The sequence below is a fragment of the Phoenix dactylifera genome, unplaced genomic scaffold (genome assembly GCF_009389715.1).
Source record: "Phoenix dactylifera cultivar Barhee BC4 unplaced genomic scaffold, palm_55x_up_171113_PBpolish2nd_filt_p 000411F, whole genome shotgun sequence".
NCBI classification, from domain to species: domain Eukaryota; kingdom Viridiplantae; phylum Streptophyta; class Magnoliopsida; order Arecales; family Arecaceae; genus Phoenix; species Phoenix dactylifera.
The window spans coordinates 189,826-261,914 of NW_024067851.1; the positions used below are offsets into that span (position 1 = coordinate 189,826).

The window sequence follows — 72,089 nt, forward strand, 5'->3', positions numbered from 1 at the left end:
TGAAGCACAAATCAGAGGTATTTGTCACCTTTAAGAAGTGGAAAAGTCTTGTGGAGAATGAATCTGGTGTAAAGATAAAACGACTAAGGTCTGATAATGGCGGTGAGTATGACAGCAGCGAGTTCAAGAAATTTTGCGCAGAGAATGGAATCCGAATGGAGAAGACAATACCGAGCACACCGCGGCAAAATGGGGTGGCTGAGCGAATGAACAGAACCCTGAACGAGAGAGCCAACAGTATGAGGATCCATGCTGGTTTGCCCAAGATGTTTTGGGCTGAGGCAGTCAACACCGCAGTGTATCTGATAAACAGAGGCCCGTCGGTTCCCCTAGATTGCAAATTGCCTGAAGAAGAGTGGACAGGAAAAATAGTAAATTTGTCACACTTGAGGGTCTTTGGGTGTGTCTCCTTTGTGCACATCAATGCAGAGAAAAGGGACAAGCTAGATGCAAAGTCCAGAAAATGTTTCTTCATTGGATACGGTATAGATGATTTTGGTTACATGTTCTGGGATGCGCAGAACCAGAAGGTCATCAGAAGCAAGGATGTGATATTCAATGAGCGAGTTCTCTATAAGGACAAGAATACTTCAGATCTTGAGAATATAGGGGAGCAAAGCAAGGAAAAACAGCAAGTTGAGTTGCAAGAGATTACAGAAGAAGACGTTGCCAAAAGAGTTCAGAGAAATCCTGAAAATTCAGAAACTGTTGCGGCACAACCTCAACCAAGTATACCGCAGCTGAGAAGATCTACAAGAATCTCCAGACAACCGGATAGATATTCATCCTCTTTACATTATCTGCTATTGACAGATGAAGGTGAACCCGAGTGTTATGAAGAAGCCATGGAAAGCAAAGGTTCGGTGAAGTGGGAGTTAGCCATGAAGGACGAGATGAAGTCCTTGGATAGAAATCAAACTTGGGAGCTCAGTTCACTACCAGAAGGCAAGAAGGCTTTACAGAACAAGTGGGTCTACAAAGTTAAAGAGGAACATGATGGCAGCAAGAGGTACAAAGCAAGGTTGGTTGTGAAAGGCTTCCAACAGAAGGAAGGTATCGACTACACTGAGATTTTCTCTCCGATAGTCAAATATTCAACAATCAGAGTGATTCTGAGTATTGTGGCAGCAGAAAATCTGTATTTGGAGCAGTTGGATGTTACAACTGCATTTCTCCATGGAGAGATTGATGAAGACATCTACATGCAGCAACCTATCGGCTTTGCAGTCCCTAGCAAGGAGAACCTTGTATGCAAACTGAAGAGAAGTTTGTATGGTTTGAAACAGGCCTCGAGGTTGTGGTACAAAAAGTTCGATGGATTCATGATCAACAATGGTTTTGCAAGATGTCAAGAAGATCATTGCTGTTATCATAAGGTACTTGATGGCAGTTTTATCATCTTACTCTTGTATGTTGACGACATGTTGATAGCCGGACCGAACCTACAAGAGATTGAAAGATGGAAGAAAGAGCTATCAAGGAAGTTTGCAATGAAAGATATGGGTGCAGCAAAACAGATGCTTGGGCTAAGGATTGAAAGGGATAAGGTGGCTGGAACACTGAAGCTTTCTCAAGCTAACTACATTGATAAGGTGTTGAATAGATTTAATATGACAAATGCAGATCCTGTGAAGACACCTTTGGCAAGCCACTTCAAACTTTCCAAAGAGCAATCACCCAAGGATGATGAGGAGCTGAAGAAGATGTCAAGGGTACCATATGCTTCAGCTGTAGGCAGCTTGATGTATGCTATGATATGCACGAGACCCGACATTGCACATGCAGTGGGAGCTGTGAGCAGATACATGGCCAATCCGGGTAGACAACATTGGGAGGCTGTCAAGTGGATCCTAAGATATTTGAAAGGTACCAGAAATGTAGGCTTGTGTTATAGAAAAGGCAGTCAAACACTACAAGGTTTTGTGGATACAGACCTAGGAGGTGATACTGACACTAGAAGAAGCACCACAGGGTATGTTTATACCGTAGGCGGGACAGCAGTGAGCTGGTTCTCACAACTGCAAAAGATCGTTGCTCTTTCGACAACTGAGGCAGAATATGTTGCCATTACAGAAGCCAGCAAGGAGATGATTTGGCTACAAAACCTTCTGAAAGAGCTGGGCAGAGAACAGAACTGTAGTGTACTATTCTGCGATAGTCAGAGTGCTATTCACTTAGCTAAGAACCCAATGTTTCATGCGAGAACGAAGCACATATAGCTGAGATATCACTTCATCAGAAAGTTGCTAGAAGATGGCAGTTTGTTACTTGAGAAGATTCAAGGAGTAAAGAATTCAGCTGATATGTTGACTAAGACAGTCACTACAGAGAAATTGAGGCTATGCATGGCCTCAATTGGCCTCCAAAGATAGTTGAATGGAGGTGCCGCACAAAGAATACATATCAAGATATGGAAGTTTGTTTTATTTTTAAGATAGATGCACAACTGGATGTATCAGTCTCCAAGTGGGAGAGTTGTTGGGTTGTGGAGCCTGATCCATTCCCTTTTCCTAGACCCCTATGTGCACTATGGCGGTGGAGGATCAAGGGAAGACAAGCCGGAAAGAGTTTCGAGAAGATTCGGAGTTGAATCAGCAAAGAAAGAAACCTTCAGCAAGGTCCGGAGTCGACTCCAGCAGACTTGGAGTCGACTCTGGCACGCAGGTAGTCTTGGCACAGTTTTGGAGTCGACTCCAGCAGACCTGGAGTCGACTCCCCAGTGTTAGAGTCGACTCGAGAACTCCAGGAGTCGACTCCCACAAGCAGACAGAGAGGCATTTTTCTGTGGACTATTGCCGAGTCGACTCGCAGTATTGCGGGAGTCGACTTGAGCACGGTTTTCACGCGAGGCTGAGTTATGAACCGGGTCCAAGCCAAGGTTTTTTGAGCCCTAATCAAAGTAAGAGATTGGGAGGTATATATAGACTTCTTAAGGGACACGAGAGGCTATGTTGCAACCTAGAGAAACCCTAGAACTCATCAACGAGAGGTTCCAAAAGGTAGATCCTTTGTGTGCATCAGGAAGACAACGTGTTGCTCGTCTTGAGAGAGATTGTTTGCTGTGAGAAAGAGAGTTTGTTTTCCTTCTCTTGAATCTCTGTAACTTTCTTTGATCATATAGTGAATTATTGATCTGTGCGGCTGTGGACGTAGGAGCAAGAGACTCCGAACCACATAAACTTGAGTGTCTTGTGCGTTTTGCTATTGTTTTTGCCGTGTTATTCATTTCTCCTACTATCCTTTATATTCCGCATTCGTAGGGTTGATTCCCTAACACCTACTCCAAGTAGGAATCCAAACTTAATTCAAAACTCCTAATCTAATTAGGGCTATAGGAATTCTATTTCAAGTAGGAATCCCAGTCCTACTCCAACTAGGATTTCCAGTCCTAATCCAATTAGGACTTCTAGGAATCCTACTCGAAGTAGGATTTGTGTTTAAGTCCAATTAATTAATTTCTTTTTATTCCTTCTTCAACTGAATATCAATCGAATTGATTACTAGTGATTCCTAATCACGATTCAACCATCGGATCGGTCAATACTTCTAGTGTGTGTGACCCCATAGGTTCTATTCTGACTGGTAGTGAGATATATTATGATCTCTATCATAATATCATTGAAAACTCCTTTCAATGGATTGGAACGATTCCAACTCTACTCATTAGGGTTTATCGATCATCGAGATAATTCCTGTGAGTCCCACCATCCACCAGTGACACCTAGCAGCATGTAGTGGCTACCCAGTAGAATAGAATGATGAACCTCTAGGTGCAGTTATCGTGTGATACAGTCCTACTATCGTGGATCCCTACAGGACGGAGGTCATGGATAACTCGTCAAACCCCTTCGTCTGTCATATGTCAAGATTTATTCGACTCGAGTTCGATAGTGAAAAACTCTTTCTCCACTTTATATTACTGCCCTAGCCAAGGTCTTAGAACTCAGTCTAACAAATCACATAGGATCACTCCTCTTCTATCAAGGTCGATAGATTCCATGTAAGTGCATACCCTACTCCTACAGTGAACTTACTGCAGCCAATCTACACTACAAGGACCCATATGACTAGAGACCATGTATACGTGTAGTCAAACTACAATAACCTCACTGTGAGTAGCTGAAGCACCGCAGGTCAAAGGACCAGTCATACTACTGCAACATCAAGCAAGTCACTGACGAGTGGATAGACATCCAAGTGACTTCTTGTCTTGGTCACGCTCAGTACCCTTGTTCTCTAACAAGCACCTGCACTATCACTTCAGTGTCCCTACACTGTGGACTCAAGTCTCGTCCATCCAGAAGGAAAGTGATCTGTGCACTGATCGGATCGATCACCGTCCTCGTGATGATCCATTGATCAGGAGCATTTAGAAATTAATCACCAATGATACATGGCTCAAATTCTCAACTCTTGAGAATATGCATCATCATCTTATTAATTTCTTGGACGATTCATAGACACATAAATAATATGAATGAAAAGATGCCTTTTATTTATTCAATAATAAATAGTCAAGTACAAAATTATGTCCCTAGAATTAACAATGTGTCAGCCAGATTGGCTTCTAGGGCATACATCTAACACATAACAACATGAATTAATACAAACAACATACATCTTATGTATTTGTTTTTTCACTTTTATTTTCAGATCTGATTTGTTCATTAAAATCAGAGATCATATGAATCATAAATTTTATTTAGATCTAATCTAAACAATATTATGATTTCAGATTTATTTATGTTACAAATCTTAACACAAACATGCATCATATGCATCCAAAATTTCAGATCTAGTTAATCATGCATAATCAGCAATTAAATCAATCATAAAAAATACTTTAGATCTAATCTAAGCATGCTCATGATTTTAGATTTAATTACAAAAATTAAAACATAAAAGTTTAAACATAAACCTGGCTCTGATACCACTGAAAGTGAATCCTAGGTTCTTCGGTGTTAAGCATGCTGATTTTTTTTTTTTTAAACCATGGCTGAACCTGATCGGGTTGCCTACGTACCCCTTCATAAGGGGGATCAAGCCATATATAGTTCTTTTAAGTTTCAAAAACGCAGCGGAAAAATGAATCAAACAATTTAATTCATGCATGCTTACAAGATCAAATCTAGAAATCAGCACATTAAGAATACATAGGATTATGCCGGAATCGTTTAAACAATTATGCTAAAACTTTCATGCATGATTAACTATCAGATCTGAAACTTAAGAACTCTATTCCGATTAATCTCCAAATATCCATTGAATGGATTCTGGAGATATCTCCGTGAGGAGCCCCAAAAGAGGGTAAAACCTCGAGGAATCAGACCTAGATCTTGACACCATAATAAAAGATTAATGTAGGATTAATACCTTTTATGATGGATGAAGCTTGTGGATCTGATCCTCGACTTCACAGCCACGCACACGAATGGCCTCTACGAGAAGTCCACGCGAAGTTCTTGAAGAGATCCAATCCTGCGGAAGTGCTAGCTTGCGCAGAATTTCTTGAGACTGAAATTTGATCTTCCCAACGCTATCAACTTTTGATCCGCCTTCTTGGAAGAACTTGGAGGAAAGGTTTAAAGGGATTGAAGAGGATTTAGATCTGATCTAAAGACTCTTATCAGGGACCCCTAACACTAATGGCACGATGGACTTAGAGGAGGAAGAAATCGGCTAGATTGAATGCAGAATTTTTCCACGCATGAACTAGGGTTCCTCTCTTTCCTTTTCCCTTTTTTCTTCTTCTTTTTCTCTCTTTTTTTTCTTGAATTCGACCACCAGCTGATGGAGGTCCTTTTAATGTTGCTCTCCCACCTAACTTCATGCCAACCATCCCATATTTGTGGAGGATTTTGTGGGGTTTTGAATTTTGAATTCAAAATTCAAGTTCATGTGCCATTACATGATGAAGTTTGATCTAATCTAAACCATTCATCATGTTGCCACTTCCCTCTTTCAATTTCGAAATTCCCATGCCCCCAATCAGATTAGAGGGTCACGTGGTGATTTTGTGGTGATTAAATTCAAAATTCAACCTTAATTAGAAGTGAGATAAAGATAAGGATGACATATGTCATGAAGAGAGAGAATTTGATCTTATCCAATTCTTGTCATGAATTTATCTCTCCATTTCGACCCATCTAATGATGAAAGAGGTCCCTGATGTTGCCAAGTGTCCCATGGCACCATTAAATAAATTAAATTAATTATTAATCATATTAAAAATCAATTTATGGCGCCTTGCATGGATATGTGACAAGTGGATTTCAAGATCCGAACAGTTTCAGATCAAACCCATTTAATTTAATTAAATCCTAACAATTAGAATGATCCAATTACCATGGGTTAAACCTAATCCAATTAGGTCAATCCCTAATTAAGCACAAATTTAATCTAATTTAATTTGGTCAACCTAAGTCCTCTTGATTCAGACCTAATCCAATCAGGTCAAAAACCCTGATTGAGCCCAGAATTGAATCTAATTCAATTTGGCTCATCCTTAGTCTAATTACTCAATCCAATTGAGTTCATTAGCAATCTAATTACTAATCAATCTTCCGATAATTACTTTAATTATTTTATAAGATAATTTGCCAATCAAATTGACCAAATTATCCCTGAATGATTTTTAATCATTCATCAGCCTTCTTGATCAATCAGGAATCTTCTATGCGTGTGACTTCATAGGTTCGAACCTAAGCCGGTAGTATAGGAACGACTTCCTACACTAATCGATGTGACCATCTAGCAATGGTACCCGACGTCTGGATAGGCCGAATATATGCGAAGCAAATATTCTGGAACCTTGAACTATGGTTACTGTATAATTCAATCCCTTTGACTCCTAATGCCAGGATGACTTAGAGCTCACTGTCAACCCTATAATTAGTACATCCATTATGTGATTAACTTTAGATATCCCGTGACTCCTCACTGGGATTATCCTGGCCAAGATTTTGCTAAATTAATCACAAGACATTATCTCCTGTTTCCAGGAGGGGTCAATTCCATCTCGACTCACAACTGACTACGCAAGTACTTGACTGCACCCATTGACCTTCCGTCACTGAATTAGAAATCCAGGTAGTCCGGTACCAAAGTACAATGAGTTGCTTGCTAGTCACAAGTTGTGGTCTCAGGTCAGAGGGCCAAACTTATACCCATATCCACTCGGAACATCTCTTGACAGTAGAGCATTCCGGAATTAGTCACGTTCAGTGAAATATACTCCTACACTTCACCTGTATGGCATACCAGTATCTCCACACTCCTTGGTTAAGAGGACAACCAACGTATATGTCACACAATGACCTAATCTTGATAATGCTGTCGTCCTTGTAACAACATATCATTTGGTCGCGAACTAGTTTAAGGACTCGAAGATAAATCCTCATTTATCATTAATAAGTCCTAAGGACTTCATCATATAAGAGTTCATTTGAAGATGTATAATGATGAATAATACCAAAAAATACTTTATTGATTTGTCAATTCATTTAATCATCAACATGCTGACGATTGACATTTAGGATACAATTCCCAACAGCACCTTTTTCTTTTGATTCTTATTTTTCTTCTTTCCTTTCTTAAAGGTACCACGACCCCTGGACGAACCTCCCACTAAATTCACCGACCTTTTTAGGAGTTGGTGATCCTTCTCAAAAGTTTGTAGTAAATCCAACAATTGGTGATAATTTACTACCAGTTTCGTCATACGAAAGTTGGTGAGAAATGGGCAGTACGAACCAGGAAGAGAATTCAGTATAGCATCCTTCCCCAATTGATCATGAAGGGGAAAGCCAAGAGAGATTAGATGCTCGATCAACTCAATCATGTACAATACATGATCAGTTACCGAGGTTCCATCTTTCATTCGGGCGCTGAAGATGGCACAACTGGTTTTGCGCCTCTCAACGTCGTCGGAAACACCGAATGAATCATTCAACACTTGAATGATGTCTTCCGGCTGCGCATTCTCAAAATGCCTACTAAACTCATCATTTATTGCAGCGAGCATAATGCAACGGACAGTGATACGATCACTGAGCCACTTCTGATAAGTATCTCTGACCGTACCCCGTGCATTAGCAGCGGGCTGCTTAGGTGCCGGATCTGTTATCACATAAAGGATCCATTCATGCTCTAGCATAATTTTCAGTTTTCTATACCAATTATTGAAGTTGGAACCAGTCAACTTGTCATTATCTAATAATGAGCGAAGTGACAAACTTGTGGCTATTTCTGCATAAAAGAAAATTTGGCTATTAGTATATGAATTGACTAAACACATTAAACTTGGACTTTAGTCTAAAGGTACTCCCACTATTTTATACAAATTGGTAGCTTCTACCTCCAATTCGAAAAATTACTCTTAATTCTTTAGTGGGCACTAGAACTCAATAGATCACATATAGGCCCGAGTGTGGCTCGGCCAACCCATATACACCTATTGGTAGGTTCTAAACTAGTTGCTTCACCAAGCAACTTCTAGTGATAATTTTGCCATAGGTTCTTCGGCAGGCGTGTGGCGCCTCCACCGAATATCCTATTCAGGTCCAACCATTAAATGATAAGGTTAAGTCTAATCAACTAATAGACGACTAAGTTCGAGTGTGGCTCGGCTCACCTGACTGCCTATTGAAGGTAAACTTAACTCATCATATATTGAATTACAATTCCAATGCTTGATAAGTACCAGGCGTGTCGCGCCTCCAATAATTATCAAAACATTGGACCCATTATCATTCAACTTAATGGGAGGCTATGACCTAGTTATCCCCATAACCATTTCATTTTAAGGACCTAATAATTTTAGAGGATTTCTTAATTAGGATAGATAAGAAGATCCGGTTAGTCTAATTTCTCCCACTGACTTCACCAAATCAGATTAGACTGAAACCGGTTAAGGAGGCACCTAAATCAGTCAAACTGATTTTTCTTATAGGCATGGGCTAACTCGAATCATTAAGTGATCCAATCAAAATGTGATTGACCATATCGGCCAGGTAAGTGAGATCGGTGGAAGGAATATGCCATTAACTCGACAAAGACGAATCAGTGCGAGTAGCTCCCAATTAAAAACCATCGATCAAAACTGCCAAACTTACCTTAGACACCGACTAGTTAATCAATTTCGATTTGATTACTCAAATGACTCGGGCTACACCTCTGAGCCTAAATCAAGTTCTATTTTGGTCTAATCAAAGACATGGACTTGATCCATCTACAACTATTGTAAATTGACCTAGAATTTTCTTGACCTAATCTAATTACTACTTAATTAGATTTAATCAATTAATTCTATTTGTCCATGTATGATTCTAACTTTAGGTCTAACCCAATCCTAGGAACTTGATTCAAGCTAACCCATATGCCCAAAGAATTATGCAATGTCAATTAATTGAGTTACAATTCTATTTCATAACACTTAATTCTCAATTAAGTTTAGACTTATGAAAGTTTTGATCATTGCATATTTCTTTTTAATTACATATTAATTACAATCTTTCAGTTCTTAAAACATATTTTTAGATCTGAGTTTTTGTAATTAATCACATGTAATCAGATTTAATTCATGTTTAAGTCATTATATTTATTGTTCAGGCATCACATATACATGACAACATGAATTAATACAAACAACATACATCTTATGTATTTGTTTTTTTACATTTATTTTCAGATCTGATTTGTTCATTAAAATCAGAGATCATATGAATCATAAATTTTATTTAGATCTAATCTAAACAATATTATGATTTCAGATTTATTTATGTTACAAATCTTAACACAAACATGCATCATATGCATCCAAAATTTCAGATCTACTTAATCATGCATAATCAGCAATTAAATTAATCATAAAAAATACTTTAGATCTAATTTAAGCATGCTCATGATTTCAGATTTAATTGCAAAAATTAAAACATAAAAGTTTAAATATGAACCTAGCTCTGATACCACTGAAGGGGGAGTCTCCACTCCTACATGGGTTCGGTCCTATTAAAAATAGGGTGACACCCATGTATACCTATCAGAGCATGCATCTCTATACGCCTCCGGATGGAGAGCCACGCTTCGTCACAAGATCACGCGTGAGAGTTTCTGGAGATCGGTCACAACTCTTAGACCTTTGCTCTGATACCACTGAAAGTGATTCCTAGGTTCTTCGGTATTAAGCAAGCTTAATTTTTATTTTTTTAAAAAACCATGGCTGAACTTGATCGGGTTGCCTACGTACCCCTTCATAAGGGGGATCAAGCCATATGTTGTTCTTTTTAAGTTTTAAAATGCAGCGAAAAAATCGAATCAAATAATTTAATTCATGCATGCTTACAAGATCAAATCTAAAAATCAGCACCTTAAGAACATATAGGATTATGCCGAAATCATTTAAACAATTATGCTAAAACTTTCATGCATGATTAACTATCAGATCTGAAACTTAAGAACTCTATTCCGATTAATCCCCGAATATCCATCGAATGGATTCTGGAGATAACTCCGTGAGGAGCCCCAAAGGAGGGTAAAACCTCGGAAAATCAGACCTAGACCCTGACTCCAAAATAAAATATTGATGTGGGATTAATACCTTTTATGATGGAAGAAACTTATGGATCTGATCCTTGACTTCGCAGCCACGCACACGAATGGCCTCTATGAGAAGTACACGCGAAGCCCTAGGTAGATCGTCTTCCGCGGGAGTGCTTGCTCGCGCAGGAACGTTGCAATGGCTGATGCTTTCTCCTTCTAAATACTCAACCTTTGATTGTTTTTCAAGAAGATGGAGGATGGATGTGAGGAAGAAGGAGAAGAAGGGATGGAGGCCCTTAGAGAATTTTTTCAGAATTTTTTGAAACCTCTAAATATGGTATATCTTGAACCCAAGGCATGAGGGTCTTTTATAGCCAAAAGACCACCCCACGCCTCACACCTAATTTAGCCAACTAATTTGGCTGATAAAATTCCCAAAAAATTCTGGTGGTTTGGTAGCTAAGAAGAGATAAATATATCCAAATTTTGTGCATTTTGGATCCCTAAAAGATTGAAATTTATGCATCCAAAGTTCAGCCGCAGACCACCCTATTTCATGCACCATGCAATCCCTACAAATTAGGAAATTTATCTAAATCTTTCTAGAAAGATTTAAGGCGCCATTTTTATAGAAAATATAGCCCCACGCCTCCTCTCTTTTCACGCCAATTTTTGGCCAAAAATAAAGAGGATAGACGTAGAAAATATTGGGGATAAATTAAGGTGTCATTCTTCTCCAAGAAGATAAGGATGGGTTCCTAAAATTTAGGGATTCTTTTTCTTATCCAATTCTGATTATTTGGACTCATAATTCTCATCAAATACGGTCTTCTAATTGATTTGGATCAAGCCCAATCCAATTGGGTCAAGTCCCATCAATTGGGTCAAGCTCAATCTACTTGGGTTGAACCCAATCCAATTAGGTCAAACTCTGATGCAGCCCAAATTGAATCCTATTCAATTTGGCTCAACCTAAGCCCAATTACTCAATCAAATTGAGTTCATTAGCAATCTAATTGCTAATTAATCCTCCAATAATTCAATAATTATTTTAATGCAACTTTGGTTAGGATAATTTGTCAATCGAATTGACCAAATTATCCCTGAATGATTCTTAATCATCAATCAGCCATTTGATCAACCTAGAAACTTTTATGCGTGTGACCTCATAGGTTCGAACCTAAGCCGGTAGTATAGGAACATCTTCCTATACTAATTGATGTGACCATCTAGCAATGGTATCCGACGTCCAGATAGGCCGAATATATGCGAAGCAAATATTTTGAAACCCTAGACTATGGTTACTGTATAATTCAATCCCTTAGACTTCTAATGCCAGGATGACTTAGAGCTCACTGTCAACCCAATAATTAGTACATCCATTATGTGATCAACTTCAGATATCCCGTGACTCCTCACTGGGATTATCCTGGCCAAGGTTTTGCTAAATTAATCACAAGACATTATCTCCTGTTTTCAGGAGGGGTCAATTCCATCTCGACTCACAACTGACTACGCAAGACTGGATCCGCCGGAGGCCTTGGTGATGGGTTCTAGATTGAGTGTACAAGACTTGGTACGCGATGCCGGAAGGCGTTAGAGGCTCCCTTACTCCTTAGCTTCATGGCCACGACTCGGGCCCTTCCTCTAGCGCTAACTGTTGCTGGAAATTGGATCCGGGGGCGGCCGTCGGCTGAGAAGGAGGGAGCTTCGACAAGAGATGGCGGGTGGCGGTCCATCAACGGACGGCGTCCTCCGGGGGACCTGCAAAAAGCCGGTGGCTGGGGTTTCCGGCGCCGGCCCTCCGATGCTTAAATCAGAAGGGCAAGTGTATGGAGGGAGAGAAAATATATCCCAGAGTTTCAGAGTTCAACCCTTTCTAAGAGGGAGAGGTTTTCCTTTTATAGGAGGGATACAGGGTTACCTGTGATGTGACCGGACGAATTAAATGAGTTACCGTCATGATTGAGTGTGGTTATCTGAATTAATGCATTGCCGTGGAGGACGAGACTAGAGCCAATGAGTTGTTGTGGGAGACCGGATGTAGTTGAGTGAGTCGATGAGTTGCCGTGGATGACCTGAGATTTTGAGTAACTCGGAGATCCGTGGAGACAATGCGCATTAATTGTTGACAGTTGTAGCAGGGTATAGTCCCTGGTCGATGTGTCGTGGCATGGCTGGCAAGCAAAGCACGGTACGGTAAGACTGCTGCAGGGCATGGCCGCAGCATGTGGACGACGAGCTCGGTCTTCTGAGCTCGGCCTGCATGAGCTCGGTCTTCTGAGCTCGGCCTTCTGAGCTCGACCTGCATGAGCTCGGCTCGGTCTTCTGAGCTCGGCTCGGCCTGCATGAGCTCGGCTTGTTCTTCTGAGCTTGGCTCGACCTGCATGAGCTCGGCTCGGTCTTCTGAGCTCGGCTCGGCCTGCATGAGCTCGGCTTGTTCTTCTAAGCTCGGCTCGGTCTGCATGAGCTCGGCTCGGCCTTCCGAGCTCGGTTCGGCCTTCCGAGCTCGGTTCGGCCTGCATGAGCTCGGCTCGATCCTCGGATTTGGGTGCTTTAATTGTATATATGGGGTGGTTATTTTTCTCCCAACAGTATAGATAACTGACTTCTTTTGCAGCAATTCTCTGCGTCACATTAGATTGGAAATGCTGTGGTAACAAGTTTGGAGGCGATACCCCAATGCTCTTGATTGGCCTAAGAACGTCGAATACTTTATGGAGGAACATATCTGGTATTACTTCCGTTCAAACGGTCAACGGTTTCGGACGGACGACGTGGTGATAACTTGACGGCGTTATAACGCTAATGACATCTCACATCACTACAAACTGTCCGTACCCATCCATCTCAAGGACTGCCAACCCCACGGCTTTTATTGTGGCTGTTTCCGTCCCCCTCCTACCGATTCAAAGCCCTCTTCGTGGAAGCCTCTCGAATCCCCCCTCCCTTCAAAAGCTCATCCCAATCCTTCAGAAAGCAAAGCAAAGAATAAAGGACAAATTCTGCTGGAAGCAAAAAGCCAATTTCCGAGCCAAGACCTCACAACTCCAACCCGGAGATTCCCCTTCTGGTCCTCTCTCTTCCCCTCTCTACAATCAACCTTTTAACAAGCTCTCAATCAGGATGTAAGAGAGAGATAGAGAGAGAGAAGAGAGAGAGAGAGAGGGGAGAGAGAGACAGAGGGTCCGGGTCCGATGTCGTGCCCGGCAAAGGCGTTCCGCTACAACGGGACGCTGTGCGCCTGCGAGCCCGGGTATTACATGGCGAACGGGAGCTGCGTACTCTTCGAGATCCCGGGGGGCGGCGGAGACTGGGAGGTGAGCTCCGGGATCGCGCCGGAGCCGACCTTCCTGACGACGGTGCTCCCCCTTGAGAACATCAAGCGGTTCACCCAGTCTCAGGCCGTGCTGCTTGAGGCGACCCTCGTCGCGCTCGTCCTTTGGCTCGCCTTCTGCTTGGCGATCCGGTTCGGGAAGGTGGACGGCGGTAAGAGCATCTGGTTTCGGCTTCGGTGGTGGATCAGCCGCCTTGATTTCTTCTTCGATACCAAGCATTGGCTGGTTAGATCTCCCTATCCCTATACATCCTCTTCTTCTTTGAGCTGTAATTGGACTTACAGATTTTCCGATTTTTCTTTAATTAACTGAATCTACCGAGTGGCATTGGATGTTTTTCTTTTCGTTTCCCTGGTTTGTGGGCATTATTGTATCTCTCTTCTTCATGTACAATACTTGATCATCAATGCTAGCAACATTCTTGTTGTTAACTTTTTGGTAAAACGGAAAGACTATAATAACCCGATTCTTAAATAAAGACTCTAACAGTCAGATTCTTAACTTTTCATTGTCATGTTAAGAAAAAAAAGAGTGTAACAATCAGATTCTTAAAGACTGCATCCTGTTGAGTTGTTGTAGGATTGTGCTTTATAAAACTGATTGATTGACCATTCTAACTGCAGACGAAATGTCTGATTCGATGGTGTTAAGTTATAAGATACTTCTATAAGGCATCTAAACTGTTTTGGGAAGGTATGGGTGCATCAGCTGGCTGTCTGCAAACTTTCTTGGAAAGGTTTGAGTTCGTCCACCTCGTCCCACTTTTCAATGCTTGCCTTCCCTATGCAAGCAAGGACTCCTATAGGATTAGGATTTTGTCAACTTTATCAGCTTTTGGATTTTACGAGTCAAGTCCTTTCGAGGTATAATTGGAGATGTCTTTAAAGTTGATATCCTACAAGTTTTATGTTTAGGTCTTAGTTTTTGGGGCAATGATGGTAAGAACTAGCTTAAATTTTTTCAACGAGTTTGCAATGAAGCTTGAGACAAATTAACAAATAAATTTATTGTTTTTTTTGGGTTAAAGGAATGCTATATGGAATATTTGATTAGAGAAGTGTCTAAAAGTTGCTTGAGTTGGTTCAGGAGTTGTTTTAGTAAATATACTTTCTTTGAGTATTGAATAAAATCATTTTCTTATGGTGGATATGATTTAATCGATCCCTATACTTGGTAAGTAATTTGTATGTTCTTGATCCTAGTGGGTAATGGATTCCCTAAAAGAGGGTATAATGATTCCAAAGGGGGGCTTAATTATAATTTTATTAGGTTCCAGATTTGTGCGCAAGTAAAAAATAGCACCCTGTTATGACTCCCAACCAATAGCCTTCCTATTCCTTTTGATACCTATTGCCTGTCAGTACTCACATACTGTTTAAGAAGTCAAAAGTGATGAATTTTACTTCGATTGACACAGCAATCTTGGACTTATTTAAGCACAGGAAACATGAAATCAGAATCAATAACCCCAATGATTCTCAGGATTGGTATCCTAGAAATAGGAAATGATTCTCGATTCTCATTCTTGACAACCAAATATGGCTTAAAAGTGATCCCTTAACCCGCTTCATTTTTAGTGGAGCCTTGCTTCCATGAACATGGATATAGCATGTATAGACTTGGATAATAGACAATGGGAGAATTTGCTTTTCTATCACAATAGCTTGTGAGATCATCTACTTAATGAGGAGGTTGGGAAGTTGGTTCCATGGTTATAGTATGTGCGGTTGGAGTTTGTAGGTAGTGATTGATTTGCTATTTTTAGGGCTGAAAGGGGTCGGCTTATATCCGACCGTATCTATTTCCGTATCTCATTCAGATCGGATTTGTATACTTTCTTTTGGTCCGATTAGATCCGGATACAGATCCAAATAATTAGTTCAAAAATCTTTTGGATACAGATGCGGATATACCTAATTTTTTTGGATTTGGATCTGGATATCTGTATAATAAGAGAACCAATTAAGTGATTAACCAAATATAAACTAAAAGAAATCCAGATTTCGGATGATCGTCACTTAAGATAGTAACCCGAAAATGGAATACTCGATTTGAATAAAATTCTTCAAATCATCCTGCACGCTTGAAAGGCTCAAACCTCTTGTTCATCTATTTTGTCTCTCTTTTCTCTTCGTTGTCTTCAAGCAATTAGGATTTCAAAGGTTCTATTCACTTTCTAGTTTTCATCTGGCGATTGCAACCGGCGACGGCCGTGAGACGCCTTGGAGGCGTCATAGATCCTGTCTACTTCGGTGATGAGCAACCTTGAGCAGAATATCCTTTATGAAATTGTTAGTTCTTTTATTGATGAATTCTTGTTAAAATTATCTTTTTTAATCGAATCTTTTCTTTATGATCATGTCTTCATTGCGAGTTTTCATCATTGAATTTTACTCAAAATTTGATACATATCCGAAAATAGTATCCGAATTTGGATTAAAAAAATATGGATATGTTTAATATCTGATTCGTATCCGTATCTGTTTAAAACAAATATGGATATATTTAATATCCAATTCGTATCTGTAACTGTTTAGAACAAATATGGATATTAATTTTGATATCCGTATAATATCTATATCTGGATTCTTATTCGTTGAAAAATATAGATATAAATATAGGTATACACCAATATCTGATCTGTATTTGGTCCATTTTCAACCCTAAGGAGTTGCCAAGGTTGCTGAGGCTTGATCCTGCTAACAAAATCTCAACAATCGTAAACTTCCTAATGAGGAATGGTACAAATTGGAGCGAGATGGACTTCAAATAATTTGGATGAGATGTACTTCAGGCGGTTGATGGTGCAATATGTTCATGGATGTGTGGAGCTTAACCACTTTGTATGGAAAACGATAGTCAACAATTAAAACTTTAGGGTTGATCCATCTCCAAAAATTTATGGGACATTATTTTTTGAAAAAGCCGAAAGTGATAAATGACTGCAAGTTTCTTGTTCACGTGGCACTTGTTTTGATGAAATTCTGTTTGTTGTTATGTCAATTAATACTTGTCATTTTTTATTGGAGACAAATGACACTATGAATGGAGGGCAATATTGAAACTTATGAGTAAAAGAATTATTTTCTGATTCATGAGGATGGAAAAAGATAATTCTTGCACCAGTGCCTGATGAAGCTTTTTCTGAAAAGAAGGAAGAAGAAATACATGTAACGTAGTCTCTACATTCATCATATTAGATATGTGAGGAAAGCACAAGTTTCTCCTGCAGTCCTACTTTTGATGAGTAAATCAAAGGGCACAATCCGGATTATATAAATATTTTAATTTTGGTGGTTGAAATTTAAGCCCTTAAAAACATCATAGGTCTTGAAAGAGGTGATTATGGAGGAATAATCATATGGCTCAAAAAGGATATTATACTTGCAAGTACATCTTTATAAAGGTTACTGTGTGCCCACGCATGCCCAGCCTTGGCTGAGCACGACCAGCCTCGGCCGAGCTTACTGCGTGCCCACGCATGCCCAGCCTCGGCCGAGCACGCCCAGTCTCGGCCGAACTCACCACCCGTGCCACCTGCTGCGCCATGCCGACCTAGCCAGCGCCCTGCGCCCAGCCATTGTGCCCTTCGCGCGCCCCTGATGCCAGGTAGGCGCTCTAGCGCCCTGAAGGGCCTGCGGCCGACTAGCAACCCCTGGCAGCCGCCTGCAAGCCCTGCCAAAGCCCCAGCCGGGCCAGCCAAAGGCCAGCCCAGCCTATGCCTAGGCTTGGCCATGCCTTGGCCAAGCCTTGGCCCTACTTGTGCCATGAAGACCCCCTATGCCTTAGCCATTATTGTGCCTACTTGAAGAAGCTATAAAAGGGCTTGGGGGAGGAGAGTTGAGGATCTATCTTATGTCTTAGTATTGTCTTTGCTTTGTATTCGGCCTAAGGGCTTGGGAGGGCTTTGCCCTGTTGTATTCGGTCTTGGGGTTTGTCCAAGACTTGGGCTAGGGGAGACCAATCATAGTTTCCTCTAGATTGTTCTTGTATCTTGATCTTTTGGGAGTAGAATCCATCAACAAGCTTTCCTTTACATATCTTCTTGTGTTAAGTGTTCTTCTTGAAGCCAAGGGACGGGTCCAGCGGCAACCAGTAGACCTGCTCCTTGTCTTGATTTCCACGGCCATCCGAAGGAGTGCGTCCATCATTTGCAACAAGTTAAGGGCTGGGCCAAGCTGCAGCCAGTAGGCCCGCCCCTTGACTTGTAATTGCAACTATCTGAAGGATTGGATATCAACCGGCGTTACCCGCATCGGCCAAAATTAACAACTTAACAAGGTGCGCGCAGGGAGCATGAGGCGAGGATTTGGTGTGGTGGCTTGGGACCGAATGCCGCCCACCATCATTCCCCTGCCCGCGGGGCTGCGTGGGTGCGCGCTAGTTCATCCGCGTGGCGCGCTGCCCCGTGCGGGTCATAAATGCCACTTTGTGGCCTTTTTTACCTACGCCCGCGCATGGACGCAAACCGAAATAAAAACAAGAAAATCGGTTCGTACTAGACTGGTTCCGGTACGAACCGGTCTCGAACTGGTCCGGTGGACGATCGGTACGCCTACCATTACCGCTTCAGTGTACCTTGCCTCTTATAATGTATTATATTATAGGATATGATACTCTAATCCTAATTCAGGTATTAAACCCGATACATAATCATACTTGAAATAGGACTTGACAATAAAAAAGCATATTAGAATTATTCTATTATAAATATGGAAATCTAGCTAAAATTTGATACTGTCCTTCATCGAAAATTTTTAAGAAAATCTGTCGAAAACCTCCAATATGCAGTTTTCGCCCAAGAATCTGCTGGCTCCTTCGATGTTTGGTATGGACTAGATGGTCATAGTATTTGTTGGTTGCACCCAAGGTCTGCCGAATTAGTATTGGCACTTGTACTGGTCAGCGCCCGAGGCACGCCCATTTTTTTGAGTTTTCAAGAATATTTAATTGGTAATAACTCTTTTTGAACTTTCTAAATGATTTTAAGTCTAATATGATATTTTGTTGATTTTTTTGATGTTTCTATGATCTCGATTTAACCTAGATGACACATCTTATTGCTTTAAAACCATACAAATCATAAAATGAACAACATAAAATATTTTCAAATCAAGTAGTAACGTAAAAATTAAAAAATAATACAATTAATTACATATATTTAAAGTCCAACATACATGCTGATATTTAAAATTGAGTCCAGTGGCGATGCCTCTTGTAGATATCCGGATCATCAGCATAGTCAGGAAACACATCAGCCCACTTTTCTAACCAAGTAGCATTGTAGTCTTGTACGTTCATCTCATAACGAACGCATACCGGGTTATAAGAACTTTCGGATCTTTCGCTGAAAGACTTTGAGAGATGTCTTCTGGCTAATAATATGGCTGTGGAGGGGCTATTCGAATATGCCGATAGCAAATTTGATCCATAAGATGCTCCGAATTACGTAGGATAGTAGTCATCAAAAGATGCCTCAAACGCACTATATTTATATCTGTATCTGTATGGGTCATAGACTGCTGTGGCTGCGGCCTGGGGATAATAGGATTCAGTATACGACTCGAAACTTGATACGCCTATGGATCCTACTCCACGTGTGAAGTCATCTGCTGCTGCATCTGAATGACTTCGAGGAGTCCGTATCCTATATGTAATCGTATCCTCACGGGCTTTATCACATCGTGCACCATGGTCCATATTCTGTGTAGCGTGCGTAAACTGGAACTCACCAGTGAATCGAAGACCATCCTGTGGCTGTGTTTCGTAAACAGTGGTTTTCTGTCCTCCACTCTCTCCTTGGTTGGCAGATCTATGACCACAAGAACTATCATCACTGCTGCTTCTGGTCCCTGAATCTGAGTGTACTGACTTCTCCTCAACACTCTTTATTAGGGCTGCCGGTACCTTTTGTTTTCATTTTTTGGTGTGCTGGGCAGCTACCTTCTTACCCTTCGTGCCCCTCTCTGCCTGGCTATGCTGAGAGGATGTATGTTGCCCTCCTGACCGAGTCGATTGGGTAGTGTAGTGGCCTCGTTTAAGCATCTCAGACAAAGAGTCATGTGGTGAATGGCTCCCCTGTGGATGTAGCTAATCAGCTGCAAGAACACGTGGAATATGGCGCTCAACCCTTTGCCCCACATCGACCCTAGTCTTGCTGGCTATGAAACTAGTCGGTCATTGAGACGATCCTCGCTTATCAAGCTCCGGCTCCTACTGCTGGCACATAAGTCATCTGATCATAGGATCATCTTCATCATCAATGAAAGTACTATGGATCGGATCTGTATACTTGAGCTTTACTTTCTTCTGAATGCACTTCAGCTTCAACCTTAGATTGTAGTGAACATATACAAGATCGTTGAGACACTTTTGTATCAAACGGTTCCTCTACTTGATGTGGTTAAGGAAGAAGGTGGACTAGTTGCGCTCATAGCCACTTGAGGAGATTGTGTGGAAGAAGATCTGGATAGCTAGTTGCTTAAGACTTTTTGCGGACAACTCAAAATGAATCCATCATTTAGCTGCAAAAAGATTGAAAAAAATTACATATAATATAGTATTATATTAGTGATCATCTAATGCTAGGTAAATGTCCTCTTGATGTGTAACATTCCTGAATTCATAATTTTCTTACTTACGATAGCTGTCGAGACTCCAGCATTGATGCAATCCGGCAACCGCATCTGCTGACGGCCTCTTTGACTGAGGTGGTCCTCTTGAAATTTGGATCTGGCTTGTTGTTCACAGAACCAGAGCCTGACTCGTAATATAAGGGCTCAAATTGAGCCCTATGCCTGGCCACCTCAGCCTGCTGCTACTGATCATTCAGGCTCGCCTGCATGGCTGTCTGAATCTATGCCTCCTCGTCATTTGGAGTGGACGCCTCCTCTGACTCTCTAGATTGATAGAAAGGTGGTTCTGTCGGTCGATGGTTCACCTTTATCTTCTTCTTGGCAACTTTCTTCTTTGTTGCTCTGAAATCAGCGAAGTGCTTCTTCATCGGTTGCCGAACCTCCTGTGGGCATTTCTGGCATAGATAAGTCGGGGTAACCACCAACGAAGTGTCGCTTCAACCTGGTTATCCTTTTTTGAACTCCGTTTTGCACCAGTTGCACTTCCAATGGTGCCGGCTCGAGAGCATTTGCCCATGATTTCAGCTAATGTCATGCTCTGGGTCCTTCTTATTCCTTGACTCCATTTATGTAGGTTTATCAAGTACGCCAGTTTATTAATTATTGTAAATAGCAAAATTAATTTATGACGAAGATAATTTTTTTCCTCAAAAAATAAATCGGATTTTAACTCTAATGTTTCTTATTTATTTACATGTTTTTAATAATTTTTAAATTTAGAAATGTATTTAAATATCATAAATTTTTTAAAAATATGATTTCTACTTCAGAAATTATTTCTAAATTATGTAATACGTACTACTAATTTTTTATAATTTGTGGTATTATTTATATATTTTAAATTATTTTTTGAATTTAAAAATAACTTTTAAATATTAATATTTTTAAAAAATACTTTCAGCTTATATCCATGTAGAGCCCAACAATGGATGCTACATATATTTTTCTAGGTCTTCAGACATACATCAAAGGCTGCTTATTTCTTTATTTTTTTCTAAATTTAGGCATAGGTCATTGTGCGCATGATCGCATCAAAACTTGAATGAATAGACACCAAATTTTTATGGAAAGTAGCTTGCATGCCCCTAAATATATTTCTGATTTTACAATTATTTTAATTTTTATTTATTTTTTTTAAAAAAATTTAATTTAAAAATATATTTTTAATTTTTAAAAATTATATGTCTTTCAAAAATTAAAAATTTTTATGTCAGCATGTAGATCGTCCATAGAACATATAAAAAAAATAAGCCCAAATCGTAAATTTTGGCATGATCTGTATTTTACAATTTTGATCTATTTTTTCAAGCCCCCTCCAAAAGAAGGAAGGAATGAGGTAGAAAAAAGGAAGCACCCCTTATTTAGCCTGATTCAGATTCGGGTTAGCTCGATACAAATCGGCTAGTTCGCATCGAGTCGGCACCAAACCGACTGGTTCTGGCCGTTTCGGACACTTACTGGCCCGTTTTGGTTGGTGAGAATCGGTTCCGGCCGGTTCGGTAGGGGTTCCGGCCGGTACGGGGCTGGAACCGCAAAATATAAGTTGAACCGATTTGGTTTCGCACCGGGTTGGCTCGGCATTGCCCGAACTGGGCGGTTCGACCTGGTTCGGCAGACATTGATTGCACCCTATGCTACACCCTACGCTGTGAAAATGCTGTGAATATATTTTTAGGCTGTCACATGTTTATGTCTTAACTTAATATTTTCTTTTTTAGGTATATAAAACTTTGTTTTAGTCAGTTCATGCAACCAAACTTTCAAGCCCTTAAATATAAATCCTTTTTAAAAGATATGCTATCAAAATCTCTTCCATGTTGGATGCTACAATACCACGCTTCTGCAGATAAGCATGAAGGTCATCTGGACTTTTGCATCATGTGTTATTTGAAATTTTATTCATATTTGTTGTTAATTGTTGTGTTTTTTAGCTTATCTCAAATATCGATTTGAACAGTTTTTCACTGTCCCACATGTAATATCAAGTTTGATATAGATAATATGGTTTCTTTTGCAATATTTATGTTAAAAAGTTAATAGCCAACATGATCTTTGAAGGAATTATGGATAATCTGTCAACTGCCTTCTAATATTCTTTTTATGGCTAATTTTATTGGGGTAGGATGACCAAAAGGTGGTAGTGAAGAGGAAAACCGAGCTGGGGGGATCATTTTCTGTAGCAAGCTGGATATTATTTGTTGGTCTATTATCAGCGTGAGTGATGGATGAAGTTTTGTATTCTCCATATCCTGCCTATGTTTTCCAAGATTCGTGCAAATTAAGTATTATTTTTAAGATAATTTAATCCATTTTTCCTAAGCTGACTATTGCTATCTGAGATTGATTTGACTTGATTTTTCACTTTTGACAGATTGCTATATCAGGTTATAACAAAAAGAAGTATTGAGGTGCATAGGGTCAGACCAGCTAATGCTCCAGATTTGCTATCATTTGTCAATGACTTGGAATTTAATATAACCACAATTTCTAGCATGAGTTGTTCACATTTACGTGGTCTTGATACCTTGGTAATTGGGAATCCAGGTTTCATTGGCTACAGAGTCTTCCCTCTTTCCACCTATGTAAGTTATAATTGCCAAAACACAAGCAGGGGTCCAACTATTTCTCTTAAATGCAACAGTTGTCAGATTCCTCGAAGAAACCATTACATTTCATGGCAATTTGTGGACCTTCGGAATGATCCTGCCACTGCTGTTGGTTTTCAGTTCAATCTTACAGCAAAGGATCATGGTGATGACAGACATGTGAGTTTTGTTAGTGGTACAATGAAATCAGAGAGCTATACAAATGATAAGCCAAAAACCTTCAGGGGGCCAGATTTGAATATATTGATTATTCATTTGTTCCCTCAGGCATATCACAACAAGCATAACTTAAAACTCATACAGCCATTGTTTCATGATTTCATTCCTGGATCATCTTTTTCTGAGGCTAGTGATCTCCAAGTCTCTCTTCAAACTCCTAAGGATGGATTGATCAATACTACGCTGTATATCAGCTATCTTTCTGATTATATTGTGGAGATTGATAATGAAAATGTTATGGGCCCTGGTAAGCATGGTTATTATAAGTCACATGGATTTTCTATAAATCTTTCCTATATCTGATTCAATGATTTATGTCATTTCCCAGTTTCTTCACACATTATTTCTTGTATACATTCCATAATTTTTATGGGGTGACGTACTGCTTTCGAATTATTGAGCATATGAGGTACTTAAATACCCCAAAGTGTCAATCTTGAATACTTGATATAAATGAGTGCTTTAAAATACAAGAAGACGACAATGATTTTGTTGGTTTTTTAGTGGGAAGATGTGAAGTTACTATCATCTAACAACTAACAGACTTGCACACATGCTATGCACATGTGGCAGAAGGACAGATGGAGATGCATTCTTGGAGTCCTTAAATGTGTCTATCAAACTTGACGGTCAGAGGTCCATTTATGAAATTTTAGTAGGTTCTGTTTAATATTTCTTGACATTACTGGCAACAATATCTGCGCAATGAATGTTTAAGGAAAAACAATAAAGTGAAAGTAACTATTGAAATAAACAATTTTTGAATCCAAGGGATTCTTGAGTTTTTTCCCCTCTTGAATGATTTCATATTGTTATCTAAAATAAATCTTAATTATTAGATTTAAAATCTCGCAGATATTTGAGTTTTCTTCGTAAATGAGCAGGTTGTTAGGACAGATGTTCAATTGGATGCTTGGAAAAAAGGAAAGTTCTCAATAATTTTTACATTACAAGAGCTAGGAGTCTGACATTTTGTTCATACCTTATTAAGATATCATTTTCTAGCAAGTTTTATTAACTAGGTATAATGGTATTTTGGTCAACAAATTTGATAGGCGGAATCTTTTTGGCATATTCTTATTCACTTTGCAACATAGTATCAGTATATTAAACATATCATTGTATATAATTTATAATGTCTCAAGGGCTTTTTTTGATAATCATCAATGATGATGGCTTTATTCCAGATCAGGAATGAGTTTGGATCTTAGCTTGTCCTGTTCTATATCTAATTGAGTTCCAGTAATAATTTAACTTCTTTCATATAATTTTCTTTTTGAAAATAAGGCACAGGTATTATTTTCCAAAGATTATATCTTGTTTTTGCTCTGTTCTTTTTGCTTTAGATTAGCATAAATACATCTGAAAAAATGGGCTTGGGAAAAACAAATGAGATGTTTGCAGACTTGACCGGTATCTATTACTCCTTGAAAATCAACTGTGAACTATATTTGATACATTTTAATATTCTACAATTATTATTGAAGTCTTACATATATTGTCCATGTATACGATGCATGCAGTGAGTTTCCTTGCGGATGTTGGTGGTCTTTATGCAATTAGCCTTGCAATTTTCCTTTACTTATTGTTGCAAGTAAGTTGTGGCCTTTCTTAAGACTTTCTTCAAGTATCCTCAAATTCTTTTATTTTGGTATTAAATGATATTGTTTGCTTATCTATGAAGCTATTTATCCAAAACTCTTGTGAGATTTCTCTATCTTACGATCATTACAGTTTCATGTCTCTCCTTTTCCAAAGTGTGCAAATCAATCAAAGGAGTGCTCCTTGGGCCTCCTTTATTTTTTGCATGACACCCATGGGTGACGGCTGGTCCAGATCGCTTACTTGTTCATATCATCCAGTACAGATTTTGTGGATTTGGGGATCCCAGATCTGTCCCAAGACCTGGTATCTCCTCGATCTTATCTGTGACAGAGGACAGACCGAGAAATATTGAGATTTAAACCTTTCACCTTTAGAGTCTTGCACATGTGATGCATGTGTCAAACAAAAGTAACCTTTGTAGAGTCCATCAAGGAAGTTAAATAAATTGGTCTTTTTGCAGTGAAAACTAAAAAGAAAAGAGAAGAAAGAAGGCATAAAGTTGCACTCGCAGAAACAACTTTTTGGAATAGGGGAGGGGAAGGGTTTTGATGGAGTGGCCGGCAATGAGAAATCAGAAAAAAGGAGGATGTTGGCAAGGTCACAACTTGTGGTGGAGTTTGAACTCGGAGGTGGACCCTAGAATTCCCATTGCTTGAGTGGAGTAAATCACTAAGTTTACATAGGAAAGTCTAGTCTATAGGAAAGTCTGCAAGACCCTTGCAACATGTCAATTGGTGGCAGTTTACATGGAAAAGGCAGTGTGATACAGACGCAAAGAGGCCATAACTTGTCTCACCTACTCTAATCTACCAGCAAGTGAAGGAATCTACTGGAATCAGCTTTGCACATGCATGCCAATCTTATCTGTCTTTGAAATGTATGTCTCAGAATAGAACTTTGGTGGCAAAAATTGTTGTTGTATCTTTGCTCATGCTCAACCTTATAACACTTGATAATTTAGTAATGATTTTTTTCGCCATCTCATTGAAGAAACTGTCTCCATTTTCGGGAAATTAGTGATTTATTAGCAAAAATAATGGAGTTACTTTTTCCCCTCTATTTTGATATAGCACCTTGATTTTTTTTGCCGGGCAAGTAATCTCCAGCAATCTGGAGAGATCTTGTGTGATTTGGAGCGGAAGTAGGGTAGATTGGATCCCTTTTCCTCAACCAATGACTAGTCTAAGTATAGTCGAGTTTACGTACGCTAGAATATATTCTTCTAACATTAGAAAATCCTACTTCTATTGTAACAGCTCAACCAACACTTAGAAATACACACGCATGTAAAATCTGAAAGTAAATAAGTACTGCTTAGTGTCATCATAGATGAATTTCTTTGGAGATTAAGATATATGACTTTTCTTACCGAACTTCTATGTTTTAGCTGTAGTTGCCTAATTTGCTAAATCGCAAGCAAATTCTGAATTAGTTCAAGTAGAGTTTCAACTGAACTCTGATATGATAAAATTAGGAGTTATGCTATAATTAAAAAAAACCTAATTTATTAAATTCCCATGTCCATTGCTTTTTAACTCTCTTTTGATATGTTTTTAAATCATTTATTTTGTATGCTCTTTACTAATCAAAGCATTATATGAAAAGACTATAATAAATGAAAATAAATTAAGATACTAAATTATACAAATCAATGAAAATATGTTTTCGCATGCTACTCCAGGAGAACTTAATTCATTGAGAAAGAGCAAATTGCAAATTATGAACCTGAACCAAGTGTCCGAAGGAATTATGTAACTATTCATTTAGCAATGTTTGTGTAATATAAAATTTGAGAAGTACCTTAGCATTTAAAAACTCATTGTTTTGAGCCAAACTCAAGAATCTGGAAGTTGTATTAAAGCTGGAAAATCAACTTTTTATTCTTAAGAGATTTACATATTTTGAGGTAACTTCTTATTCACTTGCAATATCTTAACTGAATGAAAATAATAATGAAAAAAAAAAGAAAAAAAAAAGGACATTTGCTTAGTTGATATTCATGTAAATATTGTCTATCTTTAGTAGTGCCACTGTTGATTATGAGGTCTGAACTCACCAGTCTGGCAACTGGCCTACACAACTGATCTGTTAGTAGAATCACAACCAACCTACTTTAGTCACCTACTTAGCTAATTGTCCTATTATGCCTATAAATAGGAGGCATTTATGGAGAGATAGGAAGAAGTAAGTAGTTATTTTAAATGCTTGCAGAGCTTGGGTAAAATCTTCTTGTGCTTTTTTGCAGCATAAAATAAGTAACTTTGCCATGTACCTTGAATTTATGTTTAATTTGGGCTCTTGAGTCTTAGTAAATTCCAAGCTTAGTTGTTGTTTTGAACCTCTTGAAGCCTGAGCCTGGTCACTTAAAACCTAGAATTCTTTTTTTCTTTCTTTGTTTTGCAGTCAAATTCAGTCCTATATGATGCCTTGAAATTTTAAACCTTATTGTCATCTCCAAATTTAAGTTTCTTTTGAAATTTAAGACATTTGCTTCATGTTTAAGTCTTGAAACCTACAGCTTGTTAGAGAGATCTAGAAGTTTTTTTCCCTATTTTGGAGAGTCTAGGCAGTATGTTAATTTGAAATGAGGTTTTGATTTCTTTAAGGAAAACTTTGAAATAATATTAGTTCATTTATATTATTGACTTGTGTTTATGTATTACAACTTAAAAGTTCTGTTCTTTCTAGAAACTTTTATAATTCTGGTTGTATTGGAGTATTATTGTCACAAAGCCTTTTAAAATGGATATTTGAATTTCTACTTAAACTAGAAACCTAGTAGAAAGGTAGTGGGCTCCTAGCTACTTGGAGTTGTTATACATGATTATTGACGAGGATATAACTTGACATCTACACTGCTAGTATTCATGGATCTTAAGGATAAAAGTGGTCTTATTTGCATTAGTAACAAGGATGTGTGGCCTTATTTGAATTATTATTGAGGATATAAGTGGCTTCAGTTGAACTAATAATTAGGATATAAGCGGTTTTGTGGGTATAAGTGAAGCTTTGTAACGAAATATGAAACTATATGGAACATCAGAGATTTTTTGGAAATAGAAAATATACTTTAATCATTTTAGACTGTTTTCTTCATTATTAGTAGATTTTGATTTTTGCTGATTTCATTATTGGATTGTTCCAATAAACCTTTGCTTGAATTTCCAGTTATTTGACTTATAATTTTAAGTGAACTACTTGAACTCTCTTTAAACTTACATGTTTAAAACCTTCTAGTTATTGAAAATTTGATTATGGGAACTCTAAAATGGTCTAATTGAACCTTCACTCGAACTTTTTCTAATGGTAACCCGGTTTATGTGTTATATTTTAAAGGTCTTTTGTTTTCAATGAAAACTTAAATTCTTGGTCATGGTCTCATGGTAGAAGTTACTTCCTACGCTGTGTAACTTACTTGATTTATTATAAACCTTTTTAGAGTAATTAGTGAAGGTTATAATCAAGACTTGCTGTCTTGGTACTAAACCCTATACCAATACCATCCTATTGCAGTGTTGGCATACGATATGGTCCGAGACGGTGAGGTGTACCGAGTGTCGGTACGGTGCGAGACTATAATACCGGTTCGGTACCGTACCAGTACAACAAACCTTGGTTATAATAGACCGTTCCAAGAAAAGAAGATACTGTGTTCTCAATTGTTGTTGTTTATGTTCTAAGCATAGGTATTTTGTATAATTTGGCTGTAGTTTGGAAATATATTTTATCTGAGAGTTACAAGTTGAGGTACATTTTTAGTTATGCTCTGTACAACCATTTAGTTTCCATTAAAGATTGTTCAGTAGTAATGTTACTTTATTCAACTACAATGTACGCATCCTGGGATTCAAATAAATTAAAATTTTGTATAGTGACCTGTTGCATCATATTAATGATGTGTTGCTTGCTTCTTCTATCATAGACTTTTCAAAGATCCACCTTCAAGCTAAATTTAACCTTCTCTTTACCGGAACTTCAAGAATCCTCATAAGTGCAAGGAGTATATGACTATCACTACTCCTTTCTTTAATAAAGGCAGCCAGATTAGGATTTGTAAGCTTAGGTACTATGCTGCATTAACAGCTAGGATGATGTGCTTCACCATCACAGTAGGTCTGAAAGACAACTTTTCATGTTTACATTCCGTATACATGTGGCTAATCAAAACTTTTAATATAGATGATTTCCCATATTAGGTGGGCAAAGCTACAAAAATGCAAGATAGAATTGTTAGCATGATTCCTTGTTTTGAATTTATTGTCCTCTTAAAATTTTTGATTATGCCTTTATATGAAGCTGGCCTACCAATGACACGTCACTTTGCTGTTGGGTTGAAGTCTGTTGAATCTATATTAATTGCTTATACATATTGGGTCCTATGGGTTTACAGGTGCATATTCCATCATCTATCTAAGTTCACCTACTAATAAACATCATGCTTAGTGCACCTCATGCACCTTAGAGTTATTTTAGTCAAACACCTGAATTAATTTTGTGCATCTTCTTTGCATCATGTGGCATTATCATGACACGTACGTTGCACTTATTTGTTATACTTGGATGAACTATTTCCACATCATTATGCTTTCATGGTAATCTATGTAGTACCATGGAGCACATCCATGAATACTTTCCCTCATTTGGGGTTGCAAATTACCTGACATTGAAGCAAAGTGTATAAGAGTCAATTCTCGAGTCTTTGCTGTGATTGACTTGATTGAAAAATGTTCTTTGGGTTATTTAATTTTTTCCATGAAATTGGCCTCACTAGTCCTGCTTTAAGCTGTTGCAATTTTGTTACTATCACTTAATTCACTATGTTCTTGCACTAACTTACTTATTCATAGTGCGAGGCCAGGATAAAAAGACTGCGTAATGAGGATAATGTAATGCAAAATATTCGAAGTCGGAGACGTGCTCAACGAAATTGGGATAAGGTGCTTAGCCATGCAAATAAATAGATATTGGATTCTTTGTTAATTGCATTTTATACGAGATGTCGATTCTTATTATTTTTTTTCAGTTAAGGAAATATGTTATGTACACATGGGGCCCAAGCAATTTGGATGGCAATAATACAAGCAGCAAAAGATACACACTCCAGGGAATTGCATCTCTACGCAAAAAAAGGCAGCCAAGTAGAAACAGTCCTATATATCTTGACAAAACTATTAACATTCCTGATGAAATGGTATTAGTTGTTATCCACTTCTGGAAATTGTATTCATTTTATGCTTATGATTTTATGGGATATAAGGTAATGTCGCTTCAGTGTGTTTTCATTTAGCAATAAAATTTCCTAATGCAGAATGTTGTACCAATGACTGTCCTAACTGAAAGAGTCAAATCAAGTTTAGCAGGTAGTATGGTGAACTCTGATCGTACAATCCCAGATTCAAGGGGTGAAAAAGTAAGCTACACCTTAATGATTTCATCTTGTGTTCTTGATCTAAAAGTTCACATTATTATTATGGATGTAAAATATACTGTTATAAATCATATCTGTATGTATGATACCTGATGTGTTTCTCCAGCTGTTCTAAACTGTATGGAATTTTTGACATAATTGATGTGATGTTCCTCATTTTAGTTTCTAAGTTTTTCCCATGTGTTTTACTCTATATCATCAGTAATAGATAGTATAAACCATCATCAGCGGTAGTTAGCATTACTATGTTAGGGCAAGGTACAATTAAATAGATGATACTTTTTTTGCTTTCAGCATCTACTAGTTTCCATTTTCTATAGTGGAGATTTTTCTTCCTAGAATTGTTAAACCAATTGGGTAAATTAGATAAAAGTCAAAGTGACAATTAAATGTAAATTATGCATATGAAATAATGGTAGTAAATGGCAATCTATTTAAATCAACATTATATACTTAATAAGTCTCAAGTGATAAGGTGTCAAGTGATGAAAGTCAAAGTGACAATTAAATGTAATTATGCATACGAAATAATGCTAGTAAATGACAATCTATTTTAATCGATATTTTATACTCAATAAGTCTCAAGTGAAAAGGTGTCAAAAGCACTGTAACCTTAAAATGTCTTGTATGACCGCATTTTGTATATATTAGAAGTAATATGTATTTGACAGAGTAAACCTTAGTTGCCAGAATCAGGAGCAAGTATTTTAGAAAAACATTTAGTAGTAAACTATTTAGGAGGGGGGTTTTGGGTTTGAGATTTGGGAAGATTTCGAAGTGGGTGTCTTACCCTTGGTACAAGATTCTGGCTACTAATGAATAAACATAAACATTTAACTCAATGTTTCCTTTAGATTAAGGTTTGTCGAACCGATACCGAGACCTGTATCGGTCGCTGACCGGTACGGTTCGGTATTGGTTCGAACCGAACTAGGTTGTGGCAATTGCCCATATTCATTGCCACAACCCCACAGCGGGGCCCTATATTCATTGCCACAACCCCACAGCGGGGCCCTATATTCGGTGTGAACCGACCGGTTCATGCCGAATCTGAGTCGAACTAGATGGAACCGTTCGGTACCGACTGGTTCCGGCCACATCCATTTTCCGTTGGAGAGCCAACCCGGTCGGAGACGGGGTCGGCTCGGTTCAACAATCTTTGCTTTGGATTAATCATGCTAAGGTTCCAAAAACTTGGTCTTGGTTTCACTTGGACAATATCACTTTATGAGTATTTGCTACAATAGTTTCATAATTTCGGATTTTGATAGTGGTAGTTGAAAGTTATAAGGAAGAAAATCAGATCCACAAAAAAAAAGAAAAAAACAGAAACAAGACCTAACTAGAATTAAGGGAAAATGAACAAAAGGAAAATAAAAATTCTAGAAGATGAGTTATGCACCATTTTTTGGTATATCACATTGTTTTGGGCAAGGTATGCTGAACTGTCGGCACCGGTACGGTACAGCCCATAAAAACGGTTCCGACCCAAACTAGGTCGGAACCGATTGGTTCCATACTTGTACCGGTGCGAACCGGGCTGGTTCGCGCCGATACAAGCTGATATCGGTGCGAACCAGCCCGGTTCGCACCGGTCCAGACACATTTTTCTCGCGCGGGGAAGAGCGCCCGCGCGCGAGGAAGAGTGCCCACGCGGCTGGAACCCGTGTGGGCCACTTCATGCCATAGAGTGGCATTTAACGCGCGAGTCCGCGCGCAGGGAAGAGTGCCCACGTGGCTGGAACCCGCGTGGGCCACTTCATGCCATAGAGTGGCATTTAACGCGTCTGTGCGGACGCATGCGGATGCAGAGTTTTTTTTTTGTGGGAATCGCATGCGGGCGCGGTTGAACCGCGCCTGCGCGTTTCCCCAGCAGGGAATCGCGCCCCCGCACGGGGTAGCGCGCCCACTCTGTGGCATTTGACGGACGCGCGCGGACACTTTTTTTTTGCTTTTTTTTTTGACGCCCGAGCGCGCGCGGCCGCGTACACGCGCGTCTCCGGTTCGTACCGGTGCCGGTGCTCACCGGTACGCTGGTACGGTCGGTCCGGCGAACCTTGGTTTTGGGACCGTTGGGTGTATCATATTGGCGGTTCACACTAGAAGAATCTTGTATGTTAGAAATAAATGTTAAAGAAAGATGCTAAATGGAACAATAAAAAGAATACCTAGATATGTTATACACCATTTCATAGTATGTCGCATTGTTTGGGGACCGTTGGGTGTATCATAATGGTGCTTCCGTGGTTCACTCTAGAAGAATCATGTATTTCCAAAGTAAATGTTAAAGAAAAATTTTTAGAGTGTAAAATATTATTGTACTATTTGAGGACAATATCACGCATGGCAATCTAAGAACCCTTGATGTTTGAGCTTTAGGATAGGAAACTGATTTCAGAAGGTTAAATTTCGAAATCTCTTTGAAACCTAAGGTGGCATTGCTTCCAAAACTTCTATCTTTACTCCTTAGTTTAACATATATAAGATGTTTCATAACATTTAAAGAACCTAAGAAACGGCAAAAATTTAGTTTAAATTTCCTCGTATGTACACTTTGCCCCATAATTTAGTTCAACTGAAACTCTCAACCTAGCCTAAATTTTGGATTGGTTCCTACCAAAATTGGTTATATTTGGCTTTCAGTTTCAGAATTTTGGGCAAAACTTTGAAGCATGGATCATGTTTGATACTTATGCTAGAGCATTGAGGGTCAAAACACATTGGAATGTCCATTAACTGAATGCTTCACAACATTATGCTAAATGCCAAGCAAGCATGAGCAGGAAACTAATCATATGTTGGATAACATCTTGTACAAACTATCTATCTTCCATACTTTTAAAAATCTAAAGCTTTGAGTAATATAGCTATGATTTATCTTGATGGTTTTGTTGAGATTAATTTTGCAACACCATTTTCTTTGTTAGTTTCCTTTGCAAGTACTGACTATGGGTACAAACCCTACAAATCTTCTTTATTTAGAATTTGGAGCCTTGAATGCATAAAGACAACATCTTTTATTATCATTGTTTTGGTACTAATAAATAAGTTACAGCAAAGGAATAACTCTTTGTAGGCTTATGAAATTACAAGGCTTGTTGTCTAACTTATGTCATTGAGTTATGGTCTTTCTTTAGTTTTGACAACCATGGTGACTTCAGTACAAAGGAATATTTATGTTTGTGTATGTGTGCACAGATGCATAGATTACTGGTATAAAAATACAAAGGAAAAAGTCTGCATATGGTCTTATTGACTTAGAGAAAGTGTTGCCCAAGATAACAACCCAAAAGGAGAGGGGGGGGTGAATTGGGTTTTCTAAATTTTAAGATCTTAAATTTTACTTATAGATAAATGAGTATCTTAGCTTATGTAAATTGTATAAGTGCAAATGAAGCAAAACAAACACACTACAAACACAAGCGAAGTATAGTGGTTCGGTGCACTCCAAGGCATCTACGTCCACTCCCCAAGCGTCCTTTTGGGAATTCACTATAATCCCTCGGATTACAGTTGGATTGTTTTACCGGGCTCACAATCCAAAAATCCTACAATTGGTTTTACGGGATCACCAATTAAACCTAACCGTTGGTTTTACGGGCTAACCAACAACCTACACCGTTGGTTTTACGGGCTTACAAAGAGAAATAAAGAAAAAGTTTAAAGCTCCTAAATGAGTAAGTAATACAATTATGCACTCAAAGAAGAAGTAAGAGAATAGTTATCGCTTTGTAGATTGCTCTTCTCTTCTTTGCCAAAGTTGCTTCACTCCTCAAGGGATTGGTAGAGGTCTTGAAGACACTTGAAGACCGCTCAACCACCTTCTTTCAGAATTTGAAAGAAGCAATAAAAATGAAGAACACTAGGAATATCTTTTCTTTTGAATGCACACTTTGATTTTGCAAAAGATAGTTTTTCCTGATGAATAGTGTCTCTTAAATACTTCTTCAACCTTAAATGATCACTCCCCAGCTACTGGAATGGAGAAACTAGCCGTTTCTAGCTGTTGGAGCACCAAAAAGTACATCTACAGAACTAGCCATTATGTTGGGGTCGATCTGAGCATATCTGGGGTCGGCTCGAGCTACTGTTCCAAGGCTGGGGTCGACTCTTTCCTAGGGTCGACTCCACCTTGGCTGGGGTCGGCCGAACTTCCAGAGAGCTGTTTTTCGGATATTTCAAGCTGGGGTCAGCTCGACTACTCTTGGGGTCGACTCGAGCTTTCAGTAGGGTCGACTCGAGCTTTGTTGGGGTCGACTCTAACAGAAAATCTAGAGAGCAAATTCTTGATGTTTTAAGCTGGTGTCGGCTCGAGCTTTGTTGGGGTCGACCCGAGTATGGCTGGGGTCGACTTCAATTTTCTTGAGGTTAGCTCTGGCAGGGAATCCAGAAAGCAATTTTCTTGTGAACCTTGTTGGGGTCGACTCAAGCTTCAGTGTCATTTTCTGGGGTCGACCCGAACCCTGTGCTAAGTGTGCCAATGGTGCGCCGAGCTTGCTAATGATGTGCCAAATGTGCTAGGATCGACTCAAATTCTTCTGAGGTCGACTCCAACTCTGTGCCAAATGTATCAAGGTGTGCCACAGCATGCCATAGGGTGCCAAATGTATCAGAGTTGACTCCAAACTTTCTGGGGTCGACTCTAACTCAATTGGGATGATTAGGGTGCTTAAATCAATACACTTACCATGTTTTTGCAAAAGACGTAACATTGAAATAATAAACGTAAGAAAAAGCAAAAAGGAAAAATGAGGTGCTAAGAAAGGCTGTGCTATGGGGTGTATAGGCCACAACGAAGTGTATTAAAATCCATAGCCTTTGTTGATATGGTGTGCAAGATACTGATCATTGTTCAGTATGGTTCCATAGTCAAGATTTGGACCCTTGGATTTTGTGGTGATCTAGGTAGTGGTCTCCTATCTACTGCCAAGTTGTCCGTGCAACCACCTGTGACAAAAGTGTACTGAAGTTGCTGAAAATTCATATCGTGTAAGGTTAAGTGCAATTTTTGTACAGGTGAGAATGTGAATAACTCTCGTATAAAGGAAAGTATGCTAATCTAGTGCATGTTCATATGATTGCAATACTTCGTTGGACATTTAGCAAACAATAAAAATGTACCTCATCTGATAATAAGTTTATCTAATAAAAAAATTGTTTTATTTACCTTTGATTTTCCTTAAAAATAGGAAAAAGAGCCGAAGCCATTTATTCTTCTTGAGACAGGTTATTTAATGCTTTTGAGAAAACTGTGTTGTAGCATCTAGTTGTAGCGTCTTCTAATTTAATTAATTTTTTATTTTAATGAATATTTCATATCTTTCTCCTTTAAGCTTCTTAAGTCTTGGGACAGGAAATGCTTGATGTCAGAGTTGAAGGAGAAAATCAACGATCAAATGATTTGTGCATGAGAAGCACCTCTCAGCCTCAATAAATTGCTGCAACAATAACAAATAGCTCTCACCTTATCCTGGTAAGTAATGACTTAAATGTTACAATATATATATTTGAAACCAGAAAGTAGTTAACCATCATGACTTTTGCCCATTTGTAAAGTATTGGCTATTTACTGGCTTTAAAGTCATTAATACCATTAATCCATAATAATTTTGAGACCAATTAATGTTATAAATTACATCTCTCATTTGATTGCATTAATTAAAAGGCATCTGGAAAGGTATTATGATAATATGAAATATAAAATGAATGAGAGTTGTGAGCCTTTAATACCTTGATGATGCTAAGTTGACAGCATATGTGAGAGTTTTGTATAGATGATGGCAAAAGTAGTTTTTTCACAAGAAATGGAATGCTATGAACTAGGCAGCTTAGTTCAAGGGCAAGTGTTATTCAGACTAAACCATTTAACATTCGATCCCACTAGAAATGTGTGCTGGAAAGTAGGGCTATAATTACTTTAAAAAGAATCCTATATGCTGAACCCCCTTTTCTTATCCGTCCTGACGCCCCAACCTATTATATTTGTTTTGCCTCTGTTCTCTCCACCTGCAGTTTTCATCCACCACTCTTTGCCTCTGGCCACTGCTAGTGGCTGCCTCCTCTTCCTACTTCTATGCTTTTTGACCTCTTCAATCAAATGCCATCCTCTGCATGCACTGTCTCTCTTTTGCTATGTTTGTTTTGTGGGAATGAAAAGGAAGTAGATTTGGAATGAGACCGCAATAGGAAGGGAATACAGGGAATTGGAATTACCATTCTATTCCATTTCACGGGTGCAAAATGAAGGAATGACATAAAAATACTGTCAAATCCATTTTAATATTTAAATTTTCTGGTTATATACTAGAATCGAAATTATGGAATCAATCTGATATTAATTTTCTAATATATCATTGAGGAGGGATAAAAAGGGCAAGAACTTTCTCATTCTCACTGATCACAGCCCCATAGATAGATGGGAGAACGGATACAGATCAGCATACATAACCATACATGTGTGAGTTCTTAATACCTGGTGGAACATATACTCTAGTGAAAATCATCAGCTACAAGCATTAAGGTGCATGATCGAGTCATGCCAACTGCCATATTAGAAGCCTTTTCTGAGACATTATGTCATTTAGTGAGATACAATCAAGAATACACATGACATTCTCAACCAGCCATTCTAATTGCTGCACAACATGCAAGAAATTTCTGTGAGGCTCAGTGATCAGCACTTGGATTGAGAGCTTCGTGCTCTTTTTCTCCTTTTTTAAAGAATTGCGCACAAGGAAAATCACTGTGAAAACAACTACTATTGGATCATTGCTCTATAATCATGTTCCAATCTGGATCAATTTAATTGCTAAATGATCAGGATCCAATCCTTTGATCTTTCCTTGATCTGGGAAGAATAATTTAATAAATGAAAGCAATGAGGGCTATAGGTCTTCAACATGCAAGGGAGAAAAAGGAGTGTTCAGTCAATTTCTTCCAGAATGAATACTCATTAATATAACCCGCAGCAAATACTCAAGGTTAGGTAAAACCAAGATATCATTTCTGGTGTTGCTGATTTCTATATTTTTGTCATAACTTGTTCAGCTACTGCACCCAAAGAATGTTCAATATGACCCATGAGCCAGTATTCCTTGAACAATCAATGCAACTTACCAACTTCAACTGATTAACACAGTGTTCTGAAATATCACTACTTAAAACCAGTGTTACTTGGACATGGACATTAGACTTGGATACTGATCTGTATCCAAGTATTTGACTTGGATGGTAACATAGGAGGAAGACAATAATTTTAATTAAATACATGTATTTAATTATCTAATGCTGTAGAATAAAAATGTTAAATGTATCATTTATCAATTCATTTCATCTACCTAGTTGGCAAGTGGTATTTTTGTTTTTGCTTATTATTATTTGGCTAACTTGTCACGCACCCAACTTGAAATCATGAGAGGGACATGGCAAATGCCACATGCTCGGAAGGCAATACCCCACAAGCATGCAAAGTAAACAACATGATATCAAAATAGAATAAATAAGGTAGTGGAATAAAATTAGGGAAATTAAAATTTCAAATTTGATAATTGACAAGTTCAAAAACTAACAAGAAATTTCAAGAATTTTATTCACTAGAATTTAACTTTAATTGTACCCTAGATATTAAATCAAAGAAAGAAAATCTACAAAGTGCTTCCAGCTATTATATTAAGAAGATAATACTAGTTCTAGACTATGCTAAGAATATTACTCTTACATCTAGTCGCTATCCAATAACGAAACTCTGTTAGCTACTACTTCTTAGGATCTGTAAAGAAAGAAGAGACCAAATGATAAGCTTAACGACCCAGTAAGTAATGAATGCCTCAACTAGATTACTCAAATAATAATTAATAAAATGTTCTTGCTAATATTAAGCATGTAAGTAAAATCATTATACTTTAATAAGAAATTTTTATAGTTGAATTTTCATGTTTGCTCCAATATTCATATTTATATTCATATTCATAATAACAATTAAAAATACCTTAATTCAACTCAATGGCCTGAGACTGACTATATTTATACCTTGTGGTTGGGCCATAGAACTATACTTCTGCATTGAAGAGTGGGTTAGATTATTGCACTTATATCTTGTAGAGAGGACAAGAATATGACATCTATGCCTTGCGGAGTGGACTAGAATACCACATTTATGCGCTATGATAAGGCTAAAATATTATATTTATATCCTATAGCAGGGCCAGAATAATAAGCTCCGGAGCAATCACAGTACCAATGGATATTCCTTATTAGCGGAGTTCAAAACATAGTTAGGCTGCGAATCAAAGATTCACGATGTATTAAATCTATTCATACATCATATATATGTCAAGTTCTAAAAAAAATGGTTGCATTAGTTAGGGCATCATATATACTAAATCTATTAAATCTATTATATCTACTGCGACATTTGAACTAATGTTTGCATTAGTTAGCGCATTTCAGTTTCTTGCTTCTTTGTTGGGGTGTTCCTGGCAAGATTAATGACACCATCTTGTTAGGGACTACCATCGATCTGCTGGTTTGAATATTCTCTAGTAACATTGTTGGCAGCCCTTTTCATCCAACATAGAGAGATCTTAATGTATACCCATCAGATAGCAGCAAAAACACTTAATATAAATTCTCAATTTCATTAAGTAGGAGAAAATTATTAAAATAGACTTATATTGTAAAAGACAGAAACACATCTTGAGGTACTTTGTGTCTACTCGATCTACACTCATCTTATGTTTAGCTCTATAGGTTATGCTGAAGCTCTGATAGTACTTTAAGTTTAGTCGCGCCTCCAACCTGAAATCATAAATCAGGGACATGACAACCATTGGATACTAATAGGGCAATACTCCACAAGCATGCACGACATCCAGCTTATCATAATAAGGCATTGGAATAAAATCAGAGCAACTAAAATTTCAAATTTAGTAATTAACAAGTCAAAAAACTAAGAGGAAACTTCAAGAATTTGGTTCACAAGAATGTAACATCAACTATTTTCCAAATATTAAATAAAGAAAGAAAATCTATAAAATACATTCATTAATTATACTAAGAAAATAAATGCGAGTTCCAGACTATGTTGAGAATACTGCTCTTGCATGTAGTCTAACTCCCACAATAATACTCTATTAGCAATTAGTTCTCTTAATCTGTAAAGAGAGATGAAATCAAATAACGAGCTCAATAGCCTAGTAAGTGATGAATATCTCAAGTAGATTACTCAAGTAATAATTAACAAAATATTCTTGCTAATATTAAATATATAAATAAAATCATTATATTTTGACAAGATAAATTTTGTAATCAAGAATATTCATGTTTTGCTCAAGTATTCATATTTATATTCATAATTATTAGAATAATTAAAAATATTGTAATTTAACTTAATAGTCTATTAGACTAACCACATTTATTCCTTGTGGTAGGGCTAGAGAATTGCACTGCAAGGTAGGCTAGAATACCGCAATTATACCATGTGAGGTGGGCTAGAATACCGCACTTATACCATGCAGAGTAGGCTAAAATATTATATTTGTACCATATGGCATGGCAAAACTACCACATTTATACCCTATGACAAGGCTAGAATAGTTAGTTTCGTAATTGTCAAAGTACCAATGTATAACCGCCATTGGCAGAGTCTAAAGCATAGTCAAGTTGAGAGTCAAAGATCTAAAATATATTAAATCTATTCATACATCATATATATGTCAAGTTCTAAACAAATATATACATTTAATAAAAGACTTCTAAACAAGCATTCATAATATTCGATAATAAAAGCAATACTTTTGATTACAAATTTAATTTCCATTCAAAACACAATATGATAAAATTTATAACATGTATATTAGTCAATTTATAATTTATTTAATATCAAATATATATTTGGAGCAAGGTTCGCCGTATCGGTACCGGATCCCGTACCGGTGCCACCGTAGCATAATATTGGTATAGTATGGTATGGAGTTTTTTTAGCATACCATGGATCGGTACGTCGGTACGCCACCCATACCGGTACCGGTACTGGTACCAAACTGGTACGGTACGCCCAGCATCATCCGGTTCGGTACGGTACGACATACCATAATTTGGAAGTAGAAAAGAAAAAAAAGAAAAAAAAGAAAAAAAAAATATAATGGGTTGGGCCCCCCTTGCCTAAACTGGCTAGAACTCAATAGTGGCTCCACCTGTAACGTTCCATATGGGGTATTATATAACTTATATGAGCAATAATATCATTCTTAATTTCATATGCAAAAAGTGCTCACAAGTATGTTAAAACTGGTCTAATGCTTGTAAATTTCGATGATGTTTCATACACTTTGAGTGATTAATATTTAATAGCATAAATCATGAATTGTAAGCTTGATTGTTTGTGATATTTGTCAGTATTATTGTCAATATACATATTCCTAATTGAAAATCCTAACCTAAACCAAAAAAAGGACATTTAGAAAGCTTCTTCCTTCATCCTTGAACAAATTCCAAGAACAGCTGAAACCACTTAATCTAATAATCATCATGAGATTCATGAGAGCTGCATTACAATCCCATAGTTTGATACATATTTAAATGTTGGAAGCACATCCGACTTGTGGATACATGTGAAGATCGATCTTCTATGAGAGACGCAATTGTACCGCAATTGTGCATGTAACATTGCTTAGCACTGCATAATAGTTTTCTTTAATTTTTCTGGGGTAATTTAGGGCCCATCTGGTATGGCTTTGGTTTTCTCTTTTTGTTTTCAATAATCCAAGAGGAAAATTAAACTAGACTGCACAAACATGTAGCCTGAAACCCTTTTTTTATAAAATCGCTTGAAGAAACTTTGGAGCATTTGGCAGCAAAAGTTTACTGCTTGTAGTAAAAATAGAAGCAAACAATGGGAGAAGTTCCATGCAAATGCCATCTCCAACATCAATCTGCTTGCAATTTTTCACTAAAGACATCCTGACTGGTTATAAAGAAAATGGGCTAGGAGGATTTGCTAAATGCTAATAAAATGTTCTTTATAGTGCTGGTTTCTGCAAATGCTTGTACATAGCTCAAAATGTGGAATTTATTATTGATAATGTTGGTATGCAAGTAATATTACCACTGGAGAATAGAACATTCTTTGATATTAGACTTGCTGATTTCATCCCTTAATAGCATTTATTGTAGTCCTCGTGATTAATCTGACTAAACTTGTCAGTTTTATTTTATTCAAATTACAAAGATGAAAGTTTCACCTAGATGCCTTCAAATTCTATAGAATTTGGAGAAGGCTTGGTAATTTTGGATATGATTTTATGCTCCTATCATAACACCATCAGTCAAATCGCCATTTGAAGTTTGATTGGAAGATATTATTTGATTGAAAAATAAATGCCATGAGGCAGTCCATGATATGTATTAGTTGTCTATTAAGAAGATTAGACAGTGGATTAGCTTGCTGTTCTAGTTGTTGCATCGGCACTCCATCTTTCTCCAGATTATTGTATAGTATCTAGAATCTGCTTTACTCGAACTCGTGAAGGGTATGCTCTTCTGATGCCCGCTTTTTGTTATGCAGCAGCAACAAGTGTTTGCTTGGAACCAAATTCCAGATTCTTTTAAGCACTTTTGGCATTTGTTTTACTAATCTTTGCCAGAGCGTTACCTCTGCTGAATCACCAAACATTTAGCTGCCCAAGACATCACAATTTGCCTGCATTCCAAAAGCATCAACAGGATGTACATATAAAAACTGATACACGAGGCAAGGGTTAGAGGAATATATTTTTGAGCAGTTCATGTTAGTGTAAATTCTTATCGTGTTTATTGGGTTAAGATATTTTGGGATGACAAAAGACAAGATGCTACACATTCTTAAAAGATGCTAGCCAACGGTGTGGATTTTGAAGGGCAATGGATGTGCAGAATGTTTTCAGCAGAAGCAAACCAACCGTTAGTGTTTCAGGGTTGAAAACCATGGCATCAAGGCCGTTCGGTTGGTTCATTTAGTGTAAATTATGTGGTTGAGGGTTTTGTTTAGTATTTTAGCTTTAAACATGTAACTTAGAGAATGTTGCCTCAGGCTTATGTTGTATAACACAAGAAATGTAGAATTTTAAGAATCAACTAGGTTATGCCTTCTTCCCCCTCGTTTCTCTTTGACCAGTACAAAGTAATTTCTTAGCGTTATAAGCAAGCATGATGCATCTATGGCTATGGAAGTTTTATTGGGATCTTGAGATCATCATACAACATTCCTGCTAAGCAAAGGCTTTTGGCTATTTTTTTAAGACTGAGGATGACTTAAAAATGGTGTTGTCAAAATCTTAACCAACAAACAAATATATTTTTATATTTACTTTTACCATTCTCTATTCGATGAATAATGGTTGTAGGAGGTCGATCCACAGGAAGGCGATTGGAGTGTACAAATAGAGAATAAAAACTCCGCAAAGATTTATTTTGTTTTTTTTTAAAAAATAATTAATTAAGGATATTCGATTAATCTCTAACCAAACAGAGCTATTTTTGTAAAGAAAAATAGATAAAGAAAAGAAAGAGAGTTTTTTTAATTAAAATAAGAATTCCATAATGCATAAAATAAATTGTAGAATATTAAATTAAAATTTAGACACGGATTGCATAAAAGAAAAATTAAAAGATTGCATAAAAAGCAGAAATTAAACTGAACCTATAACACGGATTTGCATGAAATAAAATTGATGGATTTCATAAAAAAAAATCGATTACGAAGATAAAAATGGAGATTGGAAGTCTAATGCTTCTTCTCTTTTGCAAATAAAAAAAGAATAAGAAAATTGCATTGTTTCTCTCCCTTTTTCTCCTACGGTGGAACTCTTTCTTTTTTATTCTTTTCTTTTCTCAAGAACAGAGCATCCTCTGTTTCTTGGCCCCAACTGAGAACCTCTCCCTTCTCCCTTTTCTTTTGAACCAGAGCTCCACCCTTTGACCCAGCCGACCCTCTTCCTCCTCTGCTCTTCCTCCTTTTATAGATCCCCACCAAAGATCAGCTAGCGATGGATCCCTAGATTTCGTGTGGAGAGGGGGAACGCATGCGTGATTGTTGGGGTGGAATGCATGCAAACGACTGGATCAAGGGAGCTGGCCGCGAGATCAACTGGGACGGCTGGCGAGTGGCTCGAATCCGAAAGAGAGCGACGGCTAGATGCTTGGGCTCACGCGTAATCTCACGGGATGCTGGCGCTGATCCAGAAAGGAGGAAGCCACGGGATCAGCTGGGATGGATCGAGGAGGAAATCCGGAAGAATGGCTGGATCACGAGCAGATTGCAGACGCAGAAGATGAATGCAGACGAGATTGCTGGGAATTTCGAATCGGAAGAGAGCTGGAATCATGCTTGCAGTCGGACGGAAGGAGTGGATCACTGGATGCTGATTTGGGAAGGGAGCTGGGACGCAGACTCAGAATGGATGCTTGATGCTGGATGCGGTGTGGGATGCTGGGATTCCGGAAGGTGAATCAAGAGGAAGGGGACGCGGGATGTTGTCGTGGGATGGGCGGAAGAAGAGGGCGGACGCGATGCAGGGAGATTGCGGAGGAGGTTGAGACGTTGGATCCGGATGAATGACGTTGCGGGTGCTGAGGATCTGATCCGGAATGGAGCTGGGACGCTGGAATGGATGAGAAAAATGGGGCTGCTTCGACGTGTTGTGAACGCGGACAGAAGAAGTGGATCATGCGTGGGAGGCTTGTATGCGGAAAACTAGGATCACGGACTCGGAACGGACGCCGGATGACTGCCATGTGTCCCTCGAGTGCAAGTGTGCTCGATGAATGGTGGGTTCGACCATACCATCGCAAAGTTGAGCGTGCGCGGCCTGAGCTGTGCATCTTTCTAGACCCAATCTGTACTAAATGTGCATTGTAACTTTAATTTATAATAACTTGTGCCAAACAAAAATATAATATTAAACCAGTAAATTTATCATTATCAGTCAACTATAACACTAATTTAGTTGATATGTAGATCGTACTTTTGTGCTCTCATCATACCCCCCAACTAGCTTATTGCTAGTCTCTAGCAATTAACGAGCAAACGATAAAATGAGGGCACAAAAGATGTAGTCTAACCCATGACTTTTTATTGAAGCTAAGTACACAAAACTAAGATATGTACTCATTTTCGTAGAGCATCACGATTGCACTTAGCACGTGCAACAAGTTTTTAAACCCCTAAGTTACCCTAGTTGATGAGTGTTGTCTCGTGAGGGTTTGCAGTGAAGTTACCCACAAACTTCATCAGTCAGGGATTACTAATTTTTAACTCAAAATTTGAACAAGTATTACTGTATGAACCTAGAATTGCAAGGACAATAGAGACTTGTTGCTTTCATATTTAAGCATACTCTAACTCAAGTTTCATTACACCCCATCTATCTGCTAACAAATCAAGAATGTAGTGAGGTGCAAGATAGTATCATATAAATGAGTGGCTTTCACTTATTTCCAATATGATCACTCCAATTTTCAAGACTTACTAGAGTTAAATAGTAATGAACACCCAAGATTTAATCTTTTAATCAGATTGAATGTTAAGAAGAATGACTTGTGCAATATCTAGCCTTATTAAGCTTTCTAGTTAACCCATGTAGCGAGTGTTAGGCCAATGACTCCCGATCCAGATGGCTCGGGGCACTAGGTGTAAAGACACCCTAACAGGCTTAATAACTCAAGTGAACTAGGCTCCAAGGCCGAATTAGTCACTTAGAGTTTAATCTAAGTCATTTTCACCTTTTTACGTGAATACTCGCTGCTTGCCAGGCAAGAGGCCCGGTTACTCAGTGAGAAGACTTAAAATAAACTCTCTTTTTTTTTAGGGTGTTCATCACCCATATAACTTTAAATTATCCAGAAGATTAAAAGTATTCATATTAGTTGCAAGTTTTCATACCCCACTATTCATGTGCTTACGTGTAAGTGCTAAATCATCTTCTATCATATTAGCAGGGGATAGGTGGGACGAAAACTCAAGCTAGAACTGCTATTATATTTCTTACTCAAAGTTATTGTCAAAGCAATTCCTAGTTTTTACGGCCAAAAAGATTAGAATTTGAGTTAAAAATTTGAAATCCTTCTTTTTTTTAGGCACAAAAATCTTTTTAGGAAGAAAAATAAAAAATATTCCCACCCTCATACCTAAATTCAGCATTGTCCTCAATGTTGAGAAAATTAAAACAGTAATAGGACAGAGGAGACATTACCTGATATTGGATCTTGATATGGCTGAATAACTTGAAATTGGAAAAAATACCCCCAAACCTGCATGTTAGTAACTTATTAAAAATAATAATTTTAATCTTTACCTGTTGGGTTGCCTCCCAAGAGCGCTAAGTTTTATGTCTTCAGCTAGACAATTCTAATTCACTCATGATAGACAGGATCGGTCAGAAGTGTCTCCTCGACTTCTGGACTCAGATACTCAAGGTATGATTTTAAATGATGTCCATTGACTTAAAAGGACCTACCATCCTTGGTATTGCATATTACTATTGCACCATGCGTATGCACTTTCTCTACCGTGTATAGGCCAGTCCAGTGAGATTTAAGTTTTCCAGGGAATAGATGTAATCGAGAATCATATAGAAGGACATTTTGTCCTTGGTGGAACTCCTTACGAGTGATCATTTTATCATTTATGATCTTCATGCGATCCTTGTACTTTTTAACGCACTCGTAAGCATCGTTCCTAATTTCTTCAAGCTCATCGAGCTGAAGCTTTCTATGTTCTCCTGCCTTGTCGAAATCGAAATTTAGAAGTTTGATTGCCTAATAGGCCTTGTGCTCTAACTCAAGAGGTAAATGGCAAGCCTTGTCGTAGACAATCCTATATGGGGACATTCTAATTGGTGTTTTGTTTTGTAGACTATACGATATGCCCACAATGCATCTGTTAACCAAAGGGACCAATCCTTTCGAGATGGATTAACAGTTTTTTCAAGGATGGTCTTGATTTCTCTATTGGAAATCTCAACTTGTCCACTCTTTTGTGGATGATACGGTGTACTGACCTTGTGGGTAATGTTGTACTTCCTAGCAAGGGCTTTAAAAATTCTATTGCAAAAATGTTTTCCCCCATCACTAATGATAGCACGAGGGGTGCCAAAACGAGTGAAAACAAACTCCTTAAGGAACTTGATCACTACTTTGTGATCATTGGTCTTACACGCAACAACCTCAATCCACTTGGACACATAGTCAACAACAAGAAGTATGTACTGGTGCCCAAACGACATAGGAAAAGAACCCATAAAATCAATACCCCAAACATCAAAGATTTCTACAATTAAGATCGGATTTGGGGGCATCTCATTTCTTCTTGAAATTTTTCCTAGTCTTTGACATCGGTCACATGCTTTACAATACTCATGAGAGTCATGGAATAGTGTGGGCCAATAGAATCTGCACTGCAAAACTTTTGCAGCCGTCTTTTTACCACTGAAATGACCACCACAAGCATGGTCATGACAAAAGGAAAGGACTTTCCTTTGTTCGTGTTCAGGGATACACCGTCGGATGATCTGATCAGGGCAATATTTAAATAGGTATAGTTCATCCCAAAAATACCACTTCACACGAGCTAGGAAGCGAAATTGCTCCTGTTTGGTCCAAGAGCTGGGCATTTGTTTAGTAACGAGGTAGTTGACTATGTCAGCATACCATGGAACATTGGTATGGAAAATCATCATTAGTTGTTCATTCGGAAAAGTTTCGGATACAGGTAAGGATTCTGCAGATGACTCAACAATCAATCTGGACAAGTGGTCAGCCACTACATTTTCAGATCCTTTTTTATCTAGTATTTTGAGATCAAATTCCTGGAGCAATAGGATCCAACGAATGAGCCTTGCCTTGGCATCCTTCTTTGTGAGAAAGTATTTAAGGGCGGCATGATCAGAATAAACAAGGACCTTAGATCCTATCAGGTAGGGGCGAAATTTATCTAGAGCAAAAACAACCGCTAACAGTTCTTTTTCAGTGGTGGAATAGTTGAGTTGGGCGTCATTCAGAGTTTTGCTCGCATAATGAATAACATGGGGAAGCTTCCCCACTCGCTGACCCAAGATGGCACCTATGGCATAATCAGATGCATCATACATGATTTCAAAAGGACGACTCCAATCAGGAGACCTTATGATGGGTGCTGAAGTTAATTCAGACTTTAGTCTTTCGAAAGCAGCTACACAAGTTGGCTAAAAATTAAAAATAGCATCTTTGGCCAAAAAAATCACATAAGGATTTTGATATTTTGCTGAAATCCTTGATAAAGCGGCGGTAAAAACTCGCATGCCCTAAGAAGGATCGAATTTTTCTTACCGTCTTGGGAGGTGGCAATTTAGCAATTAATTCTACTTTGGCCTTATCCACCTCAATTTCCCTTTGTGACACAATGTGTCCTAAAACAATACCTGATTCTACCATGAAATGACACTTCTTCCAGTTAAGAACTAAGTTTTTCTCTTTACAACACTTTACAACAAGTGTCAAGTGGTGCAGACATTCATCGAAATTTGATCCAAATACAGAAAAGTCATCCATGAAAACTTCTAAAAATTTCTCCACCATGTTGGAGAAAATACTCATTATATACCGCTGGAATGTAGCCGGTGCATTGCATAGCCCAAAAGGCATGGGACGATAGGCAAAAGTGCCATAAGGACAGGTGAACGTGGTTTTCTCTAGATCCTCACGTGCGATAGGAACTTGGTTATATCCAGAATAACCATCGAGGAAACAGCAATGAGAGTGGCCAGCTAGATGTTCTAGTATTTGATCGATGAAGGGTAGAGGAAAATGGTCTTTTCTAGTCATGGCATTAAGCTTCCTATAGTCGATGCATACTCGCCATCCTGTTTGGATTCGAGTAGGGACTAACTCATTGGGATCATTTTTTACTACAGTGATGCCAGACTTTTTAGGTACGACTTGAACTGGCTTACCCACTGACTATCAGAAATAGGATATATAATCCCTGCATCTAAAAGCTTGATGACCTCGGCTCGAACTATGTCCTTCATGACTGGATTAAGTTGCCTTTGTGGTTCTCTAGAGATTTTAGCATCCTCTTCTAGATGGATCTTATGTTGGATCACAGAAGGACTAATCCCCTTAATATCATCTATAGACAAACCGATAGCTTCCTGATTCTTCCGAAGGATACTTAACAACTTCTCTTCCTGTTCTTCAGTCAGATTCGATGCAATTATCACAGGTAAGGTCTTGTGGTCTCCAAGAAATGCATACTTCAAGTTTTCAGGAAGGTCTTTAAGTTCTAGTTGGGGAGGTTTGACATTGGATGGCACTAGCTGAGATTTCGAAATAGGCAATGGTTCGAACTTGGTAGCCCATCTGCTAGTATCCATCACAGGAATGGAATCTAATAATGTATTAACCTCCTGACTTGATTCACAATCTTGACTGAAATTTGCCAAACATCTTTCTAATGGATCAGAATAACTTGACTCTTCAAAAGAACTGCTAATTATATTCTCGATCATGTGAATTTCTTCCAAATCGTCCATCCCAGTTGACTGACTACTATTGTGAAAAACATTGAGTTGGACTGTCATGTTTCCAAAGGCTAGAGTCATTATTCCATTTCCGCAACTGATCACAGCATTTGAAGTGGCCAAAAATGGTCTACCTAGGATCACCGGGATGTGATTTTCTGGATTTTTTACTGGTTCAGTTTCAAGAACTACAAAATCCACAGGGTAGTAGAACTCATTAACTTTTACAATCACATCCTCCACAATTTCTTTGGGGTACTTTACTGTCCTATCTGCTAACGAAAGAGTGATGTTTGTGGGTTTTAATTCCCCCAAACCCAACTCCGTGTACACAGAATAGGGTAACAAGTTTACACTAGCTCCTAAATCTAGGTGGGCTCTCTGGATGATAGTTTCTCCTATTTTAATTTCAACGGTGGGGCAACCAGGGTCCTTGTATTTTTGGGCAATCTGTTGTTGAATGAGAGATAAGGCTTGTGCCACCATCACAGCTTGCTTAGGAATACTGGTTTTCCTTTTTACCGTGGTGAGGTCTTTTAAAAATTTTGTATAGGAGCGGATCTGTCTGATGGCATCTAGGAAGGGTAAATTTATTTGAACATTTTTAAAAACCTCCATGATTTCATCATATTGAGATTTTTTTTTTGGAGTTTTGTAGTCTACTAGGAAAGGGAGCCTTGGGTGTGTGTCTCTATTGGTTTTTCCTCTATTCCTTGTGTTTCCTATTCTTGCCCCTTTTTCTGAGTGGGGTTCGGTTCATGCTTTTCTTCTTTTTCTTGTATAGGAAGTTGGACCTTATTGTCCACTTGCTTGTCAGACCGTAAAGTGGTAATTGCTTAGACTTCATGGTTTGGATTTTCATTTGAGTCAATCTGAAATTGGCCTCTCGGCCCTTGATTCTGTTGCCTACTAGGGTTAGGCACTGGCTGACTGGGTAATTCACCTCTCTTTCTATCCCCTAGAGAGTTAGCTATTTGGCTCAGACTAACCTCAAGTTTTGCAGTTGCTTGCGCATGGAATTAGTTAGTCTGGGTTTGAGCCATATTGGTCTGTTGTTGTTGTTGGATGAAGTCTTGTTGCTGCTTCATCATGTTAGCCATCATGGCTTCCAACGATGTAGATTGCTGAGGGATAGGGGCACTATAAGTAGGAATAGGTGGAGCTAATGATTGGTTCATCTGTGATGGACCAATCCTAGGGAAGTTCTTTTGAAAACTTGGTGGACTACCCTGATGTTGAATAGGTTCAGTCTGCCTGTATGAGAAGTTCGGATGAAACTTATTATCAGGATGATAAACTGGGCTGAATGAGTTGGGAGTGGGTTTCTTAAAGGTGTTATATGAATTTAGAGCATTTGCCTGCTCGGCCTTAATGTTGGGCAAACTAGGACAGCACTCCACTAGATGCTCAGAACTGTTACACAAGATACATAAGCTCTGTGGCTCATGTTCCACTTTCATGATGGAATTTGACTCTTTTTGTGAGTTTGAGTTAGTGGAAACAGTGCAAGCATCCAACTTTTTGCTCAGGTTGTTCACCCCATTCACCAGATTGGACATGACATTCTTGAGTTCTGGGTCCGTAGGTACTTGGTTCTCTAGACCCATAATCATCCCTATCTACCTTCTGACCGTAGCTACTCCAATTTTGAGCATTTTCAGCTCAGTCAACAAGGAACTCATAGGCTTGATCAGGGGTTTGGTTCATGAACCTACCCTTATGCATGGATTCAATCATGTTCCTGCTGGAGGTAGTCCTTTGTAAAAAAAATGTACTAGATCAGCCTTGTCAAGCCCATGGTGCGGGCACTTGACCAAAAGATCATGGAATCTTTTCCAAAATTGGGAAAACTTCTTCTCAGATTTTTCTCTAAAAGTTCTTATGACATCCTTAATTTTTTCAGTTTTTACCATGGGATAGAACTTAGCCATGAACTTCCTAGATAGTTGTTCCCATGATGTGATGGAATTTGAAGCAAGAGAATACAGCCATGCAGCGGCACGATTCTCTAAAGTCATGGGAAACAACCTTAATTTAATATCCTCTTCATCTAAGTTTTGATTTCTGAATGTTGGACAAATTGTCAAAAATTTGTTTAGATGAATATACGATTGTTTACTCTCAAACCCATGAAATTTGGGTAGCATGTTTATTGTTGCAGCCCGAATCTCGAATTGGGCTGCATTATTAATTGGTAACACTATGCAAGTAGGGAGACTAGCAGATGCGGGTGCGAACAACTCATTCAAAGTTCTAATATGTTCACCCATTGTAGAGATTGACGATTGGTTTACAGTTCGCTGGTTGTGATGAAAAGTTCTGTCAATCTCAGGATCAAATAGTGTTAACTTACCCCTTAATGATCTTCTACCATGCATACATTATCAACAATTCATTAGATTTGACTCCTAAAATGAACGAAATCCTAAGAGAAAAGAAGGGCTAGACATAAATGACCACAACCAACACCACACAACAATTTGACTATATTAGTCTTAAAATTAGGTGAGGTTTAGTAGCTTCTTAAATCTAGTTGCGTGGAGAATTATTAGGTAAAAATTTCTAAAATTCTCTCCTAGATTAGATAGCTCCTAATCTCCCTTTCAGATTAAACTTGAGCTTACCAGTTAAGAAGATCTAGTAGCTAGTGACCAGGTAAGTCCCAGGGTGTGTGGTGGTGTACTAGGCTCACTTAAGTACCACAATTCCGGTAACAGTTTTCACTGTTATAAAACTTGCCTAGACATCACCAATTACTAAAGTTCTCACTGGAGTGGCCTTCAGTCGCTTCTTTCCAAGAGCCTATTGAGCTCGAAAACCCTAAGGCCAATGTCTAATTATTTTTAATATGATTAGGCTTAGGATATTTATGCACGGTGATGATTTTTGGGCTAAGGACGAGTAATGAAATTCCGACCTTATCTTTTTAGTGGGTTCTGCCCTTAGAATATTTTATGCAAATGCTTTACACTACATGCAACAATCATAATTTTTTTTTTAAAGTTTTATGACATGACATTAAATTCTTTTAATTAAATGATCAGGCAAATTTTTTATTTTTATTTTTATATTTATTTTTTTTAATTTTTTAATTTTATTTTTTTAATTTTTATATAGGAATGACTTGAATGTAAACTAAAAACTAATCCTTATGCGTCAGTCAATCTCCGAATGCCCGTTGAATAAGCTCTGGAGATTACTTCGTAAGGAGCCCCAATAGAGGTATGATAATCTCGGAGGATTGCACCCTATCAATTACTAGCAAATTTTTTTATTTAATTTTTAACTTTTTTTTAACTTTAATCTAGGAAGAATTAAATAAGGCAAGATTAAAATAATCTAAGAAAATATATTAAGGCTAGAATTGAAAATTTCACACCTGATCTTAGTGGCGTTTGCTGAATCTTTCTTGTGACTCGCCTTGCCTCCCCAGCAACGACGCCAAAATTTGTTGTCGGCTATTTTCTTGTAGACCTGAGGATGACTTAAAAATAGTGTCGTTGTCAAAATCTTAACCAACAAACAAATATATTTTTATATATACTCTTACCATCCTCTATTCGATGAATAGTGGTTGTAGGAGGTCAATCCACAGGGAGGCGATTGGAGTGCACAAATAGAAAATAGAAACTCCGAAAAGAAAAATATAAAGAAAAATATATTTTTAATTGAGGATATTCGATTAATCTCTAACCAAATAGAGCTATTTTTCGAAAGAAAAATATATAAAGAAAAGAAAGAGAGTTTTTGTAATTAAAATAAGAATTCCATAATGCATAAAATAAATTGCAAAATATTAAATTAAAACTTAGATACGGATTGCATAAAAGAAAAATTAAAAGATTGCATAAAAAATAGAAATTAAACTGAACCTAGAACACGGATTGCATGAAATAAAATTGATGGATTTCATAAAAATAAAATTAATTACAAATATAAAAATGGAGATTGGAAGCCTAATGCTTCTTCTCTTTTGCAAATAAAATAAGAACAAGAAAATTGCATTGTTTCTCTCATTTCTCTCCCACAGTGGAACTCTCTCTCTCTTTTTTTTTTTCTTTTCTTTGCTCAAGAACAGAGCATCCTCTATTTCTTGGCCCCAACCGAGAACCTCTCCCTTCTCCCTTTTCTTTTGAACCAGAGCTCCACCCTTTGGCCTAGCCGACCCCCTTCCTCCTTTGCTCTTCCTCCTTTTATAGATCCCCAACAAAGATCAACCAGCGATGGATCCCCAGATTTCGTGTGGAGAGGGGGAACGCATGCATCATCGTTGGGGCGGAATGCATGCAAACGGCTGGATCAAGGGAGCTGGCCGCGAGATCAGCTGGGACGGCTGGCGAGTGGCTCGATCCGGAAGAGAGGGACGGCTAGATGCTTGGGCTCACGCGTGATCTCACGGGATGCTGGCGCTGATCCAGAAAGAAGGAAGCCGCGGGATCAGCTGGGACGGATCGAGGAAATCCGGAAGAATGGCTGGATCACGAGCAATTGTAGATGCGGAAGATGAATGCGAACGGGATTGCTGGGAATTTTGAATTGGAAGAGAGCTGGGATCACGCTTGTAGTCGGACGGAAGGAGTGGATCATGGGATGCTGATTCGGGAAGGGAGATGGGACGCAGACTCGGAACGGATGCTTGATGCTGGATGCGGCATGGTTTGCTGGGATTTCGGGAGGCGAATCAAGAGGCAGGGGATGCGGGATGCTGTCGTGGGATGGGCGGAAGAAGAGGGCGGACGCAATGCAGGGAGATTGCGGAGGAGGTTGAGACGTTGGATCCGGATGAATGACGCCACGGGTGCTGAGGATCTGATCCAGAATGGAGCTAGGACGCTGGAACGGATGAGAAAAATGGGGCTGCTTCGACGTGTTGTGAACGCGGACGGAAGAAGTGGATCATGCGTGGGAGGCTTGTATGCGGAAAACTGGGATCATGGACTCGGAACGGATGCCGGATGACTGCCATGTGTCCCTCGAGTGCAAGTGTGCTCGATGAATGGTGGGTTCGACCATACCATCGCGAAGTTGAGCGTGTGCGGCCTGAGCTGTGCATCTTTTTAGACCCAATCTGTACTAAATGTGCATTATAACTTTAATTTATAATAACTTGTGCCAAACAAAAATATAATATTAAACCAGTGAATTTATCATTATCAATAGCAATAACACTAATTTAGTTGATATGTAGATCGCACTTTTGTGCTCTCATCAAGAGCCACCAAACATAGGAAAATGAAGACTGAGCCTTGAATCCTTCCAACATTTGGTCTAAAAGTAAAGTTGGGTTGTCCTCCATACCTTGCCTGCTACATCGTTGGCTAGCATGCTGGTAGGGAGGCAGGAAGAGTGGTGCCATCTGATTACTCTAGACATCCAATACCTTCCCCTCCATCTGACCTTTTAAGGCCATCCTCCTCTCACTGCTTATATCCTCTCCACTTTTCTCATACCTCCAATTGCCCACTACATCTGCCACCTCCCACTGGCCCCATCCTCCCCATCCCATTTTCCATTTTCTCCTGCTGCCTTGTATATTTCATTCTCCTTCCCCTTTTGTATTCTCTTCTGCCTTATAACTCCTTTTGCTTCATCACCCGCCACTGTGAAGCTTCAATTTATTGCACGGAAATATTGGGAGTTGCAGTCGAGGATGACAAGAAAACAATAATGAGCTTGTTTTAATTGAAGGGTTTTATTTATTTTATTATAATTTGGAGAAATATTTGAAACGATTTGTTTTCATGTTTTGGTTTGGTGCTATACCTGGTCCTTTAATATGTTAAGGTTTCAATACTTATCCATTACATCTTGCAGTAAAAATTTCTCTTGTACATATTCGTCTTCTAGGAAACTTTTCTTCTTGGGATGCTTGTTCATCCAAACATCCTTCAGGAGATATTTTCATATCCTCTCTCCCTGTATAAAGGGATTAAATCTAAAATGAGGACTCCATTCTTGGAAGAAAACCTTTAAATCAAGAGCATTCAAATGTCATAGAAGAGATTCTTGGGCTTCTTACTTCTCGTAGTTTCTTTCATTTGAAAGTTGTTTCTTTGCCTTTCTCTTATTTAAAGAATTTATTTTTCACTTTCTATGCATGTATATATACAGAACATCGCTCAATAAAAAGGCTTATTGTACCTCAATCATCAATCATCGGATAACACCCCCATAGGGATGCTATAAAATCTTACAATGGTGGCTATGCACCTTGATACTTGGTGATAGTGGTGATAATAGATTAGATAATATCTTTCTAGATCTATTTTCATATCTAAATCTATTCCAATATGGGTACAAATTTGAGCATTCAATTAATATCAATATCTATATCCATGTTCCTCAAAGTAAAATAGATACAAATAGGGATAGACAACTATCTAATCTATATTTAAATATCTATTCTATTGGTAATTCTATTTAATATTATATAGCTGTTTACACCACATGCAAAATGACTATGATCTTGTTTATACTCCATCTTAACAACTTAGCTGGAGGCCATGAGTAATTGTCATATGAACAAGGTTAGACAAATTTAAGGTAGATGGAAATCATGTGATCGTTGCTGGGCTGGATAAAGTCCAGCTATGATAAATCTCACCTACAGTGGTACAGACCTAAAAGATAGAATTTGGTGAGGATGCTAATGAGTAGGCCGACAAATTAGTTATATTACAAGGTATATAAAGTTGAATGATTGAGACAAGCAGATCGAGGTTACTAAATTGGTCCCTAAGATATTTCCAAAAGTGTAGGAGACCGTATCGTAGGCTAGAGTAAAGAGAGACGGCCAATGTAAGATGGTCGGAGGCCAAGGCCGAAAAAGATATGGTCATGATAGTGCAAAGAAAATATACTAATAAACATGCATAGTAGGAGGACAATTAGCATTAGTTATCAAACCACTAGAAGTGGAGACCAGAAGTGATAGCAACTGTCAGATTGGGCAGTTATGTTCTTTAGTATAAATAAGTAAAAATTATAGTTGCAAGAATTCTTCGAGAATCCAAATCAATACATTTTATCTTATCGTAAATTCTATTCTATTAGTAGTCTCTATCTTAGGAGTAGCTATAACTTAGAATCACTACTATCATAGTCTAGTGTTACACCTGTTGAGAATCCTATTGGTCGCATGTATATATATTTAAAAAATTTTACAGCGGAAGCATGAATTAAACTATTTAATTCCTATGCATGCTGGAGATCATAACTCTACAACAAAAATAAATCATAACTTTAAACATTTATCGTAAACAAGTATGCATGATTCTATGTCTAACATGTAGTCATGCAGAATTTCAGCAACCTTGTTGATTTCTAATCCTAATTTATAATGAAATCAGATCTCATACTTTTTTGCTTTGAGGACTTTGATGATGCCTTGATCACCTTGTGTAGCCGCACATGCATCCGGCCTCTACGGATAGTCCACGCGAAGCTCTAACAAGATCCACAACTATAGGAGTGCTAGCTCACGTAAAGATGCTGCAGTGGCTGAACTTTTCTCCCTCGAAGCATGAACTTTTAATTCTTCTTCGAGAGGATGAAGGATGGAGATGAAAGAGAAGAAGAAGGAGAGAGGGCGGCTGGCTCTCAGAATTTTTCCATGAGGATCCTAGTGTAATTTTGATGTTTACAAAGCTATTGAGGTCAAATGTGAATACTAATGCTTTCAATTCAATTGATCTAATACATCAGTAAGTAAGGAAGAAAGATTTGATACATCCTTGATACGCTTTGCTTGATATATTTAAAATAACTTTTAAGAACACATCTAAAACAAATTATATTTGAAGAACTTGAGGAAAGAACTAATTTAGAGTTTAATATACCTTAGAGTCAAGTTCTTTTGATTGAAGCTTAACTCTATCATTTACATGCTTAATGAGCTTAAACTTTAATGTGCCAAGCATCCTAAGGAGAAAGAAATGATTTGCAATGTTGTTACTTCTTTTGTATGTTTAATGTGCAAATCTAACCTGAAGATGCAGAAAAACAGGGTTAGAGTCGACCCTAGAAGAGATGAAGTCGACCCTAGCACAATTTGGCACATTCTGGCACAAATGGCATAGATCTCGGGTCGACCCCAGAAAAGCTCGGGCCGACCCCAAGTGGAGCCATCTGAAAATACAGTCTTCTGAAATTTTCTGAGAGGGCGGACCCCAAGTTTTCTTGAGCCGACCCCAAGTGGAGCTGACCCCAGAAAACCTTGAGCCGACCCTAGTGGAGCCGACCCCAAGAGACCATGAGCCGACCCCAGCTTCAAAACTCAAAAACATGTCTCTAGAATTTCTGAGAGGGCCGACCCCACTATAGCTTGGGTCGACCCCACTGTAGCAGGGGCTGACCCCACTGTAGCTGGAGCCAACCCCAGAAAAGCTTGAGCCGACCCCAGTTTGATGAACAGTAACTTGGGTCGACCCCAGATTTGCTCGGGTCGACCCCAGCACGACGGACAGCATAACAGTTAGTTTCTGCAAAGCTCCAACGGCTCTATTTTTGTGTCTAACGGCTAGAACCTTGTTCCCACGCCACCAAGAGGTATAAAAGCAAGTGGGGAACAATGGGAGAAGAAGAGAATAGATAGGGAAGTGATTTAGTGATTTTCAAGAGAAATCTTCCCAAGAGCTTAGAAGGGCATATCAAAGCAAAAGAGAGTGAAGGAGTGCATTCTAGTGAATCCCAAGCTTCCTCTACATCTACGTGGTGCCTCAGTGATCCTCAGCTTTGTACGAAATCAGAAGACGATCAAGTAAAGGAGAAGCCGAGTTCTTCCAACATCGATTTGAGTTTGAGGGCTTCCTTCCTTTACCCTTTTGCTTATCATTGTTAAATCTGCTTTCTTAGAAGCTTGTAACTATTGTTAACATTTCATATCTTGTAAACTTAATTCAATCAGGGGGTTGAATTAAGGGGGAAGTTTTTGGTTTGGTTGGTAAGCCAAGGTAAAACCAACTAGGTTGTTTGTGAGCCCAGAAAACAAACATTGTAGATTGTTGGTGAGCCCGTAAAACCAATATTAGGTTGTTGGTGAGCCTGTAAAACCAACGTAGATTATTGGTGATCCTGGAAAACCAAATTGTAGGGTTTTTGGATTGTGAGCCAGGTAAAACAATCCAACTGTAATCCGAAGGGTTATAGTGAATTCCCAAGAGGATGCTTGGAGAGTGGATGTAGGTGCCTTGGGGTACACCGAACCACTATATATGCTTGTGTTTGTATTGTGTTCCGATGAGAGTACAAAAGTGCGATCTACATATCTTCTAAATTAGTGTTATTGCTAACTGATAATGATAAATTCATCGAGTTAATATTATATTTTTTGTTTGGCATAGGTTAGTAAAAATTAAAGTTTAAATACGCATTTGGTAGAGTTTAGAGGGATGCATCATGGCCCCAAACTGCACGGGCCCAATCCTGCCATGATCTGATCGAGCACAATTGCACCCAAACATTCAAGCCCGCGTGCGATCTCCAAGTGATCCTCGCGTTCCCTCCTTTCCGGATTAGCACCCGCACTCTTCCGGAATAGAGATTCCCACTCTCACTTCATCACAAAGAAAAAAAACTTTTTAACCTCCAATCCCATGAACAATAACTGAAATTACTATTTATTCCCGAAATTACTATTAATTGCTGAAATCACTGTTCATATGAACAGTGTTCCGTGAAAACACTGTTCATATGAACAATGTTTGAGATGAAACTGTTCATATGAACAGTGTTACGTAAAAACACTGTTCATATGAACAGTGTTATGGAAATGTTTTTTTTTTATCATTGTTCTTCCTCCTAGCAACTTCTTTCGCCCGTTCCAGCCGCGTCCAAGCTTCAGCCTCCCACGTCCGCTCCTTCCAGCAGTGCCCACGCACGTCTCCTCCCTTCCGATTTCAAGCCGTGATCACAGCATTCCGTAATCCCAGCGTCCGACTGCAAGCATCCCATGACCGGCCCCTCCCAGCGCCCGGATCCACGCTCCTCCCGGCTTCTTCCGCTCGACCCAACGCGATCACAGCTCCATCCCAGCATCTCTTGTTGGGAATTGTGTCCCAAAGCCAATTTTTTAGTTGTAAGAAATTGAATTATGTATATATTTTATTAAAATGAATAAAAATTTATTCTGGCAATTTTCTATTCATCACAAGTGTTGCATCTTCAAATTGAACTTCTGTGTATTGTGATAAAGTCCTTAGGACTAATTTAGTGGATAAAAGAGGTTTTATCATTTAGTCCTTAAACCAGTTCGCGACCAAATGATGAGCTATCAATTGGACGATAACTATGTCAAGTATAGGTCATTGTGTGCCATTTAGTTGGTTGTCCTCTTAAATCAAGGAGTGTGGAGACACTGTATGGCATACAGGTGAGATGCAGGAGTACATCGTCACTGAACAGTGACTCACCTGCATAGCACTCTACTGTCAGGAGTTAGCTTGCAAAGCGTATGGGCATAAGTACCCCTTAGACCTGAGACTGTCACGGTGACTTGCAAGCAACTCACTATACTTAGGCACTGGATGACCTGAATTTCTAATTCAGGGATCGGAAGGAAGCTGGATGCAGTCAAGTACTCGCGAAGTCTGTGTACAAGTCAAGATGGGATTGACCGCTCTAGATTATAGGAGTTGATGTTTCGCTGTATTTCAATTCAGTAAAACCTTGGCCAGGGTAAACCAAGTGATGGTCACTTGATTTGATTAATTGAAATACACTATGGATGACCGGACCCAGAGTTCGACAGTCCACTCTGAGGTCATCTTGAGCATCGATGGTCATAGGGATGAATTATGCAATAACCATACGTTTAGGTTCTTGAATGTTGCTTTGCATATTCGACCTATCCGGACGTCGGGTATCATTGCTAGATGGTCACCTCGATTAGTGCATGGAGTAGTCCATGTACTACCGGCTTAGTGTTCGAAGCTATCGGAGTCACGCACATTAGTCAAACTAAGTAGGAAGGTCTTGACCCAATTTAATTAAAAATTAAATTATTGGTCATTTGGAATTTAGTTCTGTCTATGTTCCGCTAGCACTGAACATGAGGTACATGCTAAATTTCATGGATGAACAACTAATTAAGAACGTATTTCGGGTCAATCAAGTTTCAATTAATGTAATGGAACTTGATCAGGACTCAATTGTTGAGATTGGATTTGATTGGGTCTAAATTAGTGTAATTGGGCTCGATCATGATTTAAGTGGGATTTAATTTCGTATTTATTCTGATCTAAGTTGGATTTGGATCGAGCCGAAACTGGACCCAATTGAATTCCCCATGAGTCGGACTCATGTGGAATTTTTTCCGAGTCAAAAATCATTTAAATCGGCTGTCAATTTGGATTAGAACCAAATAGGCTTGCTTTATTACAAAATGGGCTAACCCATTTCCTATTTGGCTAAACCCATTTCAATGGTTAACGGCTGACTTGGTTTTTAAATCCCATGGACCCGTGGACCACTTTCCCTCATGGACCCTTAACACTTTTCTTTGTGAGCCGCGATGGAGAAATGCTGGGAGGAGAAAACAGAGCCTTCTTCTGTTAGATGTATGCCCTAGAAGCCAATTTTTGGCTGACACATTATTAATTCTGGGATATAATTTGTATTTGACTTTATTATTATTGAATAAATAAAAGGCATCTTTTTCATTCATATTGTTTATGTGTCTATGAATCGTCCAAGAATTAATAAGATGATGATGCATATTCTTAAGAGTTAAGAATTTGAGCCATGCATCATTGGTGATTAATTTCTAAATGCTCCTGATCGATGGATCATCACGAGGACGGTGATCAATCCGATGAGATCAGTGCACAGATTACTTTCCTTAAGGATAGACGAGACTCGAGTCCACAGTGTGGCGACACTGAAGTAATAGTGCAGGTGCTTGTTAAGAACAAGGGTACTGAGCGTGACCAATACAAGAAGTCACTTGGATGTCTATCCACTCGTCAGTGACTTGCTTGATGTTGCAGTAGTGTGACTGGTCCTTTGACCTGCGGTGCTTCGGCTACTCACAGTGAGGTTATTGTAGTTTGACTGCACACATACATGGTCTCTAGCCATATGGGTCCATGCAGTGTAGATTGGCTGCAGTAAGTTCACTGTAGGAGTAGGGTATGCACCTATAAGGAATCTATCGACCTTGATAGATAAGGAGAGATCCTATGTGATTTATAAGACTGAGTTCGTAAGATCTCGGCCGGGGCAGTATGCACAGTGGAGAAAGAGTTTTCCACTCTCGAACTTAAGTCGAATAAATCTTCACATATGACAGACGATGGGGTTTGACGAGTTGTCCATGACCTCCGTCCTGTAGGGATCCATGATAGTAGGACTGTATCACATATTAACTGCACCTAGAGGTTCACCATTCTATTCTGCTGGGTAGCCACTACATGCTGCTAGGTGTCACTGGTGGATGGTGGGACTCATAGGGATTATCTTGATGATCGATAAACCCTAATGAGTTGAGTTGGAATCGTTCCAACCCATTGAAAGGAGTCTTCAAGGATATTGTGATAGAGATCACAATATATCTCAGTACCAGTCAGAGTAGAACCTATGGGGTCACACACACTAGAAGTATTGACCGATCTGATGGTTGAATAGTGATTAGGAATCACAAATAATCAATTCGATTGATATTCAGTTGAAGAAGGAACAAAGGGAATTAATTAATTGGACTTGAAACAAGAGTCCTACTTCGAGTAGGATTCCTAGAGTCCTAATTGGATTAGGACTGGAAATCCTAGTTGGAATAGGACTGGGATTCCTACTTGTATTAGGATTCCCACAATCCTACTTAGAATAGGATTTTGAATTCAATGTGAATTCCTACTTAAAATAGGATTCCTAGAAGTCCCAATTGGATTAGGACTTCGGATTCAAATTGAGTCCTAATTGGATTAGGACTAAAATTAAATACATCTTAATATGGATTAGGATTTCTTAAGTCACAATTAATTATTAATCTAATGAATCAATAAGACTCCTAATTGGATTAGGATTGAAGAGTTCAATTGAGTCAAAATTGATTCAAGTACTAATTGGATTAGGACTTACCTAGATTGGATCCATTGGTTCACCCTTGGGCTAAGCCTAATAGGATTAGGGCTTGACCACATTAGGGCAATGCAAACCCTAATGTGGACTAGGGTTTACCAAGAGGGAGGGGCGCAAGCCCCTCCCCTTGATCACTTGGTGCGGCACAAGAGAGGGGGCCGGCGCCCCCTCTTTGGAAAGTCATCTAGGGCTCCTACTTTGGAGGAGCCCTTGATGGCTATAAAAGGGCTTATGAGGCCGGCGCCCTAGAAGCATTGAAGCCTCTCCCTCTTGTGCCGTGGCCACCCTCTCCCTCTCCTTGTTTCAGCCGCAAGCAAGGGAAGAAGAAGATCCAAGTGTTGGCGGCCTCCTCCCCTTCCCTTCCTTCATCCAACGCAAGGAAGAAAAGAAGGCTGCATGGGGATTCTTCTTCATCCTCTTCTTCATCCTTCTTCTTCCTCCTCTCAAGCATATTCAAGAGTTGAAAGAAAGAGAGGAGATCAGCCATCAAAAGAAGTCTTTGCAAGGGAGCTAGCACCCCGGGAAGACAAGAGATCTTTGATCAGGTCCTCTGCTTCGTGTGGATACCCGTAGAGGCCGGACGTTTGAACGGCTTCAAACGAACCCTCAACCTAAAACCACGAGCTTCAGTTTGCAGTGATCATCTACCCGCACAAGGTGAAGATTTGATCTCCCTAAAGGTTTTAAAAGTATTAATCCTTATCTAACTACGAACGGTCTAGAAACAGCGTTCATGCGATGAACGTCGATCCCGCTTATCCGCTGCAATCTGATTTTTGTTTTGAAATATCAGCGGCATAGGCGGGTTTCCAACAGTGGTATCAGAGCCTAAGCTTCGTAGTTTAAGGTAAGAATTAATTATAAGTAGGCTTATTAGATCTGAAAATTGAATGATCATGCATGCTGAAAATTTTCTGCATGCAGAATTTTTCTAGGGTGCTGATTTTTACATGCTGATTTTTATATGATAAAAGGATGATTCTAATAGCATTGTTAATGTGATTACAAAGTTTAGAATCATGATTAGCATGATCAGCAACCTATGTCATGAGATAATCAATTAATTATCAGATCTGAAAATTATAATTGTTGCATATGGTGATGATCATAGGATTCAAACCCTTTTGGTATTAAATGTAAAGACCTGCGATGTGATCTGCAATGTCATGTAATTTTACAGATGCTTGCATGCATCTTATTTGATGTTTTGAGAGGCCTGCGTGCCTCCTAAAAGGGGATGTAATTTATTTTTATTTTTATTTTATATCTGGTTATATTTTCTGTGATGTGATGTACGTCAACGATCAAGTCGAAGATGATGCATGAGATGAACAGGGCTCTAAGCGGTTGATGGCGATTGGATCAAGAGTTGGTCAAGGATCGAGTCAAGGAGGCTTGGAACCAATTCAAGAGTTGAAGATCAGTTGATCGATTGACGTGCATGTGCTTGTAATACGACCTAATTAGAATCCATGATCATCACCTATTTAAAGTTTAGCTTTAATTATTGCTGCGATTATAACTGCCTGCAATGTGCCGTTTGCATGTGATGTGAATGTGAGTCGGGTAGATAGGTTTACATGTGATGTAGCAAACCCAATTGAAACCTAAATTAAAACCTCCTCAATCAAGTCGAGAGTGAACCGACATGAGCAAGTCATATTAGATTAATTGATCTAATTGGTGTCTAGGAAAGCATGAAAGGTGGTTACTTAATTAGGACCTTACTCTCTGAGTAAGGGGAGCCTCCCACCTGCTTACCTGGCCAATTGTTCGATTACCTCTTATGAAGAGCTCAAGTTGCAAACACTAAGACCTGATTAACCAATATTAAGTCAATAGGTCTTCCACTGTAGTAGAGCTGCTAAGGTCTTTCTGATGTTGATTTGTCTCGGCTGGACACAGTGGGTAAGTTGCATCGGGGGGCTGGACCTCTCTATAGACATGAGATGTTGTAGGGTAAAGGTGGGGTTGGGCACCAATAACTATTAGGTGAGGACCCAATGACGACTTTATTCCTACGGTTATACGGTGGGTCTAACTTAACTAAGAAATGGGACCAATAACTGTTAGGTGAGGTCTTCATGGCTTAGAGACCAAGAAGCACTGCAACATGCTTGAGAAGCATTGTACAAGAGTTGTACATTCATCAATCTATGTGTCATCAATAACTGTTAGGTGAGGTGGCATGTAAATCGGTGGAACCACAGTACCCACTAGAAACCCTAGTCGTGTAGGATTTTCATTTTCCTACCAGGGGAGTGTGAGGAATTCGAGAAAATAGTGGGAGTTACATTTGTTCTAAAAGACCTTAGAACAGATTAGGATCAAGTACAAAAGTCTAACTAGAATCTTTACTCTCTACAGATCATAATGTCAGCCTCAAACCCTTTGATTCGTATTCTTGAGACCAACCGATTGACCGGAACCAATTACCAGGACTGGCTTAGAAATCTCAAAATTGTTTTGAGCTGTGAGAAAATAGGCTACATACTCGATTCAGATATCCCCACACTACCAGCACGTCCTACTGATGTTCAGCGACAGATGCAACAAAAATGGCTGGATGATGACATTAGAGTTAAATGCTATATGATGGCATCCATGTCAAATGAACTCCAATGCCAGCATGAGAATCTCAAGACTGCTAGGGACATACTAGCACACCTGCAAGAGTTGTATGGTGAGCAGAGTCGCACAGCTCGTTTTGAAGTGTCCAAGAGGCTCTTCAAGACAAAGATGCGCGAAGGGCAGTCTGTCCATGATCATGGTCTGACTATGATCAAGGACCTAGAGGAGCTTGAGAAGCTCGGAATGAACATGCACAAGGAATTGCAAGTGGATTTGATCCTACAGTCACTTCTTGATTCATTTGGTCAGTTTATAGTAAACTACCACATGAATAAGATTGAATGCACTAAGACTGAACTGATCAACATGTTGGTAACTGCTGAGGGAGCCTTGAAAGGTTCAAGGGGCAATGTCCTTGCTGCTGAGTTGACTTCTGGTTCCAAGAGAAAGTCTACTTGGAAGAAAAAGAAGCCTGCAAAGAAGCAGAAGAAAGACAAGAAGCCAAAGAAGGAAGTTCAAAAGAAAAAGGCTAATGACAAAGGAAAATGTTTCCACTGCAATGTCGACGACCACTGGAAAAGGAACTGTCCTTCATACCTCGAGAGCCTGAAGAACATGAAAGGTGACAAACCTTCAGAAGATATAGATTTGCTCATAATTGAAACTAATCTAACGGTTTCTTCTACTTCTAGTTGGGTTATAGATTCTGGTTCTAGTGCTCATCTGTGCTCTACCATGCAGGGTCTAAAGGAAAGTAGAAGGCTGGCGGAAGGTACGGTAACCCTTCGGGTTGGCAACGAGGCAAAAGTTGCTGCTGAGGCTGTCGGCACCTACCATCTGCGACTACCGTCTGGTTTTAGTTTATTACTTAGAGACTGCTATTATGTACCTGCTGCTAGCAGAAATTTGATTTCTGTTTCATGTCTAGCATAGGAAGGTCATGTTTTTACATTTGACAAAGACTGCTGTTCTATTTATTTAAGAAATAAAATAGTCGCACGTGGTTTTATGATTGACAGTCTCTATCATTTGCATATGGATGTATCTATAAATGTGTCTGAGCAAGTAGTGAATGCCAAAGAATCCAAAAGATCTAGGGATGAGATAAACCAAAAATATTTGTGGCACCTCAGGCTTGGCCATATTGGAGAGGACAGAATGAACAAAATGGATAAAGATGGGCTTCTTGGTGTTAGAAGTATGCCCTAGAAGCCAATTTGACTGACACATTATTTAGTTCTGGGACATAAATTTGTACTTGACCTAATAATGAATTTATTAGAATAGGCATTCTTTTCATTCATGTTCTTATGTGTCCATGAATCGTCCAAGAAATTAATAAGATGATGACGCATATTCTCAAGAGTTGAGAATTTGAGGCATGTGTCATTGGTGATTAATTTCTGAATTGCTCCTGATCGATGGATCATCACGAGGACGGTGATCGATCCGCTGAGATTAGTGCACAGATCGCTTTCTTTGATGGACGAGTCTTGAGTCCACAGTGTTGGGGTATGTGGAGACCTTTGGTGATGAAGAGAATTGAAGGAAAATCAATTCTGCATAGTTTTCTGTCTGGCGGACTGTCGGAGTCGACTCGAGCTTCAGTCGAGTCGACTCGGGAACAGTCGAGTCGACTCGAGGTCTGTCGAGTCGACCCGAGAGGAGAAAGCCGCAAAAACCATGTTTCTGTCTGGACTGTCAGAGTCGACTCGAACTACAGTCGAGTCGACTCGGAGCATCGTCGAGTCGACTCGAGATACAGTGGAGTCGACTCGAGATCGTGCCAGTTAAACTGGAAGTTGTTCAGACGTGCCAGAGTTGACTCGGACTTCAGCCGAGTCGACTCGGGCTCGCGAAAAATCGTACGGACGATTTTTCTTTTGGTGTTTTTGGTGGCGTTTCGACGGCTATGATCATCTGAAGGTCTTGAGACTATATATAGGACTCATGAGAGCCCTAGGGTAAGGTTATTGGCCGTATATTTGAGAGAGACTCTTGTTTGTGAGGCTAGGGTTCTAGAGAAGAAGAGGATTGGGATCCTACTTCTTGTGCAAAGGGAATTCTGTGTGAATCTTTTGTAGATCGATCGCTTGTGATCGTTCGGGTGTGTGCTATCTCTGTAATCAGTTCATCCTTATTGAGATTTGGAGCGGTGGAGGACGTAGGCTATTTGTAGCCGAACCTCGTTACATTTTGTGTTTGCTTTGCTATTTTCTTCCTTCTTCTTCCTTTGATCTTTGATAATCCGTTGCGGTGCTCAAGTGTTTTATCCTACTGATACCACGGGGTAATCTTTTGCCCTTCGTAGGCGGAGCGAAGAGGTGATCCTTGAGTCCGGAGTCGAGGGAGCGAGAGAGTGCTTATCCGTTTGTATCTCTCTTGCTTGTCCGACGTCGGTGGCGGCGCTGGTGTGAGTGGGTTCCGGTGCGGGGCGCCGACAACAATTGGTATCAGAGCTATTGGTTATTCTGCAATGGCGGATGAAGGGAAGTTGCGAATTGAGAAGTTCAATGGCACGAACTTCGGGTTTTGGAAGATGCAAATAGAAGATTACCTTTACCAGAAGGATCTCTATTTACCTCTTGGAGGTAGAGCAAAGAAACCAGAGAAGATGTCCGATGAAGACTGGGAGGTCCTCGATCGGAAGACGCTCGGCACCATCAGATTGTCACTTGCATCCCAAGTGGCATTCAACATCAAAAACGAGAAGACGACGATGGAGTTGATGGCAATATTGTCGCGGATGTACGAGAAACCCTCAGCATCAAACAAGGTATTTCTCATGAAGAGGTTGTTTAATCTTCGTATGAAAAATAGCGGCAGCGTAGCAGAATACCTCAACGAGTTCAATGGACTCACGGCCCAGTTGGAGTCAGTGGAGATTAGTTTTGACGATGAGATTCGGGCATTGCTAATCCTCTCCGGATTGCCTGATAGCTGGGAGGGCCTGGTGATGGCGGTGAGCAACTCTTCGGCAACGGGGAAGTTGATTTTTGATGACGTTGTGGGAGTGCTTCTGAGTGAAGAAGCAAGAAGGAAATCTTCTGGAGCTACGGAGTCGTCTGGAAGTGCACTAAACACCTCTGACCGGGGAAGACAAAAGAAGGACGGTCGATTTCGAAGCGACTCGAAGTCGAGATCCAGCAGGTCTCGAGCACCTCAGAACAAGGGAGCGAAGTGCTGGAACTGCGGGAAGACGGGGCACTTTAGGAGGGATTGCAAATCTCCTAAAGGGAAGCAAGGCGACCACACCGAAGGAGTCAGCAAGGATCTGGCAAATCTTGCTGAAGACGGTGATATGGATGCCCTCGTTCTATCTTTGTCTACCTGTGACGAGTCTTGGGTGATAGACTCGGGCGCGTCTTTCCATGCTACATCCCAACGGAAGCTTCTTGGAGGATATGAGAAGGGAGACTTTGGCAAAGTCTACCTAGGGGATGGAGAGCCTTGCACCATACAAGGAAGGGGAAGCGCGGAAGTGAAGTTGGTTTCTGGATCTTCACTTGAGCTTGAGGACGTACGGCACGTACCTCAACTGCAGAGGAATCTGATTTCTGTTGGACAGTTGGCGAGCCAGGGGTACAAGGCTACTTTCACAGCTGATCAGTGGAAGATATCCAGAGGTTCGTTGACGGTGGCTAGTGGCAAGAAGGTTGGGACACTTTATGTCACCAACGGCACGGAGAACTCTATTGGAGTTGTTGCAGCAGATGTGGACACCAAGTTATGGCATTGTAGACTTGGGCACATGAGTTATCAGGGACTGGAGGTGATGCACCAGTTGGGAAAGCTGCAGGGTCTCAGGAGTGTTGAGATGGACTTCTGTGAGGATTGTGTTCTCGGAAAGCAGAAGCGTGTTTCATTCAACAAAGAAGGTAAACCTCGAAAGCAAGAAAAGCTAGATCTCGTGCACACGGACGTGTGGGGGCCTGCACCAGTTTCTTCCATTGGTGGATCTCAGTACTATGTTACTTTTATTGATGATGCTACCAGGAAGCTTTGGGTGTTCTTCTTGAAGCACAAGTCAGAGGTATTTGGGGTCTTCAGGAGATGGCAGGCGATGGTAGAACTCGAGACAGGAAAGAGGTTGAAATGCCTGAGATCGGACAACGGTGGTGAGTATTGTAGCAGGGAGTTTGAGGACTACTGTGCAGATGCTGGGATCGTCAAGCAAAGGACAGTTCCAGGAACACCACAACAAAATGGAGTTGCTGAAAGGATGAACAGAACAATTAATGAGCGTGCCAGGAGTATGAGGATACATGCTGGATTGCCACAGCAGTTTTGGGCGGAAGCAGTTAACACTGCTGCCTACTTGATCAACAGAGGGCCATCAAAGAAACTTGAATTTGGGATTCCTGAGGAAGCATGGACAGCGAAGAAGATTGATTTGGCGCACTTACGAGTATTCGGTTGTACCAGTTATGTCCATGTTGATTCCAGTCAAAGAAGCAAACTAGACGCCAAATCAAAGAAGTGTATTTTCGTTGGATACGGAGGTCAACAGTTTGGGTACCGGCTTTGGGATCCCGAACACAAGAAGATCATTCGTAGTAATGATGTGGTATTCAATGAGAAAATGCAGCAGAGCACTGAATCAGAAACAAAACCTGTTGAGCCGTGTTTTGTGGATCCTGAAGAGGAGTCTACAAATTCTGGTCAGAAGACTCAGTCAGAGCAAGAACCTGAAGCATTGGCACCCCCTCCACAACTAAGAAGGTCCACTCGTAGTACTCATGGGAAGCCTCCTCAAAGGTATGATGGGACTCTTAGTTATTTGCTGCTCACAGATAATGGCGAACCTGAATGCTTCACGGAGGCATTGGAGGTTGATACCAGGAAGGAGTGGGAGTTGGCCATGGATGATGAGATGAAGTCATTGGAGCAGAATCAAACGTGGGATTTGGTGGATCTGCCCAAGGGGAAGAAAGCACTGTCAAACAAATGGGTTTACAGGCTGAAGGAAGAGCAAGGCGGGAAGAAGCGATACAAGGCCAGGCTGGTTGTAAAAGGATTTCAGCAGAGAGCAGGTATCGACTTCACAGAGATCTTTTCTCCTGTAGTCAAGATGAGTACTATTCGAGCGGTGCTGAGCATGGTGGCAGTAGAGGATCTTCACTTAGAGCAGCTTGATGTGAAGACGGCCTTTCTCCACGGAGATCTCGATGAGGAGATATATATGCAGCAGCCGGAGGGATACATTGCAGCTGGCACGGGTGACTTAGTCTGCAAACTAAAGAAAAGCCTCAATGGTTTGAAACAGGCACCCAGACAATGGTATCTCAAGTTCGATAGTTACATGCTTGAGATAGGATACAGGAGATGTCAGGAGGATCACTGTTGCTACTTTCGGGACTTCGGTACATCTTACATTATCTTGCTATTGTATGTTGATGACATGTTAGTTGCAGGAGCTAGCATGCATGAGATTGCAAAATTGAAGCTGAAGCTGTCAAGAAAATTTGCAATGAAGGATCTAGGAGCAGCAAAACAGATCCTTGGGATGCGGATCAGTAGAGATAGGTCTAAACATATCCTCAGACTATCTCAGGCGGAGTACATCAGCCGAGTACTCAGGAGATTCTGCATGGAGGGTGCCAAACCTGTTGGCACACCGCTGGGTGCCCATTTTAAGCTCTCAAAAGGGCAAAGTCCGAAGACGCGGGTGGAGGAGCTCAATATGTCAAAAATCCCGTATGCATCGGCAGTGGGGAGCTTGATGTACGCTATGGTGTGTACGAGACCAGACATTGCTCAAGCAGTGGGAGTTGTGAGTCGCTTCATGAGCTGCCCAGGCTTGGAGCATTGGCGCGCAGTCAAATGGATACTGAGGTATCTGAAAGGCACTGAGAATATGTCATTGTGCTATGGAGGTTCTGAGATCCGGTTACAGGGCTATGTGGACTCAGACATGGCAGGGGACTTGGACGGCAGGAGAAGCACGACAGGGTACTTGTTCACCTTGGGCAGTGGAGCCGTCAGTTGGATTTCCAGGTTGCAACCAGTTGTTGCATTGTCGACTACGGAGGCGGAGTATGTGGCAGCCACAGAGGCGTGCAAGGAACTAATATGGCTTCAGGGCTTGATGAAGGAGCTTGGGAAGGAGTAGAAGGATTGCATGTTATATTCAGATAGTCAAAGTGCAATTCATCTGGCAAAGAATTCAGCTTTCCATTCAAGGACGAAGCATATTGACATACGGTACCACTTCGTGAGGTCATTGCTCGAGCAGGGACTCGTCAAGTTGGAGAAGATTCATACAAGTCAGAATCCTGCAGATATGTTGACGAAGGTCGTCACGGTGGAGAAGCTGAGGAGTTGTTCAGCTTCTGCTAGTCTTCATGCTTGAAGACGTTGAGGAGGCATCGTACCTATTTCACTAGGATGATTTAGTTTCAGTGGGAGCACAGAGGAGAGCCAAGTAACAAGAGGATATACCCAAGGTCTCCAAGTGGGAGATTGTTGGGGTATGTGGAGACCTTTGGTAATGAAGAGAATTGAAGGAAAATCAATTCTGCATAGTTTTCTGTCTGGCGGACTGTCGGAGTCGACTCGAGCTTCAGTCGAGTCGACTCGGGAACAGTCGAGTCGACTCGAGGTCTGTCGAGTCGACCCGATAGGAGAAAGCCGCAAAAACCATGTTTCTGTCTGGACTGTCAGAGTCGACTCGAACTACAGTCGAGTCGACTCGGAGCATCGTCGAGTCGACTCGAGATACAGTGGAGTCGACTCGAGATCGTGCCAGTTAAACTGGAAGTTGTTCAGACGTGCCAGAGTCGACTCGGACTTCAGCCGAGTCGACTCGGGCTCGCGAAAAATCGTACGGACGATTTTTCTTTTGGTGTTTTTGGTGGCATTTCGACGGCTATGATCATCTGAAGGTCTTGAGACTATATATAGGACTCATGAGAGCCCTAGGGTAAGGTTATTGCCCGTATATTTGAGAGAGACTCTTGTTTGTGAGGCTAGGGTTCTAGAGAAGAAGAGGATTGGGATCCTACTTCTTGTGCAAAGGGAATTCTGTGTGAATCTCTTGTAGATCGATCGCTTGTGATCGTTCGGGTGTGTGCTATCTCTGTAATCAGTTCATCCTTATTGAGATTTGGAGCGGTGGAGGACGTAGGCTATTTGTAGCCGAACCTCGTTACATTTTGTGTTTGCTTTGCTATTTTCTTCCTTCTTCTTCCTTTGATCTTTGATAATCCGTTGCGGTGCTCAAGTGTTTTATCCTACTGATACCACGGGGTAATCTTTTGCCCTTCGTAGGCGGAGCGAAGAGGTGATCCTTGAGTCCGAAGTCGAGGGAGCGAGAGAGTGCTTATCCGTTTGTATCTCTCTTGCTTGTCCGACGTCGGTGGCGGCGCTGGTGTGAGTGGGTTCCGGTGCGGGGCGCCGACAACACACAGTGTGGCGACACTAGAGCAATTGTGCAAGTGCTTGTTAGAGAACAAGGGTACTGAACGTGACCATAGCAAGTAGTCACTTGGATGTCTATCCACTCGTCAGTGACTTACTTGATGCTGCAGTTGTATGACTGG

The 72,089-nt window shown here is 39.6% G+C and overlaps 1 protein-coding gene across 3 annotated transcripts; it reads left to right on the forward strand.

Annotated features, from left to right (window-relative positions):
* Nucleotides 1–13,439: 13,439 nt before the first annotated feature.
* LOC103712825 lies at nt 13,440–56,614 on the forward strand. 3 transcript variants are annotated; one of them, XM_039118781.1, is made up of 9 exons: nt 13,440–14,102; nt 22,635–22,726; nt 22,884–23,584; nt 24,861–24,931; nt 29,790–29,879; nt 29,966–30,133; nt 30,251–30,352; nt 35,724–35,843; nt 56,308–56,614. In XM_039118781.1, the coding sequence occupies exons 1-8, from the start codon at nt 13,737–13,739 to the stop codon at nt 35,802–35,804; spliced, it is 1,671 nt and encodes a 556-aa protein (XP_038974709.1). In that variant the 5' UTR covers nt 13,440–13,736; the 3' UTR covers nt 35,805–35,843; nt 56,308–56,614. The 3 variants fall into 3 exon arrangements, with proteins under 3 accessions (XP_038974709.1, XP_008797686.3, XP_038974708.1); XM_008799464.4 differs by lacking the exon at nt 56,308–56,614 and adding an exon at nt 41,934–42,503; XM_039118780.1 differs by lacking the exon at nt 56,308–56,614 and adding an exon at nt 41,937–42,503.
* Nucleotides 56,615–72,089: the final 15,475 nt, after the last annotated feature.

Coding starts and splice junctions, on each gene's coding strand:
- LOC103712825 (XM_039118781.1), top strand. CDS start 13,737: ATGTCGTGCCCGGCAAAGGCGTTCCGCTACAACGGGACGCTGTGCGCC. Junction 30,134..30,250: donor TTAACATTCCTGATGAAATG/GTATTAGTTGTT, acceptor TTCCTAATGCAG/AATGTTGTACCAATGACTGT. Junction 30,353..35,723: donor CAGATTCAAGGGGTGAAAAA/GTAAGCTACACC, acceptor GTCTTGGGACAG/GAAATGCTTGATGTCAGAGT.